Genomic DNA, 64,046 nt, shown 5'->3' with positions numbered 1-64,046 from the left:
AAGAGAATGGGCCAAAACTTGGCAGATTTGGAGTTTAATGTGGATAAATGTGAGGTTATCCATTTTGGCAAAATAAAATAAAGGCAAATGATTACCCAAATGGGAAGCAGATTCAAATTTAATCTGGGTAGAGGGATCTGGGTGTCTGTGTTCATGAATCAAAGTTTGTACACAGGTGCAGCATGTAATAACAAGGCAAATGGGATGTTGGCATTTATTGCAAAGTAGAAAGGTGGTGTTGCAATTGTTTAGGGTGTTGAGACCACATCTGGAGTATTGTGTCCAGTGAAGTCGGTAAATATACCTCTTGAGGCTGGTATGAGTCAAAATACAGTCAGGCTTTATTCTCACAAGCTTGAGGGAGAACCTGACCCCTTGAAAGCGGAAGCCAAAGTTCTCTCTGAACACAAGAAGTGTGGACCTTTTATACATCAGGGTTCCCAATACAAGTCATGAAGCAAAGTCCAGTTAACAGTCCTTGATCATAAATTATAGTTCCTTTAACAGCTTCTGATAGTCTCTGGATCATGGTTAGAGACTAACTGGTATCCTTGGGTCATAAAGCACAATTCTCCTGGTAGTTGTAGTCAAGGTGCCACCTCTGGTCCCCTGCTCTTCCTGCAGCTTTTCCTTTGAAGTGACTGCGATTGCAGCTGTCCCAGTGGGAGTCCTCCTTCAAACGGCCATTCTCGCACTCTACCATTTGGTAGCTGCTTCCTTTGTTTAAATCATACACAAGCCTGCGGAAAAAACTAAGACTTACAACCCTGCATCTACATTTAACTGTCTGTTTTATCAGAATGATATAAACAAGCGAGGGAACCATGAACAAATGGCTTATACTACTACCAGGAGCAATATAAACAAAGGGGAGACTAGCCATAAGGAAGGGTTATGTTTGTGATACATTCCAGGTACAAAGTTCAACCTTTTAGGTACAAAATACATTGAGTACAAAAAAACATGAACCCTTTCCCGTCTTCACCAGTTTTTTGGTCTCCTTTTATTTGAGGAAGAAGAGATTAAACAGTTTGGGCTTATACTCGCTGGAGTTTAGAAGGATGAGGGGATCTCATCAAGATATATAAAATTTTAAAAGGGATTGATAAAGTAAATGTGGACCAAATGTTCCTCTTTTGGCAATCTTGAGCACGAGGTCACAGGTATGGGTTGAGAGGTAGTAGATTTAAAACTCAGATGAGGAGGAACTACTACTCAGAGGATGGTGAATTTGTGGAACTCGTTGCCCATAGTGTGGTGGAGTCTGAATCATTGAATGATTTCAAGAAGTGGATATGGGGAACAGGTGGGGAGGTGGATTTGAGACCAGGGAAAGATCAGCCATGATATGATTGAATGGTGGAGTGGGCTTGAAGGGCATACTTCTGCTCCTAATTCCTATGAATATTTAAGAATATTTGACATTTCCGAAGAAGGGAAAGGGTGGGGGGATAATTCTGTTAATAAGGCAGCATTGTAGCACAGTGGTTAGCACTGCTGCTTCACAGCTCCAGGGACCTGGGTTCGATTCCCGGCTTGGGTCTCTGTGTGGAGTTTGCACTTTCTCCTCGTGTCTGCGTGGGTTTCCTCCGGGTGCTCCGGTTTCCTCCCACAGTCCAAAGATGTGCAGATTAGGTTGATTGGCCATGCTAAAATTGCCCCTTCGTGTCCTGGGATGTGTAGGTTAGAGGGATTAGTGGGTAAATATGTAGGGATATGGGGGTAGGGCCTGGGTGGGATTGTGGTCGGTGCAGACTCGATGGACCGAATGGCCTCTTTCTGTGCTGTAGGGTTTCTAAGATTTTCTAAGATATCGATATAGTAGTGAGAAATGATCTTTGTTCAGATGATCAAGATCAGTTTGGGTAGAGATAAGAAAATAGCAAGGGAAAGGAGTTACTGGAAGTAGTTTATATGCCCCCTAACAGTAGCTACACTAAGACAAAGTATAAATTAAGGGTGCTTGTAAGAGAGGTACTGCAATACTGGGGGCAATTTTAATCTTCACATAGATTAGACCATTCAAATTGCTTAAGATAACCTCAAGGTTGAGTTCATAGAGCACACTTGGAACAGTTTCTTAGCACAGTACATTCTGGCACCAACCAGGGAACAGAATATTTTGGATCTAGTAATGTGTAATAATACAGGATTAGTTAATTATCGCATGCCACAGGAACCACTAGGCAAGAGTGAGCATAACATTATAGAGTTTCATATTCCGTTTGAGGATGAGAAATTTTCCATCCATTGAATCTGTCTACACTTGCCGCTACCTCAGCAAAGCAGCCAGCATAATTAAGGACCCCACGCACCCCGGACATTCTCTTTTCCACCTTCTCCCTTTGGGAAAAAGATACAAAAGTCTGAGGTCACGTACCAACCGACTCAAGAACAGCTTCTTCTCTGCTGCTGTCAGACTTTTGAATGGACTTCCCTTGCATTAAGTTGATCTTTCTCTAATCCCTAGCTATGACTAACACTACATTCTGCACTGTCTCGTTTTTCTTCTCTATGAACAGTATGCTTTGTCTGTATAGCACGCAAGAAACAATACTTTTACTAATAAATCAAATCCATTACAAATGTATGAAGACAGTGTGACTGAAATAGACTAGGAAAGTAGATTGAAGGGTAAAATGGCAATTGAGTAACAGCAGAATTATAAGAAGCTATTTCATAACTCAAAGATATATTACACTGAGAAGGATGCACCAGCCATAGCTAACTAAGGAATTTTAGGATGATATCAAATCGAAAGAAAAGGCAAACATTGCTGCGAAGATGAGTAGAAGGCCGGAAGATTGGGAACATTCTAGAAACCAGCAATGGGTGACTTAAAATAGAATATATGAGTAAACTGGCAAGAATTATAAACCAAATATTAAAAGCCTTTACAAGTATATAAAAATGGAGAGTAGCTAAAGTAAACTTTATTGAAGCATAGAATAGGCTCAAGGGCCTCCTGCCCTGTTTCTTATGACAATGAAAAAGAGGAGATGCAGGTATTCCTGGGGAATCTGAGGAAAAAGGGAAATATGAATGTGAAGCCAGCTTGCTGTGCTCAGTGCCGGATGTGGGAGGTCATGGAGTTGCCTAACCTCCCAGAAGTGCATATCTGCGCTCGGCGTATTGAGCTGCGGCTCCTAAGGGACCGAGTTGGGGAACTGGAGCTGCAGCTCGAGGACACTCGTCTGGTCAGGGAAAACGAGGAGGTGATAGATAGGAGTTATAGGCAGGTGGTCACACCGGGGCCACAAGGATCAGGTGAGTGGGTCACAGTCAGGAAAGGGAAAAGTCAGGTGGTTCAGAGTACCAGTGGTTGTGCCCCTTAAGAATAAGTACTCTTGTTTGAGTACTGTTGGGGGGGGACAGCCCACTTGGGGGAAGCAGCAGTGGTCGTGCCTCCTGTGCGGAGTCCAGCCCTGTAGCAAAAAAAGGAAAGGAAAGGAGTAGGAAGGCAGGGGTGATTGGGGACTCCACAGTGAGGGGGTCAGACAGGCGTTTCTGTGGAAGAAGTCGAGAAACGCGGATGGTGGTTTGCCTCCCTGGAGCCGGGATCAGGGATGTTTCCGACAGGGTCCAAGAAATCCTGAAGTGGGAGGGAGAGGAGCCAGAGGTCGTGGTGCATACTGGTACTGCCGACGTAGGCAGGAAAGAGGAAGGGGTTATGAAAAGAGAATATAGGGAGTTAGGTAGGGAGTTAAGTAAAAGGAACGCTAAGGTAGTAATCTCAGGATTGCTACCTGTGCCACGAGACAGTGAGGGAAGGAACAGAATAAGGTGGAGGATGAATGAGTGGCTGAGGGATTGGAGCAGGGGTCAGGGATTCAGGTTCCTGGATCATTGGGACCTCTTTAGGGGCAGGTGCGACCTGTACAAAAAGGACGGGTTTCACTTAAATCCCAGGGGGACCAATATTCTGGCGGGAAGGTTTGCTAAGGTTACTGGGGAGTGTTTAAACTAGAATGGTTCGGGGTGGGAATCAAAATGCGGTTACTGGGAAAGAGGAGGTTAGAGTAAAAATAAGAGGGGCTGGTTGGCAATGAGAGAGGGAGGATAGGTAGGTGAAGGGGAGCTCTCAGACCGAAGGGTTGAGGTGTGCTTATTTTAACATAAGGAGTATAGTGAACAAAATGGATGAGCTTAGAGCGTGGCTCGCTGCTTGGAAGTGTGATGTGGTGGATAGGTTCATGGAGGTTAGTAAGATAGAGGGTTATAGATGAGCCGGGAAGGTAAGGAAATTGTTCGGCGCAACTTGTGGGCCGAAGGTCCTGTTTGTGCTGTAGCTTTTCTATGTTCTATGTACCTGGACCCATTGGGCAGCAGCTTGCAATATAACCTTGAGGGCCTCCAAAACCATTGTAGCTTGCTGTGTGCTATACAGTCTTGCCCATAGAAAGGAATTTAATCTAATTGACTTTGAAATGTGGAAAACGCAGCCAACAATTTGCACACAGCAAGGTCCCATAAATAGCAACTAACTAAGGTCATTATAGGAACACCTCTCTCCTCGCTAACCTCTGACTAAAATGAACAAGAGCAACAAGGTTATGGGGACCACATCATACTCGAGTTTGCTCCAAGTTTAATACTATCCAGATTTGGACATATATTTCTCTTGCTTCATTGATTCTGGGTCATTTTCCTGGAATTCCCTCGTTAACAGGATTGTGGCAGTGCCATCAGCACATGGAATGCAATAATACAGCTTCAAGAGAGAGCTGGAGTGGTTTTTTAACTCCAGCTTTGGTTGTATCATATTTGGGGGCCAGTATGGGATTCTGGACTAACTTTGGGCTCTTGGAGGGATCAAAGAATATTTTTCACCCTAATGGTCGTTGGGTTTTTATTTGTTTTTTCAATGTCCTCTACATGGCATCTACAAGGTACGGAGTTTCCTGACTTTGGTACATAAGGTGCCAGAACTGCATGGGACAGTTTAATTGGACCAGTTACTCTTTTCTAGGGTAACATTTTTGTATGTTCATATCATCAGGATTAAGGTCTGATGTATTTTTTTTCTTTATTTCAGATGCTGGATTTCTTTTAATTGAGGAGCTGGATAAGATTCTATATAACATAATTTGTAAAGTATTACTACTTTACGCTTAGAGAAAAAACCTCTTGAGGCTTTGTGAGTATATTTATCTTGCTTACATACATATATAGGCACAAGCAGAGCTGTTTCAGTATGTCCTAATGACAATTGAAGGATATGATGGAGAGGAGTTGATAGTTGAGAGTGGTAGCAGAAGGGGAGAGAGGAAGGGGTGTCATTGAGAGACATGAAGAGGTGCACTTGTCATTGTTACTCTTGTGAGATCATTAAGCAACAATTTGTATTGTGTAACTTTGGCCAATTCAGCAGGCGATTTCAGGGCAGCCCAGCCATCAGTTGAGGCAGAGTCTGGAAATTAGAATCAAAGTTTAAATGTCCACATCTTAAGCTAATGCTTTGAAATGGATTGGTCAGATTCCATTTGCAATACTGTGTTCAATTCTAATTACTGCAAAAGATATTCATACTTTGAGAGGTAGAGAAATTAATTGCAAAGATGATCTGAAATGGAATAACTGCAGCTCAACAGAGTGAAAAGCGTCTGGTAAGGAGAAGATTTGAATGGGGTATGTGTAGAATAGTGAGAAGTGAATTTGACACTGATGCCAGGGAGATCCTTTTAAAATTCACTGAAGGGAGTTCACTGGGGTGGAGAAAGGAACTGATTTAATGGTTTGAGTCTGTATAACTCTTCAGTGTTAAATAATATTAGAAACAACTTACATTTACATAGCTATAGAGCGACCCAAGTACCATGTTTTATTAGCACATTCCATGAGTTATTATACATTGGAAGGCCATTATCCTGCCTGGAACCTGGATAGATGAACAGTCAACATTGTGCGGGGAGGAATGGTGAGGAAAATAATGGATGGATTCGGATGATGAATAGAGTTTTTTGTTGATGTGGAAAAGGAACGCAGTGGACTCAATGAGCTAGTCTGTTGATTGAAACAAAGTCAGATCATAAGAATCATAAGAAACGGGAGCAGGAGTAGGTCATTCTGCTCATTGAGTCTGCTCCACCATTCAGTAAGATCGTGGCGGATCAGATTGGGGCCTAATCTCCCCTTTCCTGCCTGTCTCCATAATGTCTGACCCAAGCTATTTTCCCCCTGCTTATGTCAAGGATTTCGAAGGAAACTATTTAGATTGAATATAACTTTTGGAGGGAGATTATCTAGAAACACGTTTAAAAAGATAGGGAGGCAGATTCATGAGCAAGCACAGGAAATATCCACAGTGATGTCAGATGTGACATGCTCAAGAACAAGCATGCTAGCTGGAAAAATAAAAGTGGCAATTTAATTAGAGATCAAATAAATAAAAACTGATTTCCAGGGTGAAGGAAATTGGGCCTCAGTGTCAAAGGGACCTCGGAAGTAAAAATATGCAAAGAATGCGTAAATTCTGAGGTACCTGTTTTGAGTCTAGACTAATAATCCAGAGATTGTTTCCAAATGCCACCAATTAAATTTGATTTTTGTGTAAATATAAAGCGATCAGTAAAAGTGAAATCCTGCAGATTTATTTACATTATTCTTATATTATCAGGTACTAGAAGAATAATGAAACAGGTAAGAATTTACAATATTCCAAGAACATTTGCATTGCTAATGAATATAGAATTGTTTTTTCTTTCCTGAATGTGTGCGTCGCTGACTAGGCCAGCATTTTTATTGCCCTTGAGATTGCTTTTAAATTGCTGTAGTCCATGTGGTGTAAGTGCACCCATAGTGCTGATAGAGTGAGTTCTAGGTCTTTAACCCAACGACTGTGAAAGAATGGTGATATTGCTCCAAGTCAGGATGGTCTGTGGCTTGGAGGTGATGTTCCCATGCATCTGCTGCCTTTGTCCTTCTAGATAGTAGAGGTTGTGGGTTTGGAAGGTGCTGTTGAAGGAACCTAGGAGAGTTGCTGCAGTGACTCTTGCAGATTGCCACTCTGTGCCAGTGGTGGAGAGAGAGTGGATGGGTGCCAAACAAGTGGGCTTGGGTGTTGTTGGAGCTGCACTCATCCAACTTACCCTGACGTGTCCCTGTAGCCATGATCTTATTAAAGACAAAGCAAGCTCAAGGGGCTGAATGGCCTATTCCTTGTTCACAAGTCAATGGGGAGAATGTTCCACTCCCACCCGCAGTGAGCATTGTGACACAAAATTGGGAGTAATTTCAAAAGTCGGTTTGGAATTTTTGTTTTCCTGATTTTTGATGGCAGCTAAAGGCTTTGCTGCTGATCTATGATTGGATCTTCATTTGCATCTCATGAATACTTTTAAAAGGCAAGCGAGAATCCCATCTCCCCTCCAAATTAAGTGTCCGGCCAGTGGATATTTAGAACAATCTTTCATGGCACACATCACCTATGTACTAACTGGTGAACCTCGCTTCATCAATGACTTAAGTTATTGATGCTGTTTCACTTCTCTCTAACAGTGGTGCTGTGATATTTTGGAGTTCTCCAATTCTGTGCCAAGGCCCATGAGGCTACACCAACTGGTGGGGGTGAGGGGTGTGGTATGGTGATGTTAAAGAAATGTAGTGGAGTAATAAAAGTCCTGGAGCATGAGGTATAAGATTTTCCGAGGCAGACTCGGGTTGTCCTGGGGTTATGGCCACATTGTCAGGTGGATCTGTGTGGGCCATGTTAGAGGATGGCACAATGATTAGTGCTGCTGCCTCAGTGCTAGGGACCCCGATTCAATTCTAGCCTTGGATGACTGTGTGGAGTTTGCATGTTCTTCCCTTGTCTGCATGGGTTTCCTCCAGATGCTTAGGTTTCCTCACACAATCCAAAGATGTGTAGGTTAGCTGGATTAGCTATGAACAGGGATAGAATCAGTGCAGACTCGATGGACTAAATAACCTTCTGTACTGTAGGGATTCAACTCTGCACAACATACATACCTTGGATGGGAGAAGGCTTCATTGGCATTGACAGTTGTGCACAGAATGGTCGCACAGGACGTTTGCTCCTTGGTGTCAAAGTACTGGGAATCAACAGGCACAGTTTAAAAGTTTATTCGTGTCACAAGTAGGCTTACAGTAACACTGCAGTGAAGTTACTGTGAAAATCCCCTAGTCGCCACACTCCGGCGCCTGTTCGGGTACACTGGGGGAGAATTTAGCATGGCCAATGCACCTAACCAGCACGTCTTTCAGACTGTGGGAAGAAACCCACACAGACAGTGACCCAAGCCGGGAATCGAACCTGCGTCTCTGGTGCTGTGAGCAGTAGTGCTAACCACTGTGCCGCCATTGTAACATCGATGGGAAGCATCTCGATTCAGGCAAATGGAGGGTATTGTATGGTCTCATGGGGTGGGTCTCAAAGTGAGGGTGCAGGAGGGCTCAGGAAAGGATGGGTCAGATCAACAAATGGCATGGGGACATCAACATTGAAGGGAATGTGAGGATATCAGGGCTATTAAAATGCAGTGGTGGGTCAGAGGAAACAGCAGGGAAGGTGAATCACTGCCCACCCACCATGAGATTTGACAAGCTCCTCACTGCTGCAGAATTAGTGAGCAGAAGATTGGGTGCAAAGATCTGCCCCGATGCCCAGCGGGAAGCAGGTCGATTTTCCGATCGCGACCGCACTTCCATCTCCGAAACTGAAAATTCCATCCGACATCTCCAACAGTGATTAGGGAATGCTGCACTGAGGTAGTCTTGATAGTTGGGCTAGAACTTTCTGACTTCGATGTGTGTCTGCACCAACAAAGCCATTGCTGACAATCCATCATTTGTTTGGAATTTCCATCTGATTCGCTGCTAAACAATTGAATCTCTTTTTAATAAACTTTGGAACTTAACTATGCCGCTATTTTAAATAAATTGCTGGAGCATCTGATTGTCAGGGTGCAGGTTTACTTAAATAATTTTCTTGCCATAACAGAGATAACAACATGATGTCACCAACCTAGCGACACTAGAGGCGTTCCCTGCTTATACCGAGCTACAAGTACCTGTCTCAGATAACCACTCACTCACTACCTGTTCAGTTAGCCTTTTAAATTCATGCACACTTACATGGTTAGGAAAATTCACAAATCAAACTGCTTTTTTTCTTCAAAGCTACCAATCAGAATTCAGAAACTGCCGCAAACAGTTAAAATGCTTAAACTTGTTTTTATTTTTCGGTGGTCATGATTTATCAATATGCCAATTTTTATACCCAAAATGTTCCATTTACACAAAATGTACTTTTAATTCAGAACTGATTTGGAATTTAAAATATTCAAATAAACTCTAATTTGAAGCAGGTGACTGTAAACAAATAAGAATTGTTTGTGTACTTATAAAATACAATTGATTCCCAACTACAAAGGTGTTTTAGTTACAAAAATATTAAGTTACATTGTCCAGATCCTATTGAAGAATTATTCTATAGGATTTGCTGGCCATCTGTGTAAAAAAAAAAAAATCTTTGTTCTTTCAGCGACAATGATCAATCTGCACCTTTTAATCGTCAGCACTGAGCTTGCAGAGCAACGTAAACTGTGCTTAAAAAATCCATACTCTGCTGTAATTCGTTAAAAAATCTTTTTCCAGTTGCATAATCACTTTTTCATTCCTTATCAAGATTATTGTTACCAATGTCCTCATTTTAATCACATATTAAATATTGTTACATCTTCCTATTAGGCTTTTCTTCCAAGCACTTTATAATGCAGTACTTTAACATTTGAAAACAAACTACTTTAAAGGCTATTTGAATTAAGTAGTAACTAAAAGGAGAATCCTGTTATTAAAAATCAGCTGGGACAATTGTTCCCGCTGCAAGTATTTAATTCTCACTGATGCTCAGCTTTGACAGACATGGAGAATTCCATAGCTCGGGTTGTACCACTCCATTGAAGAAAGGCCAGTTTAGAATTGCAAAGTTAATTAAACACTCCCATCATTGGTGTCCATACCTTCAGTTGCCAAGGCTTTAAGCCTTGGAATTCCCTCCTCGAACCTCTAATGTTTCTCTACCTTTCCTTTCTCCTTTAAGATGCTCCTTAAATCCCATCCCTTTGACTAAACTTTTGGTCATCTGCAATATTATCTCCTCCTGTAACCCGGTGTCATATTGTTTTATAAAGCTGCTGCAATGTGCTTTGAGACATGTTACATTTAAAATATTTAAACAGTACATGTTGTTTTTGTCGGAGGGAAAATGGACACAAAATAAAATCTTTAACAATGAAAGTGCATGCCAATTCACTTCTCATTACAGATTTGTTTAATCCTTCTTAACCTACAAATCATAGCCTGTTGTGGCCCAGCCAAGTATTTGAATGATGGAGAGTGCTGCTCGATGTGTCCACCAGGTAAGTGATGGCCCCTATTTCAAACGATCATCATCTCCACACAAACACCATCATTTTCTTTAACTTTTCAAAGTGCGAATATTATTGTTTTGTTCATATAAAATGCATCATGAATAACTGTTCCTTTATCAATGCCAGTTGCTTTATTGTTTGAGATATGTGGCTCCTGTTTCCTTTTAAGATCTTTGTTTAATTTTTCTGTAAATCATTTCAGTTTTTCAGAAGTATTCAGATCACATTATTTCCATATTGAAAGCTTTCATTAAGTTATATTTTTAATTGTTTTCCAATGACACCTACCCAATAGTATTTGTAAAAAATTTTCTAATTTGACCAGAACAAACTTTGAAATATTCATTTTCAGGTTTACTTATTTAAGTCATAAATAAAACCAGCCTGCAGAAAATTCTGAGGTTTCACATTTCAATGCTCTGTTAGCATGGTGACTGCTCCATGTTTTCCAAGGAGCCGTTCACCTCACTGACAGCTGCCACATAGTTTTTGCAGTCCTTTGAGCAGAGAGTTTCTCTAATCAGACATCTGATCCAGCACAGCATGTCTTCCACAGGGCATGTGTGAGTAGGATAAAAAAAACAAGGCTCTTCAACCAATCAAATTGAACCCTTACTGAAACACACAGAGGGTTAAATTGGATAACCCCTGGAAAACAGCACAGGGACTGTGATACACAATTAAACCACACCTATATTTGGAAGGCAGGCAAAACGTCAAACCTGTGCCTGTGCCTTCCAATGGTTTCTGTGAGCAGTCAACACTCCCCACTCCGTTCACTGGATACACACACCAACAGGTGGATCAATAGCATTGGTATCTTGACTTTTTAAAATTAATTTGTGGGACATGAGCTTTGCTGGTTGGCCAGCACTCATTGCCCATCCGAGTTGCCCTTGAGAAGGTGGTGGTGAGCTGCCCACAATGGCATTAGGGAGGGAATTCCAGGATTTTGACCCAGCGACTGCGAAAGAAAGGCAATAATACTTCAAGTGATGTTCCCATGTACCTGCTGCCCTTGTCCTTCTAGATGGAAGTGGTCATGTGTTTGGAAGGTGACTGCATCTGTTAAAGGGGAAGGACATTGTGCCTGCTGGTGATGCTGAGATCATTCTAAATATTGTGCTGTGAAGGAATCAATAATGGCTAGCAGCTGGAGAGAGCATGGACAAAGGTTTTCAGATGCTGCGCTGGAGCTCTTGGTGGAAGATATTCTGTACTTTCCAGACACGTGCTCAGAAAGCACTGACAAAAAGGAGAAGAGGTCAATGCCAGGAATCTAGTCCCAGGGACCGGGATGCAGTGAAGGAAAATGTTTAATGATCTCTCACAAGTTATCAAGTACACCTTCAAATGCCATGCGCACTAATTCTACAGCAGAGGACGTTATATAGACCAGGCTACAGATGAAGGCTGATGGGTGTGCACAGACAAATGCACATGGTGCACCAGTAAACCTACAGGAAAATCTGTGTTAATGGAGAAGTCATGATGTGGAGATGCCGGCGTTGGACTGGGGTAAACACAGTAAGAAGTTTAACAACACCAGGTGTTTAACCTGGTGTTGTTAAACTTCTTACTTAATGGAGAAGTCCAGCACTAACTTGACAGGGCATTTCACAGAGCTTGGAGCTCTCGCATTTCAACATGGAATGAGTGGGCACCACACACTGTGCACCTAACAATATGCTGTGTCTTATGGCCAATATCTTGCCTTTCATCACAGCACGAGCTACATCCACTGCAACACTGCTCCAGAGAGTTAGTGTAAGTTGAGACTGCTCCAGAGAGTTAGTGTAAGTTGAGACTGCTCCAGAGAGTTAGTGTAAGTTGAGACTGCTCCAGAGAGTTAGTGTAAGTTGAGACTGCTGCCATGCAATCTCAGCTTCCAGTCATGTAAGAAAGTTGAGTTTTGCACAAGCTTAATTGAGACTGTTAGCAAGTATGGAAAAGCACCAAATGCATGTAGAATTGCAGCAATAGCTGAAGGGGCTGTATTTTTTTTTAAAAATCACTTACTCCTGAATGTGGCAGCCTTAGTTTTTTCTGTTTTTTGGTTCATGTCTGGGCCAGCATTTATTGCTCATCCCTGAGGGCATTTACGAGTCAACCACATTGCTGTGGGTCTGGAGCCACATGTAGGCCAGACCAGGTAAGGACAGCAGATTTCCTTCCCTAAAGGACATTAGTGACCCAGATGGATTTTTATGACAATCGACTCATGGTCATTATTGGACTTTTTAATTCCAGATTTTTAAAAAAAATTCAAATTTCACCATGGTGGGATTTGAACCCAGGGGTCCAGAACATTACCATGCGTCTTTGGATTACTAGTCCAGTGACAATGTCATTACACCACTGACTCCCCTTGTGTGTTTAATGGGATCCAGTGTGTTTAATGGTATTTAATGGTTAGTACCTAAACTTGTGTCCTTACACGAATAAGCTCCTTGATTACACTAACGTTCCTGTGCTTCCTGAACAGTCTGTTATTGCTGTCTAAAAATAATGAAGCTTCTCATGTCATTTCCAATTTAAATCGTTTGTCACTTTTTGCAGCAGGATCATTTCTGTCAACAGTTTTCCAGGAACACTGGCTGGAAACTTCCCCTCCTGCCCACTGTGGGAATCATAGCAGACAAGCTGGCACCCCATTTAAAGGTCCATTGACCCCAGGCGGGAATATCCAGTCTTCGGGTATGTGTGGCTGGAAATCCCACCCCATAAATCTCATAATTCCATAACTGACTTACACGTGTTTATTTTTCTTGCAGGCACCAGAGTGTTCAAACATTGCACAAGAAATGTTGACGCAACATGTAAATGTTGTACAGATGGAGAATATACTGAACAACCGAATAGCTTCGAAAAATGTCTCTCATGTAAAGTTTGTGATCACGGTAAATATCACAATCGCACTGTCGTGGAGGCTGACTCGTTAAAGCTGCAGATCAGCAAAGTTCTGGGAGTCGAGGACTATGGGGAACAGGCTGGAAAGTGGAGTTGAGGTCATGAGATCTTATCGTGGGGCTGTGTGACCTACTCTTGATGAGTTTGCTTATGTTGTAATCAGTTTTGGAGATTGAGGGTGGGATTTTACCTGTTCACTCCGCCCATCAGTGGGCGGAGCAAGCCAGTAAAATTGTGCGAGAGCCGAGAAACTCAGCTTCCTCCTGCTGTGGTATTGAAGGCTCTGCACAAGGCTCCTTACTGGATCGCGCCAGATTTCTCCGCTCTCGTGATCCGACCAGAACCAGATTTCCAGCGAGGTCAGCCTCTTGCCCATTTCCGGCGAGAGGCTGAATAGATTTAAATTTATTAAAATGTTGATTTGCATGTTAACGAGCTCACTTCTCTTTATGGCCTCACCAGGAGAGGTTCTCTCCGGTGAGGAAAACACGGTTCCCCATGAACAGGGAACAGTCATGTTGCCCTCGCTGGTAGAATTGAGGCCCCCCCCCCCCGGTGAGGCCAAGGGTAAATGGGATGCCCCTTGGGCAGTGCCAGAGGGTGAGGCCTATGGGGGCTGGGCCTGAAGGTGGGGTTATGGGGGCAAGGCCTAAAAGGGGCGGTGCTCATGTTTGGCTGCTGGCCCCCATGATTGGGGGGGTGCTGGCTCCAACTGCGAGGCCTGATAGCGTGCTCGGGCCTCTGCTGTTGCTATTGTGCATGTACAGACATATGCAATAGCTCCCTCTGCTGCTGACTGGTGAATTAAGCCCCTGCCACTGCCTATAGTAGCGAGAAATGGCCTACCCCATTTTTTTCATGCACTGTGCACAAGGTTGGGTGTAAAAACTGGCCCAAAAAACGGATCTGCAACTCTCCCATTTTCATGCTAGCTGGGCACTCAGGCCAGAATTTTAAGAGAAATTCTGAGTGTTTTCTCAGGAACATGATGAAATGTATCCTAGGATTTCTCTGGGCCTGATGAAATGTATCCTAGGATTCTTTGGGAGGCGAGGGATGAGATTGCAGAGCCTTTGGCTTTGATCTTTGGGTCCTCGCTGTCCACGGGGATGGTGCCAGAGGACTGGAGAGTGGCAAATGTTGTTCCTCTGTTTAAGAAAGAGAATAGAAATGACCCTGGTAATTATAGACCGGTTAGTCTGACTTCGGTGGTTGGTAAATTGATGGAAAAGGTCCTTAGGGATGGGATTTACGACCATTTAGAAAGATGCGGATTAATCCGGGATAGTCAGCACGGATTTGTGAAGGGCAAATCGTGCCTCACAAATTTGATAGAATTTTTTGAGGAGGTAACTAGGTGTGTTGATGAAGGTAGGGCGGTTGATGTCATATACATGGATTTTAGTAAGGCGTTTGATAAGGTCCCCCATGGTCGGCTTATGATGAAAGTAAGGAGGTGTGGGATAGAGGGAAAGTTGGCCGATTGGATAGGTAACTGGCTATCTGATCGAAGACAGAGGGTGGTGGTGGATGGAAAATTTTCGGACTGGAGGCAGGTTGCTAGCGGAGTGCCGCAGGGATCGGTGCTTGGTCCTCTGCTCTTTGTGATTTTTATTAATGACTTAGAGGAGGGGGCTGAAGGGTGGATCAGTAAATTTGCTGATGACACCAAGATTGGTGGAGTAGTGGATGAGGTGGAGGGGTGTTGTAGGCTGCAAAGAGACATAGATAGGATGCAAAGCTGGGCTGAAAAATGGCAAATGGAGTTTAACCCTGATAAATATGAGGTGATTCATTTTGGTAGGACTAATTTAAATGTGGATTACAGGGTCAAAGGTAGGGTTCTGAAGACTGTGGAGGAACAGAGAGATCTTGGGGTCCATATCCACAGATCTCTAAAGGTTGCCACTCAAGTGGATAGAGCTGTGAAGAAGGCATATAGTGTGTTAGCTTTTATTAACAGGGGGTTGGAGTTTAAGAGCCGTGGGGTTATGCTGCAACTGTACAGGACCTTGGTGAGACCGCATTTGGAATATTGCGTGCAGTTCTGGTCACCTCACTATAAGAAGGATGTGGAAGTGCTGGAAAGAGTGCAGAGGAGATTTACCATGATGCTGCCTGGTTTGGAGTGTCGGTCTTATGAGGAAAGGTTGAGGGAGCTGGGGCTGTTCTCTCTGGAGCGGAGGAGATTGAGGGGAGACTTAATAGAGGTTTATAAAATGATGAAGGGGCTAGATCGAGTGAACGTTCAAAGACTATTTCCTCGGGTGGATGGAGCTATTACAAGGGGGCATAACTATAGGGTTCATGGTGGGAGATATAGGAAGGATATCAGAGGTAGGTTCTTCACGCAGAGAGTGGTTGGGGTGTGGAATGGACTGCCTGCAGTGATAGTGGAGTCAGACACTTTAGGAACATTTAAGCGGTTATTGGATAGGCACATGGAGCACACCAGGATGGTAGGGAGTGGGATAGCTTGATCTTGGTTTCAGATGAAGGTCGGCACAACATCGTGGGCCGAAGGGCCTGTTCTGTGCTGTAATGTTCTATGTTCTATGAACAGTAATGAAGCAGTTGTTTTAACTGTTGGTCAGAATCTATGCTTGCCCCACCCACCTGAATCCGGTGGGTGGGGGGGATGTAGAATTGCATGGATGGAATTTCACTCACCCTGACCAAGACACGATTTTACGGTGGGGGAGACGGGGCCTCGGACAGGGAGCCAGCCCATGCCTCTATGCCTTTGCCTCCACAGGGTCAATTTATAGGCTGACAAGTGTCTGATAACTGAGGGTGCAATGCTGAAAACATTCTCACACGCTATCTTGGACAGGAGGTGGGGGAAGTGCCTCGGTTGGAATGTCAAAGAACAAAGAAAATTACAGCACAGGAACAGGCCCTTCGGCCCTCCAAGCCTGCACCGACCATGCTGCCCAACTTAACTAAAACCCCCTACCCTTCCGGGGACCATATCCCTCTATTCCCATCCTATTCATGTACTTGTCAAGACGTCCCTTAAAAGTCACTACCGTATCCGCTTCCACTACCTTCCCTGGCAACGGGTTCCAGGCATCCACTACTCTGTAAAAAATCTGCCTCCTTTAAACCTTGCCCCTCGCACCTTTAAACCTACGCCCCCTAGTAATTGACTCTTCCACCCTGGGGAAAAAGCTTCTGAGTATCCACTCTGTCCATGCCTCTCATAATCTTAGAAACATAGAAAAACTACAGCACAAAACAAGCCCTTCGGCCCCACAAGTTGTGCCGAACATATCCCTACCTTTTAGGTCTAGCTATAACCCTCCATCCTATTAAGTCCCATGTACTCATCCAGGAGTCTCTTGAAAGACCCCATTGAGTTTGCCTCCACCACCACTGACGGCAGCCGATTCCACTCGCCCACCACCCTCTGTGTGAAAAACTTCCCCCTAACATTTCCCCTGTACCTACACCCCAGCACCGTAAACCTGTGTCCTCTCGTAGCAGCCATTTCCACCCTGGGAAAAAGCCTCTGAGAGTCCACCCGATCTATGTCTCAACATCTTGTATACCTCTATTAGGTCTCCTCTCATCCTACGTCTCTCCAAGGAGAAAAGACCGAGCTCCCTCAGCCTATCCTGGCATGCCACTCAATCCAGGCAACATCCTTGTAATTCTCCTCTTCACCCTTTCAATCTTTTCCACATCCTTCCTGTAATGAGGCGACCAGAACTGAGCACAGTACTCCAAGTGGGGTCTGACGAGGGTCTTATATAGCTGTATCATTATCCCCGGACTCCTAAACTCAATCCCTCGACTGATAAAGGCCAGCACACCATACGCCTTCTTAACCACCTCCTCCACCTGCGGGGCCGATTTTAGAGTCCTATGGACCCGGACCCCAAGGTCCTTCTGATCCTCTACCGTACTAAGAGTCTTTCCCTTTATATTGCACTCCTTCATCCCATTTGACCTGCCAAAATGGACCACTACGCATTTATCTGGGTTGAAGTCCATCTGCCACTTCTCCGTCCAGTCTTGCATCCTATCTATGTCCCTCTGTAACTTCTGACATCCCTCCAGACTATCCACAACCCCACCAACCTTTGTGTCATCGGCAAACTTACCAACCCATCCCTCCACTTCATCATCCAGGTCATTTATGAAAATGACAAACAGCAAGGATCCCAGAACAGATCCCTGGGGCACACCACTGGTGACCGACCTCCATTTAGAAAAATACCCATCTATACCCACTCTCTGCCTCCTTTGGGCAAGCCAGTTCTGGACCCACAGGGCAGCAGTCCCTTGGATCCCATGCCCTTTCTCTTTTTCTAGAAGCCTTGCATGGGGGACCTTATCGAACGCCTTGCTAATATCCATATCAACCACATCTACTGCTTTCCCTTCGTCAATGTAGACTTCTATCAGGTCTCCCCTCAACCTCCATCACTCCAGTGAGAACAAACCATGTTTCTCCAATCTCTCCTCATAGCTAATGCCCTCCATACCAGGCAACATCCTGGTAAATCTTTTCTGTACCCTCTCCAAAGCCTCCACATCCTTCTGGTAGTGTGGCGACCAGAATTGAACACTATGTTCCAGGTGCGGCCTAACTAAGGTTCTATAAAGCTGCAACATGACTTGCCAATTTTTAAACTCAATGCCCCAGCCGATGAAGACAAGCATGCCGTATGCCTTCTTGACTACCTTCTCCACCTGCATTGCCACTTTCAGTGACCTGTGTACCTGTACACCCAGATCTCTTTGCCTATCAATACTCCTAAGTGTTCTGCCATTTACTGTATATTTCCTATCTGTATTAGACCTTCCAAAATGCATTACCTCACATTTGTCCGGATTAAACTCCATCTGCCATCTCTCCGCCCAAGTTTCCAACTGATCTATATCCTGCTGTATCCTCTGATGGTCCTCATCGCGATCCGCAAATCCACCAACCTTTGTGTCGTGCAACTTCACCTTCTGCACCAGTCTGCCATGAGGGACCTTGTCGAAGGCCTTACTGACGTCCATGTGGACAACGTCCACTGCCCTATCCTCAATCATCTTCAGTCCTTTCAGATTGGGGACATCCTCCCCTCAGGAACCAGAGATCTCCCGACCGTCCCAACCCCTCCCAGTGCATCTGCTATCCTCTCCTTCCCGGCAACCCTGGTACGTTAGTTGAAGTGCGGTCCTGGGACTTAGTCATGATGTGGAGATGCCGGCGTTGGACTGGGGTAAGCACAGTAAGAAGTCTCACAACACCAGGTTAAAGTCCAACAGGTTTATTTGGTAGCAAATACCATAAGCTTTCGGAGCACAGCTCCTTCGTCAGATGGGGTGGATATCTGTTCTCCAACAGTGCACAGACACAGAAATCAAGTTACAGAATACTAATTAGAATGCAAATCTCTACAGCCAGCCAGGTCTTAAAGGTACAGATAATGTGGGTGGAGGGAGCATTCAACACAGGTTAAAGAGATGTGTATTGTCTCCAGACAGAACAGCTAGTGAGATTCTACAAGCCCAGGAGGCAAGCTGTGGGGGTTACTGATAATGTGACATAAATCCAACATCCCGGTTCAGGCCGTCCTCATGTGTGCGGAACTTGGCTATCAGTTTCTGCTCAGCGACTGCGCTGTCGTGTGTCATGAAGGCCGCCTTGGAGAACGCTTACCTGAAGATCCAAGGCTGAATGCCCGTGACTGCTGAAGTGCTCCCCCACAGGAAGAGAACAGTTTTGCCTGGTGATTGTCGAGCGGTGTTCATTCATTCGTTGTCGTAGCGTCTGCATGGTTTCCCCAATGTACCATGCCTCGGGTAGACAACGTTGGCCGAGTTGCAAGAGTAGGTACCGTGTACCTGGTAGATGGTGTTCTCACGTGAGATGATGGCATCCGTGTCGATGATCCGGCACGTCTTGCAGAGGTTGCTGTGGCAGGGTTGTGTGGTGTCGTGGTCACTGTTCTCCTGAAGGCTGGGTAGCTTGCTGCGGACAATTGCTGCTCGGATGAGGAGGATCGCAACAGACACCTCCAGACGCTGAAAGATGCCCTCATAAGAACAGGATATGGCGCTCGACTCATCGATCAACAGTTCCGACGCGCCACAGCGAAAAACCGCACCGACCTCCTCAGAAGACAAACACGGGATACAGTGGACAGAGTACCCTTCGTCGTCCAGTACTTCCCCGGAGCGGAGAAGCTGCGGCATCTCCTCCGGAGCCTTCAACATGTCATTGATGAAGACGAACATCTCGCCAAGGCCATCCCCACACCCCCACTTCTTGCCTTCAAACAACCATGCAACCTCAAACAGACCATTGTCCGCAGTAAACTACCCAGCCTTCAGGAGAACAGTGATCACGACACCACACAACCCTGCCACAGCAACCTCTGCAAGACGTGCCGGATCATCGACACGGATGCCATCATCTCACGTGAGAACACCATCTACCAGGTACACGGTACCTACTCTTGCAACTCGGCCAACGTTGTCTACCTGATACGCTGCAGGAAAGGATGTCCCGAGGCATGGTACATTGGGGAAACCATGCAGACGCTACGACAACGGATGAATGAACACCGCTCAACAATCACCAGGCAAAACTGTTCTCTTCCTGTGGGGGAGCACTTCAGCAGTCACGGGCATTCAGCCTTGGATCTTCAGGTAAGCGTTCTCCAAGGCGGCCTTCACGACACATGACAGCGCAGAGTCGCTGAGCAGAAACTGATAGCCAAGTTCCGCACACATGAGGACGGCCTAAACCGGGATGTTGGATTTATGTCACATTATCAGTAACCCCCACAGCTTGCCTCCTGGGCTTGTAGAATCTCACGAGCTGTTCTGTCTGGAGACAATACACATCTCTTTAACCTGGGTTGAATGCTCCCTCCACCCACATTATCTGTATCTTTAAGACCTGGCTGGCTGTAGAGATTTGCATTCTAATTAGTATTCTGTAACTTGATTTCTGTGTCTGTGCACTGTTGGAGAACAGATATCCACCCCATCTGACGAAGGAGCTGTGCTCCGAAAGCTTATGGTATTTGCTACCAAATAAACCTGTTGGACTTTAACCTGGTGTTGTGAGACTTCTTACTGTACTTAGTCTTAGGCATGGCGCTGCATACCTCTTCTGGACATTGAGGAGCTGGGGCCAAGTGCGGACAAACGTTCCACCTGTTGCCAGTTAGAACTCAATTGAGCATGGAATGGCAGCGTACCTGTTGGGATTGGCAGGAATGCATTCCCTGCCGGCTCTCTGGATGACGGGCGTTGAGCGCTCGCCATTGTGAAAATTCAGGCCGTTATGCTTTAGCAAAACATCGTTGTTCAGGGTCTTCCTCATCTGTGTTTGCTCTCACTACTCTTGAACACATGGGGTGGGGGGGGAAGCTGATTTGTATAGTGCTGCTCTGAGTGGTCCTACACAAATTACCTTCATTCCGAAGGGGTAAACAGTGCCAAAAACCTCTGCTTGCACAACCTAACAGTGCTGTCTACCCCTGGACAATCAACATCAGTCTGCTGATTGACAGTGAGCAAATCTGATTTATTATTGTCACGTATTAACATACAGTAAAAAGTATTGTTGTGCACTATACAGACAAAGCATACCGTTCATAGAGAAGGAAACAAGAGAGTGCAGAATGTAGTGTTAGAGTCAGAGCTAGGGTGTAGAGAAAGATCAACTTAATGCAAGGTAGGTCCATTCAAACGTCTCTTGGCAGCAGGGAAGAAGCTATTCTTGAGTCGGTTGGTATGTGACCTCAGACTTTTGTATCCTTTTTACGAAGGAAGAAAGTGGAAGAGAGAATGTCCGGGGTGCGTGGGGTCCTTAATTATGCTGGCTGCTTTGTCAAAGCCGCGGCAAGTGTAGACAGATTTAATGGATGGGAGGCTGGTTTGCGTGATGGATTGGGCTACATTCACAACCTTTTGTAGTTCCTTGCGGTCTTGGGCAGAGCAGGAGCCATACAAAGCTGTGATACAACCAGAAAGAATGCTTTCTATGGTGCATCTGTAAAGGTTGGTGAGAGTCGTAGCTGACATGCCAAATTTCCTTAGTCTTCTGAGAAAGTAGAGGCGTTGGTGGGTTTTCTTAACTATAGTGTTGGCATGGGGGGGACCAGGACAGGTTGCTGGTGATCTGGACACCTAAAAACTTGAAGCTCTCGACTCTTTCTACTTCGTCCCCATTGATGTAGACAGGGGCATGTTCTCCTTTACGCTTCCTGAAGTCGATGACAATCTCCTTCGTTTTGTTGACATTGAGGGAGAGATTATTGTTGCCACATCAGTTCACCAGATTCTCTATCTCATTCCTGTCCTCCATCTTGTCATTGTTTGAGATCCGACCCATTACTGTGGTGTCATCAGCAAACTTGAAAATTGAATCGAAGGGGAATTTGACCACACAGTCATAGGTGTATAAGGAGTATAGTAGGGGGCTGAGAACACAGCTTTGTGGGGCACCGGTGTTGAGGATGATCGTTGAGGATGATCATGGAGGAGGTGTTGTTGCCTATCCTTACTGATTGTGGTCTGTGAGTTAGGGAGTTCAGGATCCAGTCACAGAGGGAGGAACCGAGGCCCAGGCCACGGAGTTTGGAGATGAGTTTTGTGGGAATAATAGTGTTGAAGGCTGAGTGTAGTCAATAAATAGGAGTCTGACATAGGTGTCTTTGTTATCTCGGTGTTCCAGGGCTGAGAGCAGGGCCAGGGAGATGGCGTCTGCTGTGGACCTGTTGCGCCAGTAGGCAAACTGTAGTGGATCCAGGTGGTCCGGGAGGCTGGAATTGATTCGTGCCACGACTAACCTTTCGAAGCACTTCATAATGAAGTAACTATCAGCCGATGTCAGAGCCACCGGCTGATAGTCATTAAGGCACGCTGCTTGGGTACAGGGATGATGGTCGTCTTCTTGAAGCAGATAGGGACTTCAGATTGTTGTAAAGAGAGGTTGAAGATGTTTGTGAATATCCCTGCCAGCTGGTCCGTGCAGGATCTGAGTGCATGTCCGGTTACCCCGTCCGGGCCCGTCGCTTTCAGTGAGTTGACCTTCGAGAAAGCTGCTCTGACATCTGCAATGGTGACCCCCAGGTACAGGTTCATACAGGGCTTCCAGGGTGGAGGGCATGCTCTCGGTGACCTCTTGCTCAAAACAAGTCATCAGGGAGGGGTGCGTTGGAGCCGGTGATTTTACATGCCTTCATCTTGTAGCCTGTTATGTCTTGCAGACCTTGCCACAGTCGGCGGGGGACTGTGTGGCTAGCCTGGGACTCTAGCTTGGTCTGGTACTGTCTTTTGGCATCTTTGATGGATCTCCTTAGATCGTATCTGGCTTTCTTGTATAGGTCAGTGTCGCCTGCCTTGAACACCTCAGACCTAGACTTCAGCAAGCAGTGCCTCAATTGGAATGTCCTTTCAGACTGGGGACATCCTCCCCTGAGGAACCGGAGAGCTCCAACCCATCCCCGGTCTGCCCCAAATCTTAAATCGCCCCAGTAACCCTGGTACATTTAATTTGTATTCCTTGAGCTTAGTGTTTGAGGGTTGAACTAATTAAACTCTAACATTTTAAAGGGATTGAATCGAGAAGATACAGAGAAACTGAGATGGGGGTAATCTTAAGATTATTGCTAAAAAATAGACTCTTTGTTGAAGCTTTTTGTCTTGTACTCATCACAACAATCTGCAAGAACACCACATGTAAAGGGAAGAACAATTTTTACTATGAGAAGAGAATGCTGAATGATTGGCAGGTAGATTCTGATTGGCAGCGGTGTTGCCATGGAGGATGAACCAGTAAATGATGACTGACAGTTATTAATTTTAAGATGAGAACCTGTCCATTTAAGAATTAAATTGGGAAGCAGTTTTTCATGTAAAGTACAGTGGAACTTTGGAACTGCTTCCCCAAAGATCTCTGGATTCTGGGTCATTTGAAATGAGGTAGAATTTTGGTACGAGTGATTGGTGAAAGAACACACACAAAGCAGAGGAAAACGTTAAAAATATAAACTGAGAAATGGTCACCTCTTCTTCATGGAATTGGACAATTGGCTCCACCGGGTTAATCACCCAAAAATCAATCCTCTAGATTATAATAATAAAGTTCCTCTATTTCATTGCCTAGCTCGTAAGGAGGTATAAAGTGAAATGGTTCATACTGATTCCACTTGTAGCTTATTCATGTTTTCTGTTTATAGAGTTGGGGCTTCAAGTTCAATATGCATGTACCTATACAGATAATACAATCTGTGGACCGAGAGAAGGATATTTCTGCATTGATAGATACTGTCACATGGGCAGAAAGCACAAAACATGTCCTCCAGGTGAAGGAGTTAAAGAAAAAGGTATGGTTTGAATTTCCTTATATTTCATCATTAAATCCTGCCTTGTGGTGGAAGATATGTGTTTGACTTTCCTCCACTATACACTTCAGAATTAGGCGGTACAATAACAGCAGAGGATGGACAATTAGGCATGTAGGCAGGTTGCTAAACACTTGATCCTAAAATGCCATTTAGCCCTCAACTGGTCTATCAAATTAATTATGGGCAGTGCTCAGGAAACAAACCAAAATTGATATAATTATGAGGGAATTTGCTCCCAGAGAAGCAAGCTGCATTGGGTCATAAGAACATAAGAAATAGGAGCAGGAGTAGGCCATCTAGCCCCTCAAGCCTGCCCCGCCATTCAACAAGATCATGGCTGATCTGAAGCGAATCAGTTCCACTTACCCGCCTGCTCCCCATATCCCTTAATTCCCTTATCGATCAGAAATCTATCTACCCGTGATTTAAACATATTTAACAAGGTAGCCTCCACCACTTCAATGGGCAGAGAATTCCAGAGATTCACTACCCTCTGAGAGAAGAAGTTCCCTCTCAACTTTGTTCTGAACCGGCCCCCACTTATTTTGAGGCTGTGCCCTCTAGTTCTGGTTTCCCTTCTAAGTGGAAAGAATCTCACAGTACTCCAGTTGCGGCCTCACCAGTGCCTTGTACAGTTGCAGCAAGACCTCCCTGCTTTTATATTCTATCCCCCTCGCGATAAAGGCCAACATTCCATTCGCCTTCTTGATCACCTGCTACACCTGCAGACTGAGTTTTTGCGATTCTTCTCCATTTAAATAATATTCCAATTTACTATTATTTCTTCCAAAATGGATAACCTCACATTTGCCAACGTTATATTCCATCTGCCAGATCCTCGCCCACTCGCTCAGCCTATCCAAATCTCTCTGCAGTCACCCGATTGGCTCCTGTGGTTTGTCAGATTTACCCCAATGGGGATCATGGACAAATCTGTGTCTGTCTTTGAGCTGAAACGTTTGGGCGCTGCCGACATCAGGAATAGGTACAGATTGGGCTGAAAAATGATGTAGCTGGCTGGCTGCCCAACTCCTTTCTTTAGTGACCCATTTGGGTTCAGCAGCCTGGAAGATCACTCACTCCACAAGGCCAACAGGCAATTAAAGTCATTAAGAGCCTTGTTAAAGGTCGGAAACCGAGGCTGACTGGGAGTTTCCAGTTGGTCTGCAGTTTCGGGTCACAAAGGGGCAAGTCACCTGTCTGGAGGCAGGCACACAGCAGTAGCCCAGGCAAACCTACAGGCTCTGTCTGTCTACCTCGGTTGGGCTTACAGCCACAAATCACCCTATAAAGGGATTCCACACCCTTTCCTCTCGGTGATAGCTTTGTATGTTTTAAAACTTTTTTTAATTGGCTGAGAGAGCACCTTGTTATTGAAGTGACCTTGAAATTACTCGGCTTGCACTGCAACCAGAAACACCTCCTGAAGCTGGAAGGCCTCAGGTAATCCAGCTTTGAGAGACTATTAACTGCTGTTAATTGGATAAGAAACCAGTCCAAATGTTAATTAAGAGGGTCTACGGTCAACATTCCAGGTCAGTGATTATTGCCCCTCCACGGGTGGGTTTGAGATCCAGAAATAGTCCCCGTTCCTGTTTTGCATCCCCAAAGTGTAAATCAGTCCTTTAGGCCTCTCTCTTTTCAGATGCAACAAAATGTTTTTCATCTATAATTAGGCCATATTGATTTAGGCTCCCATTGCTTACCTACCTTTACCGGTCAAAACTCAATTCTGTCCAAAGCTTGAGTTTCCCACATTCCTGTCCACACTATTATCATCCCATCGTCTCCAATCACTAATATACATTCCTGCTCTGTTACACAATATATCCAAATTAAAATCACTGGCCTTATCTGGCACGGTAGCACAGTGGTTAGCAATGCTGCTTCACAGCGCCAGGGACCTGGTTTCGATTCCTAGCTTGGGTCACTGTCTGTGTGGAGTTTGCATGCTCTCCCCGTGTCTGCGTGGGTTTCCTCCGGGTGCTCCGGTTTCCTCCCACATTTTGAAAGACGTGCTGGTTAGGTGCATTGAATTGGTGCCGGACTGTGGCGACTAGGGGAATTTCACACTAACTTCATTGCAGTGTTAATATAAACCTTACTTGTGACTAATAAATAAATCATAGAAATCATAGAAACCCTACAGTACACAAAGAGGCCATTCAGCCCATCAAGTCTGCACCGACCACAATCCCACACAGGCCCTACCCCCATATCCCTACATATTTACCCACTAATCCCTCTAACCTACGCATCTCAGGACACTAAGAGGCAATTTTAGCATAGCCAATCAACCTAACCCGCACATCTTTGGACTTTTAACTTTAAAATCTTTGAAATTTTAACTTTAAATCTCTCTATGTATTTTCACATTCCTGTCACTGCAAATACCTCAAGCCACAGATTTATTTTGTGAACCTGACAATCCTCTGACCCCAGCCTTCTGCACAACCCTCAGTCCCTCGCTATTCCTCACCATTGGTGGCAGAGTTTTGATAGCCTCATTCCTACTATCTGGATCTTGTAGTATAAAGGGTCGATGTGGGACTGGAAACAGTACTGTCCACATAGTGATTAAGAGAACACATGACCTGTACAGTCAAAATTTGAATTCTTTACACTAATGTACGGACTATACGGCACAAACTGAATGAGCCTCAGGGACAGATTCAAATCAGTAACTATAATGTTGTAACCATTACTAGGACATGGATACAGAATGGTCAAGACTGGGAACTAAACATATCAGGTTATACAGAAGGGATAGAGCAAACTGCAGAGGGTGTAGCAATTCTGATCAATAACAGAATCACTTCTATGGTGAGGGAGGATATAATTAGGGGAAAGCATGCAGTAGAAACCCTAAGGGTGAAACTGAGGAACCATAAAGAAGTGGGGGTGTGGGGATGGCCTTGGCGAGATGTTCGTCTTCATCAAACATCCACACCCCCACTTCTTGCCTTCAAACGACCGCACAACCTCAAACACACCATTGTTCGCAGCAAACTACCCAGCCTTCATGAGAACAGTGACCACGACATCACACAACCCTGCCACAGCAACCTCTGCAAGACGTGCCGGATCTTCGACACGGATGCCATCATCTCACGTGAGAACACCATCCACCAGGTACACGGTACATACTCTTGCAACTCGGCCAACGTTGTCTACCTGATACACTGCAGGAAAGGATGTCCCGAGGCATGGTACATTGGGGAAACCATGCAGACGCTACGACAACGGATGAATGAACACTGCTTGACAATCACCAGGCAAGACTGTTCTCTTCCTGTCGGGGAACACTTCAGCGGTCACGGGCATTCGGCCTCTGATCTTCGGGTAAGCGTTCTCCAAGGTGGCCTTCACGACACACGACAACGCAGAGTCGCTGAGCAGAAACTGATAACCAAGTTCCGCACACATGAGGACGGCCTCAACCGGGATCTTGGGTTCATGTCACACTATCTGTAATCCCCACAACTTGCCTGGACTTACAAAATCTCACTAGCTGTCCTGTCTGGAGACAATACACATCTCTTTAACCTGTACTTAATGCTCTCTCCACTCACATTGTCTGTACCTTTGAGACTTGATTAGCTAAAGACTCGTATTCCAATCATTATTCTGGAAATTGAGTTCGTGTCTCTGTATGCCCTGTTTGTGAGCAGATCTCCCACTCCACCTGACGAAGGAGCAGCGCTCCGAAAGCTAGTGGCGTTTGCTCCCAATTAAACCCGTTGGACTTTAACCTGGTGTTGTTAGACTTCTTATTGTGTTTATCCCAGTCCAACGCTGGCATCTCCGCATCATCACTTAAAAACAGCCATGGACTTTGAAGGGTGTAAGGGACAGCATAAAATTAAAAAGCTTATGAAAATGCAAAGAATAATACAATCTCTCAGAATGGGACACATACAAAGACCAACAAAGGGCCACAAAGCGGCTTATAAGAGTGACAAAAAAAGGATTATGAAAGGAAACTTGCAGAGACTTTATAGTTATATAAAGGGAAAGTGACTGGTTAAAAACTCTATTGGCCCACTGAAGACTGGGGGTGGGAATGTTGTCAATGAACTTGGGAAATTGCAGACTTGCTGAACGAGTATTTTGCTTCAGTATTCACAATAGAAAGGGAGGATAGCTTGCCGGAAGTCCCACAGAAAAAATAGAGGATCAGGAACAGGGTCTAAATAGAATTAGCTTAAGTGAATCATCAATAATGGGGAAACTAATGGAACTGAAGAGTAATTCCCAGGGCACGATGGTTTCCGTCCATGCATGTTAAAGGAGGGAGAAGAACACATTGTCAGTGCCCTAACTAATCTTTCAAAGATCCCTAGATTCAGGAATCATACCCCTGGACTGGAAATTGGATCATGTCACTCTGCTCTTAAAGAATGGTGACAGAGGAAACCAGGGAATTACAGACCAGTTTGCCTAACGTCTGTGGTGGGGAAATTGTTGGCATCTTTATTCAAGGATTGCATAACTGATCATCTCGAAATTACAGTTAATCGGGGAGAGTCAGCATGGATTCATGACGAGTAGGTCATGCCTGACAAACCTCATAGAATTCTTTGAAGAGGTGATAAAGATGGTGGACAGAAGCAAGTCAATGGATGTTGTTTATATGGACTTCCAGAAAGCTTTTGATAAAGCCCCGCACAAGAGATTGTTAGCTATGGTGGAAGCCCATGGAATTGTAGGTAGATTGCTGACGTGAATAGGAAATTGATTGAGCAACACGAAATGGAGTTGTAGTAATGGGTAAATACTCAAATTGGGGGGATGTGACTAGTGGTGTCCCGCAGGGACTGTCTTGGGGCCTCAATTATTTACAATATTCATTAACGACATAGATAATGGCATAAAAAGTAAAATATCCAAATTTGCAGGTGACACAAAACTGGGCAGCATTGTAGGTAGTGTTGTGGACAACATTAAACTGCAACAGGATATTGATTGGGTGAATGGGCCAAGCTGTGGCAAATGGATTTTAATATACATAAGTGTAACGTTATCCATTTCAGATCAAAAAAGGATATATCAGGATATTTTTTAGAAGGCACTAAGTTAAATTTAGTGGATGTCCAACAATATTTGGGGGTTCAGGTGCATAGCTCCTTAAAATGCCACAAACATGTGCAGAAAATAGTCAAGAAGGCCAACGGAATGCTAGCCTTCATATCTAAAGGGCTGGAGTATAGGGAAGCAGATGTTATCAAAAGAGAAAAGGCTGGAAAATTTCAGCAGGTTTGGCAGCATCTGTAAGGAGAGAAAAGAGCTGACGTTTCGAGTCCAGATGATCCTTTGTCAAAGCTTTGTTCCAGCATCCGCAGTAACTTGCTTTTATTTTTTGAAGCAGATGTTGTGCTGCAGTTGTACAAAACCTTAGTTAGACCTCACTTAGAGTATTGTGAGCAGGTATGGGCACCACACCTTAGGAAGGATGTTTTGGCCTTGGAAGGAGTTCAACACAGGTTTACAAGAATGGTGCCTGGACTCCAGGGGTCAGGTAACGAGGAGAAATTAGACAAATTAAGCCTTTACGTGGCCACAGATCAGCCATGATCTTATTGAATGGCAGAGCAGGTGGAGGGGCTGAATGGCCAACTCCTGTTTCTATATTCCTACATAGAGTATAATGTCATGTTGGGACAGAGCTGTGTGTAGATGCAAGCATGGAGACAGCACCCAGCTTTTACCCTTTTACTGTATACATGTATATAGTTACCAGTAGTTAATATTTACTGTTGCACTACCTAAGAGTATGATATCTTATTGTGACCTACCAAACTACTGAACATCTTGTAACATGGTGGTGGCAAATGGAACAATACAAAACCTCACAAAGATTGCAGAAGAACATTAAAATCCTGGAAAACCAATGAAGTATTCTGACCTGAAGAAAAGGTCAAAAAGTGAAGAAGCAGAAGGAAATCGTCGGAGAAAAGCTCCAAAGAGAAGCTGAAGACAGAAATAAGGCTCTTCACTGCAGCCAAAGACTCCATGGAATCCTGTGGAAGTCCAGCTTCAAAACCCAGGCAGTGAAGAATCAGCAGACCTCGCATGGATGAGCTAAAGATTCAAAAATCCCTGGACTAAGCAAGTACTGAAAAAGTTCAGACACTACAGTGGTCAGAAATTACTACTTAAATCGCAGTGTGATACCCGAGTCTACGCCCAAACACATGACGGCTCCAAAACCCAGCAAAAGCTGGGATGAGACAATTCAACAACCTGAAAACATAACGCTAAAGCCATGAGAACTCTTACCAATGGGTCCAGGCATCCATTGTTGAAAAAATCTAAACATTGAGATCATGAGCAGCATTACTGTGGGAGCCTAACACTACCAGCAAGTGTGGGAAAACCCTTCCTGCAGAAACGCTGCATCAGCTTGGATTTTCTGAAATCTCTTCAAGCTAAATCTGAATGTAAAAATATTTAACCATTGATCAGAAATTCACCCTTCTCAATCAATTTTGACTTATCCAAGGCCCAGATCAATCACAGAATTGGGAATCTAGAGAGATTCGTTAGTTACAGGATTCAGATCTGGATAACAAGACAGAAGGTGGCACGGTAGCACAGTGGTTAACACTGCTGCTTCACAGCTCCAGGGACCTGGGTTCGATTCCCGGCCTGGGTCACTGTCTGTGTGGAGTTTGCACATTCTCCTCGTGTCTGCATGGGTTTCCTCCGGGTGCTCCGGTTTCCTCCCACAGTCCAAAGATGTGCGGGTTAGGTTGGTTGGCCATGCTAAAAATTGCCTTAGTGTCCTGAGATGCTTAGGTTAGAGGGATTAGTGGGTAAATATGTGGGGGTAGGGCCTGGGTGGGATTGTGGTCGATGCAGACTCGATGGGCCGAATGGCCTCTTTCTGTACTGTATGATTCCTATTAAAAAAAAGCTAAAGATAACATACTATCAGTAGGCCTGATAGCTGATGGTATATAGCTAGACAAGGGATAAACAAATTATCTACAAAATTCAGTGAAGTTTTAAATTGGTGTGACATTTGTTTAACCTCCAAAATAACAAAATCCTTGAAAAGGCAAATTTATTAAACGTGTCTGGCAGCCAGGAGAACCTGTGGACTTCTTTGTTAATGAGCTATACAGAATGGCCAAAGGCTATGATTACAGTGCCCTAAAATCTGAGCTCATCACAGATAGAATTGATGTAGTTGCGGACAATGACGTGCTTCAAGTGAAGGAAGATCTAACCTTTTGAGAGAGCCACTCAGATTGACAGGCAATCTGACAGTCCAAAGATGTGTGGGTTAGGTTGATTGGCCATGCTAAAAAATTGCCTCTTAGAGTCCTGAGATGCGTAGGTTGGAGGGATTAGTGGGTAAATATGTAGGGATATGGGGGTAGGGCCTGGGTGTGATTGTGGTCGGTGCAGGCTTGATGGGCCGAATGGCCTCTTTCTGCACTGTCGGATTCTATGATTCTATGATCTGAAATCCATTTACAGCACAGATCCATATTAAGAGAAGAAAATACTGTGGTACAAAGTAAACTCCACAGTCCAGCTCATGAAACAGCACAGCAACAGAGGCAGTCCAGGCAAAGGGAAGTAATATCCTCACTGACCAGTTAAGTGGCCATGTCAGCAATGTGGAGCAAAGCCTCCCACAGCTGTGATCAACGTCTGATGATTTCAGTCCAATGCTTTCATTGTAACTGAAAAATACATTTGTGAAAAATAGGGACAGCCCAGAGGAATCCAACTTCCGGTTTTCGGCAATTTTCTGAAACCATTGAAGTATGGTGACAAACAAATCTTCCAGCTGGTGTGTGTCATCAATAATCAGTCTTTTTCTCTCCTGAGCAGTGATGTTTGTGTTGCCCTAAATCTCCTCAAAACAGCAGAAGATTTTTTTTTATTAGTGTCACAAGGAGGCTTACATTAACACTGCAATGATGTTACTTTGAAAATCCCCTAGTCACCACACTCCGACGCCTGTTCAGGTACACTGAGGGAGAATTTAGCAAGGACAATGCACCTAACCAGCAAGTCTTTCGGACTGTGGGAAGAAATCAGAGCACCCAGAGGAAACCCACGCAGACACGGGGAGAACGTGCAAACTCCACACAAACAGTGACCCAAGCTGTGAATCGAACCCGGAGCCCTAGTGCTGTGAGGCAGCAGTGCTAACCATTGTGCCACCATGCCGCCTGTATTGCCAAGAGAACCACATATAAATTATACAGAATTGCAAGTTCCCAAGAACTCACAGAAGAAAGGTCCTCCTGGCTGGGACTGTAGCTCTGAATTGACTTCTCTCTTTGTCGAGCCAGTTTATCCACGTCCTGTACAGATGCCAGAAGCCCCTCATTGGTCAGACCAACCAACCACTCACATGGTTACCATGACGCCTCAAGCGGATGGTCATCTAGAAAGGAACCAGTAACCAGAAGAGCCTCAACCTCCTGCTGAAAGACAAACCCAGAGACCACAAAAGAGATGCTGTAATCCCCAGTCAGCATGACGATGGCAGAGACCATGCTAGAAAAGAGTAGCAGCCATCCATTGGTCACAGCATAGCACATGGCCAAACAAAGAGGTGAGCTTAATACTAACATGCTCACAACAGGAAGGACCCTCTTCTGCCCCCACCTTTGCTATGGCGAACTGCATGAAGGAGGAAAAGGGAGAACACTATAGAGATGGGCTGAGAGTTCCTTCGCCCTGTGGAAAATGGGATAAACCAGCTATCTTCCGTCACTACAGTTAGGGAATTGGTAAAGAACGATTCAATGCCAAAGAACAGAAAAAAGATAATGAAGATATCCAGATGGCAGAATAACTTCCAACTCAACAAAGTTTACCTGCAGCAATAGAGCCTACCACACTGATTGGGATTGTAACAGCAAGCAGAGATGAATCAATGTTGTAGACGATGGTACAGAATTTCTAACAGAAGCAGCGTAGATAGGGTCAGGTTCCAACTTAGGCCAGAACTCCCTTTCTGTGATGTTGCTAGTTCAGTGATAAACTGCAAACTGAGACTTTGCAGTTCAGCAAGGCAATATTACTGGTTCCACATGCCAGAGGTGTTTGTCACATGACTTCCAACGCTCCAGATTGTTTTTGGCGAAGAATGTGCATCCCTCACCTGGGTCCTTGAGATTGTTGAATGTCTCAATCATCAGGAATTGAAAGGAAGGTTGGAGGTCCCTTTGTATGGATAGATGAGTAGATGCTGGTTGACCAGTCTAGGTTATAGGCTGATGGCCTTTGAATCACTCTCTGAAATTTGTCTGTGCAACCCTTCAGGGATAACGATGTGCAAATTTCCCCCATACTGCCAGGTAGCTTCAGTTGTTCAGGGTCACAGGCATGCGCCAAAGTCTTGCTGCAATTCGCACTGGCGGGATCTTATGGTCCCACCAATGGCGCACCCCTGGGAGCAACACGTTGTCTCCACAGCTGCGAAACACACTGCAGAGAGGGAGAAAAATCCCACCCAACAATTTTGGGTCTTTTTCTGGTTTGAAATAGCAGTTAGCAATGAGCTTATCTCTGTATATTTTGTTTTTTAAAAAAAAATACAGGGTGAGGTCTTGGTCCCTCACACCTATTTTAAATCTGGGCAGTTTTAGTGAAAAACCCATTAAATTGTTGAGTAAACTGGAGTACATTAAACAATAACAGGAAGCATGGTCCAGATTTTTAGGTCCCAACAGCAGGAGACACACATCAGGGGAGCCTCTAATGATGGTCCCACTGGGCCGCGCTCTCAAGCCGCAGGGACCAGTAATGGGTAAATTTGAACAAATTACACAGATTTGAAGTGCCTTGTATTAGAGCTGGTGATCACAAGCACAGAACTGCATTTCAAACTGCCCTTAATACAAGTTCAGTTCCAATGATCTGGTGTTGATTTTGATACATTTATTTTTCAGGTACACAGTTCGAAGATACTGTGTGTGAGGGGTGCCCTGAAGGAACGTATTCGAACAATGATTCATCAACTCACACATGTGAGAAATGGACTGTGTGAGTACATCGAAAAGAATCCAGAATGTTTATACTTGCAACATCAGTGTGCGGCTGGTTGTAATTTTTAAAATTCATTCATGAGATATTGGCGCCACTGGCTAGTGGGGAATTTGAACGTAACAGTATGTGGTTGTTTATTTATTAGTGGCACAAGTAGGCTTACATTAACACTGCAATGAAGTTAATGTGAAAATCCCGGGGATCGAACCCAGATCCCTGGCACTGTGAGGCAGCAGTGCTAACCACTGTGCCACCCCTGCCCCGTTGCTGAGGAACGCTGTCATTTTGTGCCGGTTGGGTCAGGTGTTGGGTTGTTAAAGAAGCAAAAGGTGCAGCATATTTGGAATGAAACAAGAACCCAACAGTGCCTGCATTTAACCAGTGCTACCTCAGAGGCAAACGCAATACCCCGGAGGGACAGTTAGGGCAGTGCTTTAGTAACATTAAAAACCAATTGTCTGAAGATTTATCTCTGCATTCTGACTTTATCTGCCAGCAACCTGGTTTCCAGGGCTGTGAGAAGCTCGACAGAATGAACCAGGTGAGAGCACAACAGGACTAACGGAACCCTGAAAATGAAAAATTGACCCAGGAAAGGTGTTTATTTCCCAAAGTGAAAGGATTTTGCTTACAGGAATTGTTCTGTGCTTCTTGTGGGTAACCAATAAACTATACCAACAAATTGAGGGATAAATTCAAAAGGCAGAATAAACTAAATTAAAGGGATACAATGGCTGGGATTCTTGCAAAACAAAAGTGCCCAATGGTTGGGAAAATGGGAGAATTTCCTGCCCCTGTTTTGGGTATACTTAGTTTAATGAATCTCCAGCACTCTGTAATGCACAGAGTGCCACGGAGAGATTCACGCCAAAACGTGGGATGGCAGGGCCTCATCCCACTGGAGAGGCCAGCAGCATAGTGCTCAGCGGGTCACTGCGCATGCACCAATCTGTCAGTGGGGAGATCGGCACTTGTGCACTGGCCACCTCCCGATCACCCCCTCCCTTCCCCACTGATCCCATCGCAGAGTGCGCAGTGGGCTCCTCTTCCCTGCCCATGGAACTGCCTGGTGCTCCTTGGCACCGGCTTGATGGTAATGGTAGGGTGGCGGATGTGCTGGGTCGTGCGGTTATAGATTGTGATTGAATTCAATTCTGCTGCTGCTGATGGCCCACAGCACCTCCATAGATAACCACATTTGAGCTGTTGGATCTGTTCTAAGTCTGTCTCAATAAGCACGACGGCAGTTCCACACAGTAGAGGGTGTCCTCAATGCGAAGACAATACTTGGTCTCCACACGCACTATATGGTGGTTACTGCTACCGATACTGTCATCGACAGGTGCATCTGTGACAGCCAGACTGGTGAATGTGTGGCCAAGTCAGTATTTCCCTCTAGATGGTTTCCTTATTCCCCCTGCTGCTGGCTTCAGCAGAAATGTCCTTCAGGACCTGGCCAGCTCAGTCATTGGTGCTTCTGGAATCAGTAGAGCCACTTCTGGTGATGGACATTGAAGTCCCCCACCCAAGAACATTTCGTGTCCTTGTCACCCTCATTGCTGCTTCCAGGCAATGTTCAACATGGAGGAGGACTGATGCACCGGTTGGTGCAGTAGGTGGCAATCAGCAGGAGGTTTCCTTGTCCAGGTTTGACCTGATGAACCTGTTCATAGTAAATTACAATTTACTACCCTCAGTCATCTTTCCTCCTATGTTAATGGTTAATAACTGTTACAGAAGTGTCTGACAGACTCCTTTCGTGTTCACCTGATATCACGAGTAGGCATTTCTAGATTTTTAACTAATCTAGTCTTTTCTCTAAAATTTTCCTTTTTCTAGATTTTTAAAATTTTAGAGAAAAGACCAGTTAGTGTTTCAGTTCGATCCTTCGGCAGAGCTCAGTTCTGAGGTTTTACTTCAATAAAACTCTTTTAATTCTGTTACAAGAATTGTGTGTCACTGGCTAGGCCAGCATTTATTGCCTTTTAGCCACTGCACTCTTTCTGATTTATGAACACCCACAGTGCTATTAGGAAGGGAGTCCCAGAATTTTGATTCTGTGTCAGTGCAGGAACAGCAATATCGTTCCAATCAGGCTGGAGTGTGTCATGAAATAACAGACCTCATTATAGTCTTTGGAAGAGGGGTTTGGGAGTTATTCAAGGTGCCCTGGCCAATAGTTATTTTGGTCAAATCAAATGGATCAGCCTTCAATCGTTTCCTGCAATGGTAATAGCAAATTGAATTCAGACTCAACTGGGCTTGGAATAAGATTTCAATAAGAGATTAATTGTAACAAATTAGTTATAATTATATAAACAACTATAGTAGATATTTGTGTTGATTTAATATTTTCGACATTTTCCGCAGTTGTGAGGAAATCAAACAAAAGCAGGTCACACTCGGAACTGCTAGAACTGACACGGTGTGTGAAGAAGAAAAGAGTAGGACCGTCGTTATAATTGCAGCTGTTATCGTGCCCGTGTTGTTGATCATAGCTGGTCCAGTGCTTTTATATCTTTGCAAGAAAAAGGGGAAGCAATCAAAATCTATAGGTGAGTAATTCATTTGAGTTACTGTGTGCATCTTCCTGTGCGAGGATGATTTTCCAAATTCTTTCAGTTAGATTACAAATAATTTTCCTTCTTTTACAAAAAAGTTGCCAGAGACCCAGATGACCATAGGCTGCTCTCTCTACTGAGTGATTTTAACCTGAGGATCACCACACCTCAGGCAAGGGGCAAGGTTGAGAAGGTGGAGCCTTCATGAATAACCTCAGCCGGTATGAGAATTAAACCCACACTGTTGGCGTTGCTGTGTATCGCTAACCAGCCGTCCAGCCAACTGAGCCAAACCAATCCCCTTTTTCAACACTGTAAACTGGAATCAAACCTGCGTGGAAATTTGGCAGCAGGAGGTCACAGCAGAGAAATCCTGGGATTGGTATCTGACAATTAGTGGGAAGGGGGTTTGGAGAGGCTCATTCAGGATGGGGAAAAGTGCAGATGGGAATTGATGGTACCACAGCGGTTGGGTACACTTCAGAAAGTCTGGGCAGTGGTTTTTGGGGGTAATGGGGACATTCCTGATCCTCCTGGTCCACAAGGAGTCCGAGCTCAGATTTTCTCGTTGATACTTTGCTGCCAGCAGTGTAGGTATCCTCCTGACTGCTTCTTTATTACTTGGCAGCTTTATGACATCTTTGGGCTGAGACTTTGGGCTACCAGTAAATTAAATCCAATCTGCGCGGAGTTGAGAGCCTTGGTTACCTTCAAATTTGGCAAAGGCAAGATAGTGGCAGGCAGGTGCCATGCAACCTCGGACTGTTAAGTCACCTCAGCGTAATTTTAACCATTGCTGTGTACAATGAGTGGAGGTTAAAATGGAGACCTGCGTGTTATTTGCTAAGATGAACACCTTCATGTTAATAAACAGTGGGACAAAAATTGAACACATCCAGTTAACAGCACTTATTCTATTTTTTTTTCTTTTATTGACAGATATCAAGCACAGACGGGCTGAAATGGTAAATAAACATTTTAATATACATAGTCAAGCATATAAAATCGTAATATCTGCAAACCTAAAAGCTCAAAACATTCCACAATCATATTCCAATATCATTTTAAAGTTAGCATCATATTAGTATTTTCTCCTGTCCAAGATCTCGATTCCGCTCTGTTTGTTTTGGTAACTTGCTTGGGGCGGGCTCCCTGGCAGCATGCACCGCGCTGGTATGCTGGCTGCTCCCGAAACTGGAAATCTCTCTTGGCCAGTGTCAGAATATCATGGTTTCTTTGCTTGCCCGTTTTTCCTTGCCCAAAGATGGGTTTCACAAGTATGTTCAACCAGGGACCTGGGTCTGCGGTAGGGGACTCACCCAAACCTATGGATGTTACTATTCAAAGATCCTCGCATCTCTTGGGCCCCTTAATCCGCATTCTCCCAAGCTAAGGCCAGTTCTATGGCTTGTTTTAAATCTAGGTTTGGCTCTGTCAGAAGTCTCCTTTGGGTTGCTAGATCATCTGTACCGCACACTAAATGGTCTCTCAGCATTTCTGGTAATGCTGTGCCATATTTGCAATGCTCTGCCAGTTCTCTTAGTCGCATCAGGAATTCCGTCACTGATTCCCCTGCAAATCTAGCAGTTGTATTGAACCTGTACCGTTGCAAGATCATGGAAGGTTTAGGATCGTAATGACTTGCCACCATTTCTACTAGCTCTTCGAAGGTCTTGGACTCCGATGTTTCCAGATATGTCAGAGCTTTTATAATACTGAATGTTGCAGCCTCACACGCAGTCAACAGAATGACCTTTTGCCGAGTAGCTCCTTCTATTTTGTTTGCTCAAAAGAAGTACCTCATTTTCTCAGCATATTGTGGCCAGTCCTCAATACTCACGTCGTATGGTTCCAACATCCCAAAAAAATGGCATTGCAAAACTGAACAACACAGGCTTACCAAGTTTTGATGAGCAGTGTTACCAAAATGTTCCTTGTACCTCATCGCCAATACAATAATTCCAGGAGTCAGCTGTAAAGGAACCATGCTTTTATTGCACTAAATGAAAATAAACAATAACCACAAGCCCGTGGTGAACACACAGGTCCCAATTGGGACTAAAAGGTTAATGGGCCCTCTCAGGGTCTTGCTTTATACAGGGCTTGGTATACGAGCTCCACCTGGATGGCTCATTACCAATCCCCAGGGAGCTCATATTCAACAAGCCCAACTTGGAGGTCAATGAGTGATTCCCCACGCAGATCGTGGGGGTCATCACAGTTATGGAGAAGAACAGTTTGAAATTGTTTCTGCTTTCCAGATTAAGAGGATGTGACTGTGCTAATGGAATGATGGTAAACTTTGAAGTGCTCAAATCAAAATTGGCCATAAATAGTCAAGATAAACGCTTGTCATGTACACTTCAGATTATGGGGAAAGATGTTAACAGGGATTATCAGCTCTGGGCATACGGGGAAAAGAGGATGAGTCAGGTGGCACAGTGGTTAGCACTGCTGCATCACAGCACCAGGGACCGGGTTCGATTCCCGGCTTGGTTCACTGTCTGTATGAGTCTGCACGTTTTCCCTGTGTTTGCGTGGGTTTCCTCCGGCTGCTCCGGTTTCCTTCCACAGTCCAAAAGACGTGCTGGTTAGGCGCATTGGCCATACAAAATTCTCCCTCAGTGTACCCGAACAGGCGCCGGAGTGTGGCGACTCGTGTCAGAGAGATTGATCTCCCAGCTGGAAACATCAGAATTCTCAAGGTTACGTGTGGTGTTTCTAAACTAACAGTGATAATTAATACAGAGCATAGAACAAATATCCTGTTTCATTCAGTGTTACATTCAGAAGGTTTAACTTGGACAAGTGAACCATTAATTTCAACATGTGACTTTCCACATTTGCAAGTTTAATAACATTTTTTTTCATGTTAGGGACAAAGTCCACAACCTGCCGACCAGCCTTTGTTGGAAAAAACAGGCTGCTCCAGGGAGAAAACAGAAAATTCAAACAAGGACCAAACAGCAGGATCCTCTGTGCAAATTGTGACAGCAGATGCAGCATATTATAGTAAGTACAACACACTTCCCTTCTGAATTTATATTGTATCATATTTTCCCTCAGGCTCTCCCCTTTTCTGCTTTTCTCTCCCACAGTGATGCAGATTGGGTTACGGTTCCTCTGGTGTCTGTACCTTGCACAAATATCCATTTTTTACCTGCAAATTGTTTAATTGGTGGAGGGGCAGTGATTACATAACAGGGAAGCCAGATGTAGAATCAGATTGGTTGAGATAAGAAATGGTAAAGGAAGAGGTCACTTGTGGGAGTCAGACCCCAAACAGTTGATGCTATGACCATACATACGAATTAGGAGCAGGAGTCGGCCACTCGGCCCTTCAATCCTGTTCTGACATTCAATAAGATCATGGCTGATCTGATTGTAACCTCAACCTCACATTCCTGCTTACCCTCGATAAATTTTCACCCCCTTGCTTATCAAGGATCTGACTCGCTCTGTCTTAAAAATATAGAAAGGGCGCAATCTTCCCAAAAATTCTAAAGGCAGAATTTTCTCCAAAAAAATTCATAGTCGATCGGGTGTGAAAATGGCAGGTTTTCTCGCTGTTTTTTTCAACAAGGTAAGTATCGGGAATTTACGGCACTCTGTAACAGGAGCTGTCATGCAATTCTCGCCAGTAGGGGTGTGGAGCCTCAGCTCACCTGTGAAGCCAGCTGTTGAGCTCTAGGGGAGCCATTGCAGGCCCCAATCTCCCAGTATACAGTGTACTGAGACCCCTCCGGTCCTCCCCGCCCCCCCCCCCAACATCATCGCCACAGACATCTGCAGAGTTCTACCCACCTCCCACCCCCTATCGCTGCTCCAGCTGATGAAACCCACACCCAGCAGAGATCCCCCTCCCACCCCCCCACCCCCCCCCACCCCCTCCTCCCAGGCCCCGCTCCTTGGCACTGCCAGGGTGGGCAATGCCAGGATACAGGCCTGCTCCCAACCACCCAGGAACTTCAATGCCTCCACTCCCATCAGCGAGACCATCACGTCTGGCCCCGTTGGTGGGGACCATCTGTGATTTTCACCAATGAGGACCTCAGCAACCGAGGGGGGTCAACATAAGTGAGCCCGGACAATGGAGATCAGACTCGTCAATGACATGTAAATCATGTCATTGAGATTGAAATCGGGTGCGAGGCTGATTTTGCCGGCAAAACAGTCCTGCTAAGATCGCGAAAGACGAGAAACTGTGCGCGAACCTGATTTTTCACCTCCCACCCTGTCTTACCGGCTTACAATGCCGATCGACCAGCGTGGCGAGCCGGTATGATCGCGCCCCAAGCGTCATAAAAGTCTGAAACCAGGTTTTCCAGTGAGCTACCCTGCGCAATCTTCCCACATTCTGTCAATTTTTTTTAGCAGCTGGGAGATTCACGCTGGTGGGGGTGGGGAGGTGGCAGAGCCTATGCTCACCAGGGAAGCTGGTGCACTGGGAGATATCCTGCCAATCCTCCCCCACGGACATTGACTCCAACCCCCCATCATCACCGACAGTGTAACCCCTCATGGCAACACGGGTCGCGGGCATCGGGACCCTCCCAATGAGTCACCCATCACAATTCCCTCTGCAGCCTCCCCTCACGCACCCCTTTTGCCGATTATCCACCTTTCACACCCCACCTTTACCAATCACCCCCCGCTTGCATACCCAATCCCTTGCAGAGCTCCCTCATTGCCTTCCTCTGAAGTGCTTCCCTCTTATGCAGAGCTCCCCACTTCCCTCACGCCCTGTTGTCCCATCCCCACTCAGGCCCATCTTCTTGGCACGACTGCCATAGTTATGATGCCCAGTGGGCAGTGCCAGTGTGCCTGGTGAGTAGTTCCAGGCTAACAATGCCTGATGGGCACTGCCCAACCTTGCCGCCGAGCACCCAGGTGCTTCAATGACATGGCCATGGCACCTGGTCCCTGTTGGTGGGACCACGAGTAATTCTATGAGGCAGGAAATGTCCAGGAGGCCAGATTTGTTGGTTCTTAAAACTTTCCCAATCCTGTTGTTTACCACTTCTCTTTGCCACATTGTGGGGGCGATTTTACCATTGCGCCCTGAGCAGGGCGAGACGGTAAGATTGTGCGAGAGCCAAGAAATCAATTTCTCGCCTCTTGCAACTTTACCGGTACCGGATATTTGGCGAGGTCAACCTTGAATCCACTTCCAGCGCGAGGCTGAATAAATTATTTAAATATATTTAAAACGTATTTTACATAGATTTAATGAGCCCAGGAGGCTATCGTCCAGACTCATTTGCCTCTGTGGCTTCCAACATGAATCCAGCAACGTGGATCAATCACGAAGGCCTTGCCGGTAGAACCGGAGGCCATTGAGGCCCCCCCACCCTCCCCGGGCGGTCCAGGGCAAGGGGGAGTGCCCCTTGGTCAGTGCCAGCCTGACACCCAGGCATGGGGAGGGAGGGGGGACACGCTGCCACTCTGCAATGGGATCAGTGGAGGGAGGGAGGGGGATGATCAAGGCTGGCATTGGTGGGGGGGGTTGGGTAACCAATCGTACGGGGGGTCAGCGACCGATCACGGATGGGGGAAGAGAGGGAGAGGGCAATCGGTCTGGGCAGGTGGTAGGGGTCACAATAGGCTGCGGACTCCCACATAGCTGGGGGGTGGCTGTGTTTGTGAGGCATGTACTTTGTGGGAGCTCTGGAGGCAGGCTGAGCGCAGCAGAGGCTGCGCAACAGGTCTCTGCGCATGCACAGGTCTCTAGCAGCAATGACGCCCTCTGCTGCTCTCAGCCAACATTCAGGTGACTTATGCCCCGCTCCCCTCGCCCTACAGTGAGAAACCATTTCTGCTGATTTTTCATGCACTGAGTGCATAAGATAGCAGCTTTGAACTTGCCCAAAAAACAGATCTGAACCTCTCCCGTTTTCCCGCTCATCCTGGATTTAGAATTCTTTTGGTAAGATCAACCCCGGTATGTTTTCGTTTAATGCAGCCCCCATTTTTCCAAGTACTGATCCCAGTACCCCATGAATCAAAACCCACTTCTTCCATATCAGACTTTGAGCCATTTATTCATCTCTCTAATTTTACGTACCCCATGCCAATTTGCAAGAGATTATAACCTTGGAGGTTCTGTTGTTTAATTTCATGCCTAGCTCCTCAAACTCTCCATGCAGAGAGATGGTGTCAAGTTTCTTGAGTGTTGTTGGAGCTGCAGGCATCCAGGCAAGTGGAGAGTATTCGATCACACTCCTGACTTGTGCCTTGTTTTGCCTCGCTCGTAAAATCCCACCTGAGGCCAATGGAGAATACCGTTCTGCGAGCCTCGCCCGCCCCGATTCCGGGACGGGTGAGGCGGTAAAATTCCAGCCATAAGACCCAGAGTGGACTTGATAGGGTTGATTCACACAGGATGTTTCCTCTTGTAGGGGAGACTAAAACAAGGGGACTGATTTGGAAAAGAAAATGTCTCTGTTTAAGAGCGAGATGACGGGAAAATATTCTCCCAAATGGTCGGGATCTGGAATTTATTTCCCCAGCCAGTGGAGGCTGTGTTTTTGAATTTATTTAAGGCAGAGTAGATGTTAAGCAAGGGAGTCGGGGGTTATGGGGGTGGGGGCTGCAGACAGGAAGTAGACTGAGACCACAACCAGATCAGTTACGATCTTATTGAAAGCTGGAGCAGGTTTGAAGGGCCAAATGGCCGACTCCAACTTCTATGTTCCTATGTTGACCTCCTCTGTGCACATTTCCTTCCACGGTTAATGCATGGTGATGACAGAGGGAGAAATACTAAGGCCATTTGTAGATCCATTGTTGTCCCAGCTAAGATCAGCAAACATAGTACAGACATTTTTTTGTCATTCATTTCTCAAGTTACAAAGGCAGTCGTAGAGTGGACAGGGAAATGTGGGAAACCCTCAATCCATCTCCTTGTTTACTCCAAAAAACAATTCAAATTGAAGTTAATTCATGGTCCCCACAAAAGAGCCATACTAGATCCAAGCTGACAAGAACAGGCATTACCCCGATCTGACACTTGATTTTAGCCAAAAAGCCGAGAGGTACAGACACATTGACTGGAATACTTCGGCCATTCACACCCAGCCAGTGCTGCCAGCGAGAATGGAGAATTTGGCGCTCAGTGGGACTGGAGAATCCCAGCTGCAGGAGAAGTCGGAGAGTCTAGCCCATTGAATCTGGAAGGGTCTGGATCAACGTGTTTCAGTGCTAAAGCTTTCAGTGTGTTAACCCACCAAGCATCGTTTTTGACACCCTTTATGATTATGGTGTCCATGTCGTTTCACTTTCTGCAGATCAAACAGAAGGAACTTGCAAGTGACTACCTTTGGTGGATCCTCTGTACTCAAAAATCCTTTTAGAATCAGAAAGGTTACACTGCAGAAGAAGGCCATTCAGCCCATGTTCTCTATGCCAGCTCTCTGCAACTCATGATGCAGAATCCCATACCGATCACTAAACAACGTGATATGTTAACGATTCACTATTCCCTTAAAGTCAGAGTTACATGCTTTCAAGAACAACTTACAGGTTAATATAAAAACCTCTTAAGAAATATTTTGGCTCCACTGATTGTAACTACTTATGGACATACCGGGCAGAATTCTCTCAAAAAAATTCTAAGTGTCGAATTCGGGTGAAAACTGGAGTAATTCACACTGGTTTTTTCAGTGGGAGTTCAGAGAAGAATCTCCCACACTCTGTGCATTGCAGAGGTCACCAGGGTGAATATCATTAAATTTCAGGGGGCAGGGCCTATTCCTGCTGGAGAGGCTGAAATCACTGTCTGTGCGGAGTCTGCACATTCTCCCCGTATCTGTGGGGGTTTCCTCCAGGTGCTCTAGTTTCCTCCCGCGGTCTGAAAGACTTGCTGGTTAGGTGCATTGGCCATGCTAAAATTCTCCTTCCATACTTTACATTCCATTCCCCTTGCAACAAATGACAACATTCCATTTGCCTTCATAAATACTTGCTATCATTGTTGTGATTCATGTACCAGTATACCCGGATTCCTCTATGCCACAGAGTTTTTTAAAAGTTCCTTTCATGGGATGTGGGCATCGTTGGTGAGGCCATGTTTTATTGCCCTTGAAAAGAGTGGTTTGCTCAGTCATTTCAGAGGACAATGAAGAGTCAATCAGTTATTGTAGATCTGGAGACGCATATAGACCAGACCAAATAAAGATGGGAGTTCTCTTTAATTCCCAAAGCTTGTTGCTACCTCAAAGAACTCGAACACGATTTCCCTTTCACAAAACCATGTTGATTCTGCCTGATTGCATTGTGATTCTATGGGGCCCCCACTGTAACCTCCTTCATAATAGAGTCTAGCATTTCCCCAGTGATGGATGTTAGGCTAACTGGCCTGTAGTTTCCTGCTTTCTGTTGTCCTCCTTTTTGAATAGAGGATTCACATTCACTATTTTACAATCTAATGAAACCTTTCCACAATCTTGGCAATTTTGGAAAATTGAAACCAATGCATCTACAGTCTCAGCAGCCACTTCTTTTAACACACTAGGATGAAGACCATCAGACCCAGGGACTTGTCAATCTTTCGTTCTAACAATTTTCTCAGTTCCCTTTACCTGGTAATTGTAATCTTTAAGCTCCTCCTTCCCTTTCAGCTCTTGATTTACAATTATTTCTGGGATGTTATTTATGTTTTCTGTAATGAAGATAGACACAAAATATCTGTTCAATGTATCCAGCATTTCCTTATATCCCATTGTTAATTCCCCAGACTCACTCTCTGGAGGATCAACACTCATTATAGTTACTCTTTTCCTTTCTAAATACCTGTAAACACTAACTGTTTTCTTATATTTCCAGCCAGCTTTCTTTCATACTCTATAATTTTTGCCTCAATTCTTTTTGTCATTCCTGACTGTCTTATATTCTGTCCAATCTTCTGACCTGCCACTAATCTTCATTCCTTTTCTTTCAATTTTAAACTACCTTTAACTTCCTTTGTTTGCCACAAATGACGCATTCTTTTCCTAGAGTCTTTCCTTCTCACTAGAATGTATCTTTGCTAAGTGTTATGAAATAGCACCTCAAATGTCTGCCACTACATCTCTACTGATCTATTCCTTAATCTGATTTCCCAGTTGACAATGTCCTTTATTTAAGTTTAAAACATTAGTCTTAGACCACTCTTCTCTCCCTCAAACTGATTATGAAACTCAATCATGTCCTGATCACTTAAACCTGGGGGCTCCTTTACCATGAGGTAATCTGTTTCATTGCACGTTACCAGATCTAGAATAACCTGTTCTCTGATTGGCGCTAGAATGTGCTGCTGTAAGAAACTGTCCCAAAAACATTCCATGAACTCATCTTCCAGGCAACCCTAACCAGTCTGATTCATCCAATCTATAACTAGATTGAAATCGCCTGTGATTATTTCCATACATTTCTCCGAAGCCCTCACTATTTCTTCCTGTAAACCACATCCTACATGTAGTTTTCGGGGGAGCTGTAAACTACTCCCACAAGTGAATTCTTACTGCAGCTATTTCCTGTCTCTATTCAAACCGATTCTACATCTTGATCTTTAGAACTAAAGTCATCTTTCACTACTGTACTAACGTCACCCTTAATTAACAGAGCTGCTCCACCATCTTTTCCCAGCTTCCTATCTCACCAGAATGCCAAATACCTTTGAATGTCCCAGGAATCCCAGTCTTGGGCACCTTGCAGCCACTTCTCCGTAGTGCCTACACATATTTATTTCTACTTGAGCTGACAGCTCCTCTGTTTTGTTAACAGTTGCTATACACGTTAAGATAAGAGCCTTTATTTCTATCTTTTCACTATTTTTGCAACCTCTGGCTCTCTCTGCTGGCACAATCTGAAGTGTGAGCGTTTTGCCCTTTCCTGCCAAGCTGTCATTACCCTTATTATTTCCTTGCTTACCTGCCTTGCCCTGTCCAGTTAACTTATCACATCTTCCCTCACCTTATCCATGGCTCTCACTCTTTATGGCCCTCTCTGCTGCCCTGGTAGACCCACCAGAACACTGGTCCTGGCAGATAATTAGATATTAACGAGTTTTATTTTCAGATTCTGTTGACTCTGAAACACAACAAACTCATTAATCAACAATTGCAACTGCTAAACACCAAGAGTGACCAAACTGCCGTAATTCCAGGTGCATGCATGGATTGTCACATGACCATTAACTCCATTGTATTAAAGGACCTGCCCATTGCTTCATGTCTGTCTAGCCACATGCAAATTGGTTCAGTTTCAGTACTTAATTATTTTCCTGTTCTGTACATATTGGTCTTTAGACTCTTCATTTAGTCTGTATCATCATTTCATAAAGTTAAGCAGTAATTCTAAAGTGACATTTCTGTATTTTTTTTAGGTGAAACTTCTGATTCAGGAATGGGGGGGTCAAAGTTCACCTGGAATTAGTTCACAGGCTCACCAAAAGAAAATAGATTCAAGAACTAAATGATCACTTTGGCTGTTTGGCCTGGCTGTTTTATGCATTGGACTTGTCAGATCCAAATTCACTTTAATACAGTCAGTGCAGGAAGACAAGAGGATTGTCAAACGAGATTAACAAGGAAGCACGGTGTAACCTCTAACAATGGATACATCTGAACAGAAACTCATTGACAATATCAATATCAGATCAATCGCATTGTAAAAGATACAAGCTGCACTTTGAAACCACGGACAGTCTCAAATTCTGAATTAGAGGCAGCAAGTTTGTTTCTACTTTTATAATGCCAGAGCTTGTTATAACCTTTCAAAACATTGAAAGTGTGAGCTGTATGTAATATATTTCGTGCAACATGAATGACCACAACTGAACCACAGTTCGGATCCAGCAAAAGATCCGGCTCTCATACTCTCAACCTACTGAGCGGGGAGAGGGAACTGTTAGATTGTGTTTAATTTTTGTTTTAAGGGCTCATTGTTGGGCTGTACACAGACAATTTTTTTACCTCAATGCACTTTAATGCAAGGATGAGCCACTGTGAAGATTCATATCTGGTGTCAAACGCCTGATGGCGAGTCAAGTCTGGAAAAAGAAGTCTTTTAAAAGGACGTTTGAACACATGTCGAGTGCATTCGGCTGGTTCATTCTGCGAAAAATGATAGCAGTCTTGGTTCTGAGTCAGAGGATTTTGCAAACAAGTCAATCCTACCCTCTCTCAAAACTGGACACCAACTCTTAAAGACTACAAACAAAGGGTAAAAATCAGATTCTTTTTTAAAACATCGTATGTTATCTTAACAAAATGATAAACCTCAATAGGATCATAAACCTTAGTGACCTTTCTATGAGGTCATTTGGACTCAAAACGTTAACTGTTTCTCTCTCCACAGGTGCTGCCAGACCTGCCAAGTTTTTCCAGCATTTTGTGTTTTTGTTTCAGATTTCCAGCATCTACGATATTTTGCATTGATTTATAAACCTTACTGGGTAATTAGTCATAGATGTTTGCAGCATGGAAACAGGCCCTTTGGCTCAACTTGTCCATGCTGCCCCTTTTTTTAACCCCTAAGCTAGTCCCAATTGTCTGCATTTGGCCCATATCCCTCTATACCCATCTTACCCATGTAACTGTCTAAATGCTTTTTAAAAGACAAAATTGTACTCGCCTCCACTGCTCCTCTGGCAGCTTGTTCCAGACACTCACCACCCTCTGTGTGAAAAAATTACCCCTCTGGACTCTTTAACTGTCCCCTCTTACCTTAAACCTGTGCCCTCTAGTTTTAGGCTCCCCTACCTTTGGGAAAAGATATTGACTATCTAGCTGATCTATGCCCCTCATTATTTTATAGACCTCAATAAGATCATCCATAAGCCGCCTACGCTCCAGAGAAAAAAGTCCCAGTCTATCCAGCCTCTCCTTCTAACTCAAACCATCAAGTGCCGGTAACATCCGTGTAAATTTTTTCTGCACTCTTTCTAGTTTAATATCCTTTCTATAATAGGGTGACCAGAACCTTACCCGAACTTTGGTAAATTGATGGAAAAGGTCCTTAGGGATGGGATTTACGATCATTTAGAAATATGCGGATTAATCCGGGATAGTCAGCACGGATTCGTGAAGGGCAAGTCGTGCCTCACAAATTTGATTGAATTTTTTGAGGAGGTAACTAAGTGTGTTGATGAAGGTAGGGCAGTTGATGTCATATACATGGATTTTAGTAAGGCGTTTGATAAGGTCCCCCATGGTCGGCTTATGATGAAAGTAAGGAGGTGTGGGATAGAGGGAAAGTTGGTCGATTGGATAGGTAACTGGCTATCTGATCGAAGACAGAGGGTGGTGGTGGATGGAAAATTTTCGGACTGGAGGCAGGTTGCTAGCGGAGTGCCACAGGGATCAGTGCTTGGTCCTCTGCTCTTTGTGATTTTTATTAATGACTTAGAGGAGGGGCTGAAGGGTGGATCAGTAAATTTGCTGATGACACCAAGATTGGTGGAGTAGTGGATGAGGTGGAGGGCTGTTGTAAGCTGCAGAGACATAGATAGGATGCAAAGCTGGGCTGAAAAATGGCAAATGGAGTTTAACCCTGATAAATGTGAGGTGATTCATTTTGGTAGGACTAATTTAAATGTGGATTACAGGGTCAAAGGTAGGGTTCTGAAGACTGTGGAGGAACAGAGAGATCCACAGATCTCTAAAGGTTGCCACTCAAGTGGATAGAGCTGTGAAGAAGGCATATAGTGTGTTAGCTTTTATTAACAGGGGGTTGGAGTTTAAGAGCTGTGGGGTTATGCTGCAACTGTACAGGACCTTGGTGAGACCACATTTGGAATATTGTGTGTAGTTCTGGTCACCTCACTATAAGAAGGATGTGGAAGCGCTAGAAAGAGTGCAGAGGAGATTTACCAGGATGCTGCCTGGTTTGGAGGGTAGGTCTTATGAGGAAATGTTGAGGGAGCTGGGGCTGTTCTCTCTGGAGCGGAGGAGGCTGAGGGAGACTTAATAGAGGTTTATAAAATGATGAAGGGGATAAATAGAGTGAACGTTCAAAGACTATTTCCTCGGGTGGATGGAGCTGTTACAAGGGGGTATAACTATAGGGTTCATGGTGGGAGATATAGGAAGGATATCAGAGGTAGGTTCTTTACGCAGAGAGTGGTTGGGGTGTGGAATGGACTGCCTGCAGTGATAGTGGAGTCAGACACTTTAGGAACATTTAAGCGGTTATTGATAGGCACATGGAGCACACCAGGATGATAGGGAGTGGGATAGCTTGATCTTGGTTTCAGATAAAGCTCGGCACAACATCGTGAGCTGAAGGGCCTGTTCTGTGCTGTACTGTTCTATGTTCTATGTATTCCAAGTCTGGCCTTACCAGTGGCTTGTACAAATTCAACAAGACATCCCAAATCCTGTATTCAACGTTCTGTAAGAAGTTTAACAACACCAGGTTAAAGTCATCTTTGTAGAAACTTGATGTCTGTGTCGATATGCGCGATCTTCTTGGCGATCCTCTCCACTTGGAGCCGGCAGTTTGCGGTGTCGATGTCATCTTTGTAGAAACTTGATGTCTGTGTCTTACTGTGTTTACCCCAGTCCAACGCCGGCATCTCCACTTCAACATTCTGACCAATGAAACCAAGCATGTCATAGAGGTTTACAGCATGGAAACAGGCCCTTCAGTCCAACTTGTCCATGCCGCCCTTTTTTTTTTAAAACCCCTAAGCTAATCCCAATTGCCCGCATTTGGCCCATATCCCTCTATACCCATCGTACCCATGTAACTATCTAACTGCTTTTTAAAAGACAAAATTGTACCCGCCTCTACTACTGCCTCTGGCAGCTTGTTCCAGACACTCACCACCCTCTGTGTGAATAAATTGCCCCTCCGGACAATTTTGTATCTTTCCCCTCTCACCTTAAGCCTATGCCCTCTAGTTTTAGACTCCCCTACCTTTGGGAAAAGATATTGTTGACTCTTATCTGCCGCACAGTCTGTTTTAACCCTTATACGGTGGACAAATAACCATGAGTAGATGTCTTATTAGTACAACCAATATTTATTTAAACCCACACAATCAATAATCACCCACCTAACCAACAATAAGTTATCTTACAGGAAAATACTAGAGTTCAAGTCCAATACAAGACCTTGACTTAACTTTGCGTGACTGGCGAGTACTCAAGGAGATATTGGCCTTTATCTGTGCGCTGGTCTCGGTCGTCCTCTGCGTAAGTCTGGTCTGGCACTCTGGCTCTGGTCTTCCTTCCTTCTCGGGTGTGGTGGCTCTCCTCGTGCTGGTCGTCGCTGGTGATGTTCACCGTTGTTGTAGCTCGTTCGTGGGATCAGAGAGAGAGATTCCTGGTTGCGCAGCACCCTTTATACCCCGTTGGGTTTCACGCCCCTTTTTGGCCATTGCTAATCAATCGATCAGGACTTGATCACCCTGATCGATAAGAGTCCAATCAGGTGCTGCCACACCGATCTCTGGGTGTATACCCAACAGCCATGCCTGTAGGTGCTGGAGGCACATAGAGTTCACACCTTTCCCCCAAACAAGGGGCCACGGCGCCCTCATGTCTGGTAAACAACCCAGGGTGACCAGAAAGTCTCTTTCATCCTGGAGATGAAACATATCCTGTTTATTCACTCATCAGGGTTGCAGCCTGTTTGTCTCTGTCTTTAAACTGCAGCCTGTCGATTTAGTTCTTGCCCATTTGTCCCAGAGTGCTTTGCAAATCGCCATTTTAGGTGGCCCGTTTGGCCACAATATTGACTATCTAGCTGATCTGTGCCCCTCATTATTTTATAGACCTCTAAGATCACCCCTCAGCCTCCTATGCTCTCGAGAAAAAAGTCCCAGTCTATCCAGCCTCTCCTTATAACTCAAACTATCAAGTCCCGGTAGCATCCTAGTAAATCTTTCCTGCACTCTTTCTAGTTTAATAATATCCTTTCTATAATAGGGTGACCAGAATTGCACACAGTATTCCAAGTGTGGCCTCACCAATGTCTTGTACAACTTCAACAAGGCATTCCAACTCCTGTATTCAATGTTCTGACCGGTGAAACCAAGCATGTCGAATGCCTTCTTCACCACTCTGTCCACCTGTGACTCCACTTTCAAGCAGCTATGAACCTATACCCCTCTTTGTTCTATAACTCTCCCCGGCCCCTCCCCCACCTCCCTCAGTATTAACTGAGTAAGTGCTGCCTGGTTCAATCTACCAAAATGCATCACCTTGCATTATTAGCATTAATTAGTTTAACCACCATTAACAGAAGCAAGGTGTTTCATTACACATTTTCGGGTAAAGATTCTGAGAAAGAAATTCTACCTGATGCTGGGACAGTCATCAGTTGCTGAAAGAAGAGTGATTAGACTAGAGTACAGTGTGGACAGGAGTCACAGTGTGGTCAGGGGGGAGTCTTCCTGTGCTGGACTGACTTCCTGCTGTGATCTTCACTATAGCAGTCACAGGCAGTGGAGAGGTGGATCATCGCACCAAGTGTAAATTGTATGAGTGAGAAAAAGCAGATCTGCTGTTTATATTATGTATTACAGGATGTTTTTTAAGAATAATACTGAATATTACTACGTTACTTTATTGCTGTTTTATTTTTGCTGCTGTCTGGGTCATGTTAATTTTCAAGAATGTTTCTAACATTTATTCTTTCATGGGATGTGAATATTGTTGGCAAGGCCAGCCTGTTACAAATTCCTAATTACCCTTTAATGGGGCTGATGAGTTAAAATAGGGTCACTGAATACTGAGGTCACTGGTGATTTGATACAAATGCATCGTTGCAGAGTCCTGATGGTTCTAGAAGGTAAACAAAGCAAAAAAATTAATGTTACTTCCCACTTGAAATCTAATAGTTCCACCCACTTGAAGTGTCCTAGAAGCATTTACATTTCACTACAGAGTATAAAAAGTGCTATAATTACAGGATGCTGTCACTGACAGTAGGGAGGTCAATTTAAACTGCTGATTTTCCCACTCTCGACCCATCCATAAACAGGGGTTTTTTTATTCTGTTTTTCCCAACTCTTAAATTTGGAAAGGTTCCAATCCTCCAGACGTAACTTGCTCAGCAAACTTGAGCTAAGATGAAATAAAAGGTTTTGTTTATTTTTGCACTCTCACACGACAGGATTTTCCTAATGTCCACCCCTTTTACACACACACAATAAATAAGGGAATAAGGAAGAGGGTTCAGAGCATGATAAACTACAAGTAGGGGTTTTACAGTCCAGAATCAGAAGTCAACTGGAATGTTCTTTCCGAGGGGAGGTTGATTGGTCACAGAATGATTCGGCTTTTCTGATTGAGACTTGCACAACATGAGAAGGCACATAGAATGATTCAGTCAGGAGGCATGTGTTCCAAAGTTCCAGTAGTTGGATGTTTGATGAGGGTCGGCACAGTGGCACAATGGTTAGCACTGCTTCCTCACAGCTCCAGGGACCCGGGTTCAATTCCAGCCTTGGATGACTATCCATCTGCTCATTCTTCCAGTGTCTGTGTGGGTTTCTTCCAGATGCTCCGGTTTCCTCCGACAGTCCAAAGATGTGCAGGTTAGGTGGATTGCACGTGCTGAATTACTGCTTAGTTCCCCAAGATGTGTAGGTTAGATGGATTAGCCATGGGAAATGTGTGGGCTTATGGGGATAGGGGTGGGCAGAGGGCCTGGGTAAGATACTCTGTCAGGGAGTCGGTGCAGAATCAATGGGCCGAATGGCCACTTCTACACTAGGGATTCTATGGTGTTAGGATCAGAGTTCTTTCTGCTGGCACTGGCTTGATAGTAGACACCACAGGCTGGTGCGTGGAGTTCTGTACACGTTGGAAATCAGACATGAACTACTGCAATTGAGTTCCAACAGACAAGATCACAGTGCAGCTTGGGGGAGGTCATGTGATATACCTCCTCAATGTTGTTACAGGATGACTGGAATCTTGAAGTTTAATTGAATCATAGAATCCTACAGTGCAGAAGGAGGCCATTCGGCCCATCAAGTCTGCACCGACCACAATCCCACCCAGGCCCTATCCCCATAACCCAATGCATTTACCCGAGCTAGTCCCCCTGACACTAAGGAGCAATTTAGCACGGCCAATCCGCCTAATCCACAAATCTTTGGACTGTGGGAGGGAACTGGAGCACCCGGAGGAAACCCACACAGACACGGAGAACATGCAAAACACACACACACACACACGAGGCTGGAATTGAACCTGGGTCCTTGGCGCTATAAGACAGCAGAGATAACCACTGTGCTACCGGGCCGCCCGTTGGAGTCGGGATTCCTTTTGTTTTGGGAGACGCTGGTGTCGGGTTAATTAACTGCCGCTCTCTTTGTCGAACCCGTGGTGTTGGGACTGCTCATGCTTCGGCCATTAGCATCATTATGGGAGGTTAGGACCTGCAATGGATTTCCTTTATTTGGTGCTGGCCGGACCAGACTCCCCATCCTCACGACCACTGTTATTTTCAAATTGTTGCAAGGCATCAGGTGATCGGCTGGGGACATGTTGTTAGCTCAGCAAGTTTCCATTTTTAACAACACAGAGAAAAGAAAATGACTTTATAAAATAATCCAGGAATGTATTTTTTTATCTTTCATGTCTCGACTTTCGCACACCTCCCCCCCCACCCCCCCATCTCTCTCCCCCCCCCCCCTCCCCCCGCCCTTTGCAGGAATTAAATGTTTAATTTAATAATTAATTTTTTTCTGTTTGCATTTTTTTTTAATGCGATCAGACGAAGGAATGATTGGGAAACTTGGTAGTACAGAGGCATACTTTAATTCACATCGCAAATTCAACCGCACAATCAGCAGGTGGAAATGACAGTTTTTGCTGCATCTTTGTTTTCAGTTTTGGGGCTGAATTCTCTGATTGTGGTAAACCACTGTTGTCTGTAGTGGTTAACCACCGTAGTTAGTATTTCTCAGGACCTGTATATTTGACACATCCCTGTCGGTTCCGCCCAAGTCTCCTCCCCCTGGTCCGGGTATAAAGGCGGTGGCTCCTCCCCCTTGCCTTCAGTACAGACCAGATCACCAACAGGGATGGCTCCAGGTTCTTGCTAATAAAAGCCTATTTGTCTTGTTCACAACTAGTCTTGACTCGATTGATAGTGCATCAATTTTATTAGCAAGTTTTTTTTGAAGAATGGAGCAGTTACTAAAACCCGAAAGGCTGAATCTGGACCCGCGAGCTGCTGGAGCGTCAAACACGTTTGACCACTGGCTGCAATGCTTCGAGGATTACATCGAAGCCTCCACTGCCATCAGTACAGATGCTGACAAACTACGGGTGCTCCGCGGCTGGGTAGGCGATGTAGTATACGCTACGATCCGAGATGCGGAAAATTACACGCCTGCTATCGAACTGTTAAAGGGCCTGTATAATAAACGGCCTAATGAAGTCTATGCGAGACACCTCCTCGCTACACGCAGACGGCAGCCAGGTGAATGTTACTTCTGCGGCCTGGGTAAGCACCCCCGACAACGCTGCCCGGTGAGGGAGTCGTTCTGCTCCGCGTGTGGGAAGAAGGGGCACTACGCCAAGGCCTGCCGTAAGTCTACCCCCAAATCCACGAGTGCCGCGTGTGACCCACGGGGGCCGCCCTCTTGGACGCCCCCGGCTGCGTGCGACCCGTGGGGACGCCATCTTGGATGACCCTGGCCGCGTGCGACCCGCAGGGCCGCCATCTTGGACGACTCCGGCTGCGTGTGAATCGCGGGGGCCGCCATCTTGGATGACATCATCGGCCGTCGGCAACCCACGGGGGCCGCCATCTTGTACGACAACGGCCGCGAGTGACCAGCAGGGGCCGCCATCTCCTACCTCATCAGCCCCCTACGGCTATCTGCAGGATTCAACGGTGGCATCGGTAACCCTGGACCAGGCGAAGCCTCATTGTCTCGCCGAGTCCGTGATGGACATTGAGGTAAACGGGCACAGGGAGCATTGTTTGTTTGACAGCGGGAGTACGGAGAGCTTCATTCACCCTGATACGGTGCGCCGATACGCCTTTTCCGTGTGGCCCGTCAAGCAGATGATCTCCATGGCATCGCAATCCCGCTCCGTGAATGTCCTCGGCTGCTGCGTGGTGACCCTGAAGGTGAGGGGCACAGTATACGATAACTTCAGGCTCCTCGTGTTGCCACACCTCTGCGCTTCCGTACTCCTGGGGCTAGACTTCATGACCCATCTGAAGAGTGTCACTATATAGTATAATGGGCCTTTTCCCCCACTCTCCGTCTGCAATCAGCAGCGTCTAAATTGCCCACCGCGCATCACCTGCAGTCTCTCGACTCTTAAGATCGCCCCTCCCTCCTTGTTTGCGAATCTCACTCACGACTGCAAGCCCATCGCCACCAAGAGCAGGCGGTATAATGCTGGAGACAGGGCCTTTATCAGGTCCGAAGTCCAGCGGCTCCTCAGAGAAGGGATCATCGAGGCCAGTACCAGCCCCTAGCGAGCACAAGTGGTAGTCGTTAAGTCCGGGGAGAAACACAGAATGGTCATTGACTACAGTCAGACCATTAACTGATATAAGCAGCTGGATGCGTACCCCCTTCCCCGCATATCTGACATGGTCAATCAGATTGCACAATATCGGGTGTTCTCCACCATTGACTTGAAGTCGGCGTACCACCAGCTCCCTATCCACCCGGAGGACCGCCAATATACGGCGTTCAAGGCGGCTGGTCACCTTTACCACTTCCTTAGGGTCCCTTTTGGCGTCACCAACGGGGTCTCAGTCTTCCAGCGCGAAATGGACCGAATGGTAGACCAGAACGGGCTGCCGGCTACCTTCCTGTACCTGGATAACGTCACCATCTGTGGCCATGACCAGCAGGACCACGATGCCAACCTCCACAAATTCCTGCACACGGCTAGTTTCCTTAACCTGACCTACAATAAGGAGAAGTGCGGGTTCAGTACACAGCGCATCGCCATCCTCGGGTACGTAGTGGAGAATGGGGTCCTCGGCCCCGATCCCGACCGTATGCGTCCCCTCCTGGAACTTCTCCTCCCCACTAGCCTCAAAGCACTGAGAAAATGCCTGGGTTTCTTCTCGTACTATGCACAGTGGGTCCCCAACTATGCGGATAAAGCCCGTCCGCTCATAAAATCCACCCTTTTTCCCCTGACGGCAGAGGCCCGTCTGGCCTTCGACCGCATCAAAGCTGACATCGCGAAAGCCACGATGCACGCTGTAGACGAATCCATCCCGTTCCAGGTGGAGAGCGATGCGTCTGATTTCGTCCTAGCCGCCACCCTTAACCAGGCGGGCAGACCCGTGGCCTTCTTTTCACAAACCCTCCAAGGCCCCGAAACTCGACACTCCTCTGTCGAAAAGGAGGCCCAAGCCATAGTGGAAGCTGTGCGGCACTTGCGCCACTATTTAGCTGGTAAACGGTTCACCCTACTCACAGACCAACGATCCGTTGCCTTCATGTCCAACGACACGCAGCGGGGCAAGATCAAGAACGACAAGATATTACGGTGGAGGATCGAACTCTCCACCTACAATTACGATATCTTGTATCGGCCCAGGAAGCTCAATGAGCCACCTGACCCCCTGTCCCGTGGAACATGCGCCAGTGCACAGGTGGACCGGTTACAGGCTCTTCACAACGACCTCTGCCACCTGGGGGTCACCAGGTTTTTCCACTTCATTAGAGCCCGAAACCTGCCCTACTCAGTTGAGGATGTCAGATCCATAACTTGGAACTGTCAGGTCTGCGCGGAATGCAAGCCGCACTTCTACCGGCCAGACAGGGCACACCTCATAAAAGCCACCCGCCCCTTTGAACACCTCAGCATCGACTTCAAAGGCCCCCTCCCCTCATCTGATCACAACATATACTTCCTCAATGTCATTGACGAGTACTCACGTTTCCCCTTTGCAATTTCCTGCCCAGATATGTCCTCGGCCACAGTCATTAGGGCCCTGCGCAGCCTCTTCACTCTGTTTGGTTACCCCAGCTATATCCATAGTGACCGGGGATCCTCTTCCATGGGTGAGGAACTACGACAGTACCTGCTCTCCAAAGGCATAGCCTCAAGTAGGACTACTAGCTACAACCCCCGGGGTAACGGACAGGTGGAGAGAGAGAATGCCGCTGTCTGGAAGACCGTTTTACTAGCACTACGATCTAAAGGCCTTCCAGTCACCCGCTGGCAAGAGGTCCTACTGGAGGCACGACACGCCATTAGGTCCCTCCTATGCACAGCAACCAATGCCACCCCTCACAAACGGATGTTCGTGTTCCCCAGGAAGTCTTTCTCAGGGACTTCACTACCGTCGTGGCTGGCATACCCGGGCCCTGTCCTGCTTCGGAAGCATGCCAGGACCCGTAAGTCTGACCCCCTGGTCGAGAGGGTACAACTCCTTCATACCAACCCCCAGTACGCCTACGTGCTGTACCCCAACGGGCAGGAGGACACAGTATCTATCCGTGACCGAGCGCCCGCAGGTGACTCGGAGACCTCTATAGCCCCCAGCTCCTCACCCCCAACCCCTGACTTTGTCCCTACCATGTCAGAACCACTACTCACTCCTCTCGCCCCCGTGTACAGCTCGCCTGAGCCCCAGGAGTCATCACCACGCACCCGATGGGCGGACGAGACCACGGATGACAGCTACGTTCCGGCGCTCGAAACGACACCGCGACCTGAAACCACGTCGGAAGCGGCACTACGGCGATCGCAGCAGAAGAGCAAGCCTCTGGATAGACTAAATCTGTAAATATTGTAAATATTGTTCACTCTGTCTCACCCCCGACGGACTCTTTTTTTTAAACAGGTGGTGAATGTGGTAAACCACTGTTATCTGTAATGGTTAACCCCCGCAGTTAGTATTTCTCAGTACCTGTATATGTGGCACATCCCTGTCGGTTCCGCCCAAGTCTCCTCCCCCTGGTCCGGGTATAAAGGCGGTGGCTCCTCCCCCTTGCCTTCAGTACAGACCAGATCTCCGACAGGGATGGCTCCAAGTTCTTGCTAATAAAAGCCTATTTGTCTTGCTCACAACTAGTCTTGACTCGATTGATATTGCATCACCGATCTCACCCGCAGCTGGGATTCTCCAGTCCCGCTGCTGGGAGCGGAGATTTGGTTAAGTGCCAAATTCTCCATTCTCACTGGCAGCCGTAGCAGGATGTGAATGACTGGAGCATTCCGGCCTTAGACTCTGGCCGTCTGGAGGGCATTGTCCTTTGCAGCAATGTAAGTAATTCGGTGAGGATTTGAATTTCATCTGCTTGGGGAAGCCTACTTGAGCACAAAACTTCTGAATTCATCTTCCCTCTGTTGCTGGGGGTTGGGGGGGGGGTGCGGGGGTTCAGGCATATCACCCTCCTGTATCTGAGACTGCGGGATTTATAGGGTGATGAGACCAGAGGGGTCGAATGTGGATTGAGCAGCTCTGTGAGATGCGTGGGAATCCTGGACATCTCACTCTGGTGGTGCCAGGACCTGGGATTATCTGATTGAACTGCTCTTAACATAGAAAGATAGAAAATAGGAGCAGGAATAGACCATTCAGTCTAGGATAACATATTCTCTAGTTGGTTCCTCAACCTGTTGGTCCATAGCAGGAGTAGGCCATCTGGCCCCTCGAGGCTGCTCCGCCATTCAATAAGATCATGGCTGATCTTTTTGTGGACTCAGCTCCACTTACCTGCCCGCTCACCATAACCCTTAATTCCTTTACTGTTCAAAAATGTATCTATCCTTGCCTTAAAAACATCCAATGAAGTCGCCTCAACTGCTTCACTGGGCAGGGAATTCCACAGATTCACAACTCTGTGTGAAGAAGTTCCTCCTCAACTCAGTCCTAAATCTGCTTCCCCTTATTTTGAGGCCATGCCCCCTAGTTCTAGTTTCACCCACCAGTGGAAACAACTTCCCTGCTTCTAATCTATTCCTTTCATAATCTTATATGTTTCTATAAGATCTCCCCTCATTCTTCTGAATTCCAATGAGTATAGCCCCAGTCTACTCAGTCTCTCCTCATAAGCCAACCCTCTCAACTCCGGAATCAACCTAGTGAATCTCTTCTGCACCCCCTCCAGTGCCAGTATATCCTTTCTTAAGTAAGGAGACCAAAACTGTACACAGTACTCCAGGTGTGGCCTCACCAGCACCTTATACAGCTGCAACATAACCTCGCTGTTTTTAAACTCCATCCCTCTCGCAATGAAGGACAAAATTCCATTTGCCGCCTTAATTACCTGCAAACCAACTCTGAGATTCCTGCACAAGGACACCCAGGTCCCTCTGCACAGCAGCATGCTGCAATTTTTTACCATTTAAATAATAGTCCATTTTGCTCTTATTCCTACCAAAATAGATGACCTCACATTTACCAACATTGTACTCCATCTGCCAGACCCTCGCCCACTCACTTAGACTATCTATATCCCTTTGCAAACTTTCAGCGTCCTCTGCACACTTTGCTCTTCCACCCATCTTAGTGTCATCTGCGAATTTTGACACACTACACTTGGTCCCCAACTCCAAATCGTCTATGTAAATCGTAAACTATAGCAGTCCCAACACTGATCCCTGAGGCACACCACGAGTCACTGATCGCCAACCAGAAAAACACCTATTTACCCCCACTCTTTGCTTTCTGTTAGTTAACCAATCCTCTATCCATGCTAATACATTACCCGTAATACTGTGCACCTTTATCTTATGTGGCAGTCTTTGGTGCGGTACCTTGTCAAATGCCTTTTGGAAATCCAGATACACCACATCCACAGATACACCAGATCCACAGATACACCACATCCAGAAAACTATCCCGTATACTCTCCAGGAATTCCTCTTCAATGGCATTGTTACTAATCTACATGCAAATTAAATTCACCCATAATTACAGATATTCATTTATCACATGCGTCTGTAATTTCTTTTTCATGCCATTCCCAACATCACCTCTACAGTTTGGGGATCTATATCCAACCCCCACTAATGTTTTTTGCCCCTTGGTGTTTCTCAGCACTACCCATACAGATTCCACACCATCGAAGCTTATTTCCAACCTCACTATTGCACTAATTTCCTATTTAACCAGCAATGCAACTCCACTGCCTTTTCCTCTTGGTCTGTCCTTCCTAAATACTGAATACCCCTGAATGTTCAGTTCCCTGGGTCACCCTGCAGTCATGTCTGCATAATCCAGACAATATCATTTACATCTATTTTTGTGATTAATTCATCCATTTAATTGCAAATGCTCTGTGCATAAAGGCACAAATCCTTAAGGCTTTAATCCATTATTTTTCACGATGGCTCAGTTTGATTCTGGCCCTTGGTTTTTCTGTCTATCACTGCTTATTTCCCTTTCCTGTCTTTTGTTCTTGTCTGTGTCTCCCCCTCCCCTGACGCCTTGCGTTGGTTCCTAATCCCTTGCAATTTTAGTTTAAATCCTCCCAATCGCTCCAGCAAATATTCCCATTCCCACAAGGATATCAGTCCCAGTCCTGCCCAGGTGTAACCTGTCCAGTTTGTACAGGTCCCACCTCCCCCAGAACCAGACCCAGGAATCTGAAAACCTCCCCCTTGCACCATCTATTCAGCCACGTATTGATCTGATATCTCCTGCTGTTTCTACTCTAACACATGGCACTGGGAGTAATCCTGAAAGCACTACCTTTGAGGTTCTACTTTTCAACTTACTTCCTAACCCCCTATAATAAGCTTTTAGGACCTCATCCCTTCTTTTACCTACATTGTTTGTACCAATGTGTACCACGGCCAGTGGCTGTTCACCCTCCCCATCCAGAATGTCCTGTAGCCGCTCGGACATCCTTGATCCTGGGAGTTTTGTTTGCAGCCACAAAAATGTATTTCTATTCCCTTACAATTGAATCTGCTATGCCAGGAAGTGTTAGGATGCCATTAAAATGAATGTATAGTTTTTTTTGCACAAGTAAAATCAAACTGGCATGTAGCTTGGAAACTGTGTCTAGACAACACCTCAGATAAAGGAAAGAATAGGGAACAGGGTGTTCTTCGCAATTGGTACAATTAGTATTCAGAATGCTGTGAGCTCGGAAGCAGTTTAGACACAGACGGGGTGTTGAAGAAGCAGCAGCAAGAAAGAGAGAGAGGCAGCCGTTCTCAACTCAGCTAGAGATGAGCTGCTAAAGGTAAGCCAGTTTTTGCAAAAGATTGTTTTCTTTGCTAATCCGAACACCATTCCCAAATCCTGCTCATTTAAGCTGTATGGTGCAGTAGTCACTGGCTCGATTTGACCAATGGTTGTTGTTTGGGAAATGGGGGTCTCAGCAAAGTTTAGGATTAAGGGTAAACAAACACCTCTGGGTTTTCAGCCTTTGAGGGATTAAGTTTTTACTGTTAATTTGCCGAAGTTATTTGTCGTGTTTTATTATATTTCTTCTAGTTAAGAAATACTTGTATTTGTTCAGTAAAAGAGAGGTCTGAGTTCTTACTGTTCCCGCAAACGTTTCTCGCTAATATCCAAAAAACGAATGCACCATACAAAACCAGTATTTCAGGATGGAATACTACCACGCATAGCATCAACGGGGTTTTGTAACTTAAAAATTGGGGGTTCTCAGCATCGCTGTTTTATCCTCCCGCTCCATTCTCAATCTTGCTCTTTTATCCTCCTGGCCCCACTTTTTCTCCTGCTTAGCACCCGTCTGTTCATTTGGGTGACCTGGAGCTTCAGTTGCTTGGACCCAGCAACGAGGATTAGGCCAAGTGTCAGGAGAATGGGAGGTTTTGCAGGACCTTTGGCTGGTTTAGGGGATAGTGCAACTGGAGAGTTGGCCCCAGAACTTGGGTCGGCTTTTCTGGGCTGAGATGATAGGGAGAGGGTTTTCATACTGGATATGACTACAGATAGTATCCTGGTGGGGGTAAGCATGAGGTCCAAACTGGTTAGGGTCCCTCTGCTGGTGAGTTGGTTTGTGTGTCTTTTGGGACACTATTGCCCACTGGGGAATGGCCAGCTGCTACTGGTGTACCTCCAGGTGGCTTATCAACTGGGGGAGGCATAACACTCCCTCCTGGGTGAATTTGGGAACTTTTCAGCTCCACGGTTCTTCTTGCTCTGGAGCGGTTTGCGAAAATGGTCACGGGCTTCCTGAGCCAGGGCCTTTGGATTTGGAGAGGGTGGGATGCTAACATATTTCAGGTCCTCTGGAACACCACTGCCCACTAGTGGGGGTGCATCCTTAGCTAGGCTGTCTTGGGAGCTCGTCAACTGGGGGAAGCTGTCTGCTCACTCTGAAACACAACAAACACTTTAGTCAATGATGCATGGATTGTCACATGACCATTAACTCCATTGTATTAAAGGACCTGCCTATTGCTTCATGTCTGTCCAGCGACATGCAAATTAGTTCAGTTCCAGTACTTAAATATTTTCCTGTTCTGTACATATTGGTCTTTAAACTCTTCATTGAGTCTGTATCATCATTTTGTGAAGTTAAACACTAATTCTAAAGTGACATTTCTGCATTTTTCTTTTTTAGGCGCTATTTCTGATTCAGGAATAGGGAGGGAGCCAAAGTTCATCTGAAAGTACTCCTGATCAAGAGGAAATAGATTTCAGAAAGATATGATCAGTTTGGCCCGTTTGGAATGGCTGTTTTATGCACTGGACTTGTCGGATCCAAATTTACTTTAATACAGTCAGTGCAGGAAGACAAGGGGATTGTCAAAGGAAATTAACAAGGAAGCACGGTGTAACCTCTACAAATGGACACATCGCAACAGAAACTCATTGACAATATCAATATCAGATCAATCGCATTGTAAAAGATACAAGTTGCACTTTGAAAGCATCGACAGTGGCAAATTCGGAATTATCGAGGCAGCAAGTTTGTTTACCACACATTGTACCAAAGCCTGTTATATAATCTTTCAAAATACTCTCCGGGTATAACATAATCTTCAAAGAACAAAGAACAAAGAACAGTACAGCACAGGAAACAGGCCCTTCGGCCCTCCAAGCCTGTGCCGCACATTGGTCCAACTAGACCATTCGTTTGTATCCCTCCATTCCCAGACTGCTCATGTGACTATCCAGGTAAGTCTTAAATGATGTCAGCCTGTCTGCCTCCACCACCCTACTTGGCAGCGCATTCCAGGCCCCCACCACCCTCTGTGTAAAAACGTCCCTCTGATATCTGAGTTATACCTCGCCCCTCTCACCTTGAGCCCGTGACCCCTCATAATCGTCACCTCCGACCTGGGAAAAAGCTTCCCACTGTTCACCCTATCTATACCCTTCATAATTTTGTACACCTCTATTAGGTCTCCCCTCATTCTCCGTCTTTCCAGGGAGAACAAGCCCAGTTTACCCAATCTCTCCTCATAGTTAAGACCCTCCATACCAGGCAACATCCTGGTAAACCTTCTCTGCACTCACTCTAAAGCCTCCACGTCCTACTGGTAGTGCGGCGACCAGAACTGGACGCAGTACTCCAAATGTGGCCTAACCAGCGTTCTATACAGCTGCAACATCAGACTCCAGCTTTTATACTCTATACCCTGTCCTATAAAGGCAAGCATACCATATGCCTTCTTCACCACCTTCTCCACCTGTGCTGCCACCTTCAAGGATTTGTGGACTTGCACACCTAGGTCCCTCTGTGTTTCTATACTCTTGATGGCTCTGTCATTTATTGTATAACTCCCCCCTACATTAGTTCTTCCAAAATGCATCACTTTGCATTTATCTGGATTAAATTCCATCTGCCATTTCTCCACCCAATTTTCCAGCCTATCTATATCCTGCTGTATTGTCCGACAATGTTCATCGCTATCCGCAAGTCCAGCCATCTTCGTGTC

The 64,046-nt window shown here is 45.5% G+C and overlaps 1 protein-coding gene across 2 annotated transcripts; it reads left to right on the top strand.

Annotated features, from left to right (window-relative positions):
* Nucleotides 1-5,086: 5,086 nt before the first annotated feature.
* LOC144489314 (tumor necrosis factor receptor superfamily member 5-like) lies at nucleotides 5,087-52,277 on the top strand. 2 transcript variants are annotated; one of them, XR_013496964.1, is made up of 11 exons: nucleotides 5,087-5,137; nucleotides 6,617-6,639; nucleotides 10,286-10,379; nucleotides 13,166-13,291; nucleotides 23,498-23,644; nucleotides 33,586-33,679; nucleotides 36,053-36,237; nucleotides 37,183-37,208; nucleotides 39,120-39,255; nucleotides 46,607-47,445; nucleotides 47,581-48,569. XR_013496964.1 is itself a non-coding variant. In XM_078207198.1 (10 exons), exons 2-10 carry the CDS (start codon nucleotides 6,631-6,633, stop codon nucleotides 46,654-46,656), a joined length of 867 nt encoding a protein of 288 aa, XP_078063324.1. In that variant the 5' UTR covers nucleotides 5,087-5,137; nucleotides 6,617-6,630; the 3' UTR covers nucleotides 46,657-52,277. The 2 variants fall into 2 exon arrangements, 1 of the variants encoding a protein (XP_078063324.1); XM_078207198.1 differs by having other exon boundaries at nucleotides 46,607-52,277.
* The last annotated feature ends 11,769 nt before the right edge of the window (nucleotides 52,278-64,046 follow it).

This window comes from Mustelus asterias, unplaced genomic scaffold, assembly GCF_964213995.1.
Source record: "Mustelus asterias unplaced genomic scaffold, sMusAst1.hap1.1 HAP1_SCAFFOLD_2127, whole genome shotgun sequence".
NCBI lineage: Eukaryota > Metazoa > Chordata > Chondrichthyes > Carcharhiniformes > Triakidae > Mustelus > Mustelus asterias.
The sequence above is the reverse complement of the archived record's forward strand: the minus strand, read 5'-3'. Positions and strand labels throughout refer to the sequence as shown.

Coding starts and splice junctions, on each gene's coding strand:
- LOC144489314 (XM_078207198.1), top strand. Junction 36,238..37,182: donor GAAGCAATCAAAATCTATAG/GTGAGTAATTCA, acceptor TTTTATTGACAG/ATATCAAGCACAGACGGGCT. Junction 39,256..46,606: donor AGCAGATGCAGCATATTATA/GTAAGTACAACA, acceptor TATTTTTTTTAG/GTGAAACTTCTGATTCAGGA.